At 38.4% G+C, this 68,557-nt stretch overlaps 1 protein-coding gene across 1 annotated transcript; it reads right to left on the bottom strand.

Moving 5' to 3' along the window:
- Window positions 1–15,845: 15,845 nt before the first annotated feature.
- LOC120525793 (dehydrogenase/reductase SDR family member 4-like) lies at window positions 15,846–50,395 on the bottom strand. Its single transcript, XM_039748391.1, has 9 exons — window positions 50,333–50,395; window positions 30,864–31,034; window positions 28,510–28,687; window positions 23,600–23,701; window positions 16,685–16,755; window positions 16,529–16,580; window positions 16,299–16,433; window positions 16,165–16,220; window positions 15,846–15,960 (listed from the first exon to the last, which is right to left on the bottom strand). The coding sequence occupies exons 2-9, from the start codon at window positions 31,031–31,033 to the stop codon at window positions 15,846–15,848; spliced, it is 879 nt and encodes a 292-aa protein (XP_039604325.1). The 5' UTR covers window position 31,034; window positions 50,333–50,395.
- Between the last annotated feature and the right edge of the window lie 18,162 nt (window positions 50,396–68,557).

Here is a 68,557-nt window from a genome sequence, read left to right as displayed (position 1 = left end):
TACCTGCAGTATACTGTGAAATATTTCAAATACATTTCAGATTTCTCAATTTGCTGCAAGGTGTCTCAGACTACCTTGTATGGACTGTAAGGTGTTATTTTTTTAACTTGTTAGTTTTGACACATCTCAGAATTACTTTCTGTAGAATTTCCTATTCATTCAATAAAATTTACTATTTTAGGATATCAATAATAAATTTGATATACCTTATATTTTATTATAAATATCTAAATATCTTAAAATTACTTTTGTCTTTTTAACAATATCTTAAAATGTTTTTCACATACCTTGAAATAAAATCAATGAAATCCTTTACTACATTATGTCAAAAAGAGCAGAATCCCATTTTAAAGTATCAGAAAATGTACTTTAGATATGGTATTGCAGAGTTAACGGGAAGATAGCTGAAACATTTCAATTCATTCATTCATTCATTTTCCACAAACATATCAGGGACCAGGTCAAAGGGGCTACAGTCTTTGTTAAGAGACCCGTATGTCCATTTCTCCAGCTACACATGCCAGCTCATACTGTGGGATCCCTAGAAATTCTTAGGCTATCTGGGAGATATAGTCCTCCCAGCTGGCTGTGGCCATAAAACAACAGGGAGGCACCTGGGAGGCATCAGTATCAGATGCCCAAACCACCTGATTTGGCTGCTCTCGATGCCAAACATCAGCGGCTGTACTCTGAGCCTCAGCTAGATGTCTGCGCTTCTCACCTCCCCTATCTGTCTGTCAGTCTCACCACCACCTTTTCTCCTCAATCCTTAACAAGACACAGAGGTACTTAAACTCCTCCATTTGGGGCAGTAACTCACCTCCCACTCAGAGTACAGTCCACCTTTTTCCTACTGAGGACCATGGCCTCAGATTTGAAGGTACTGATCCCTGCTGCTTCACACTCATAGTCATAAACCATTCAACTGTGTCCTGCCCAATAAAGCCAACAGGACCGCATCATCTGCAAAAAGCAGTGACACATTTCTGGTAGTCTTCCTAAATAAAAATGCAGGCTGGAAGATATTACACAAAAAACACAGTCCTTCCAATAATAAAATCCACAAAAAATATTTACATAACAATAAATCAGTGTATATACAAAAAATGCACCACAAACCCAAATCATACAAATACCTCCACCAAAAAAAAGAAAATATATACAAAGAAAGGCACAAGCCACTATGCTTGATGACAACCCCTAGCATAACCCCCATGTAGTTTTAATTTGTGAAGCCTCTTTCTGAGGAATTGTGGCAACTGAAAAAGAGCTCCACAGCGTGCAAGGAGCACAAGGTTGCCAGGGCTTTAAAAATTTATAGCCCTAGGACAGCTTAGAAATAGTGAATCTGACCAAAAAAATAGCCCAATGCTTGAGGTAGACAAAATTATACACCAGAAAGAGAGGGTGGTGTCAGAGTAAGAGGGTTAGGTACATACCATCAAAGCTTGAGGGGCTGGTTCCTCTCAGAGATATTTTAGAATAATAGGATGGGTATATACCCTAACCCTTCAATGATTATACAATGGTAAAGAACATATACAAGTCCAAACAATGGGTGCCAGACAGATGAAAAACATGTTGAAAATGCAATGCAGGGGGACTGAAAAAAAGCCTAATTGGGCATTAAAACCATGGACCTGGAAACACTGAAGTAGCTGAATGTAATCTTTCTGGAGCACTTAATACTGGTAGACTGGGAGGTGAGGGCATCCCTTTAGTCACAAATAAAGCAAGCCAGAGAAGCAAGTCAGTGTGTATATTTTAGATCTCTAAACAGCTACATTAACGGAATGAGATTTGTACTTCCTTAAAATGCCTTAATCATTGTTCAAAAAATGTTATAATGAAAATAATTTTGATATAATGATTTTGCTAAAATCCTCTATGTAAGAGTTACTTAGATAATGGTATAATCTTTTACCTCTACAAGCAAGCATGTGATAGAACTTTCTCAGCTATTCCTTTAAAAACTGAGCATGAATTAGTCATAGTCTCCCTGATACGAGCATGGATTGTTAAATTAGCGTACAGGTAGAACATTTGTAAAACAAAAAAATGTATGCCAATGTTTTATAAACATATGAATACAGGTAGTTGAAAGTATGACTGTATGACAATAATATAGGGAAATGAAGCAACATAAGTCTTAAACTGAATTTTTTTAAATAAGAACTTTTCTTCTTTTGCAATATCAGTTTCAGTTTTTTCTCTTATTATTGCATGAACAGTTTTGCTTTGGATTTTACTAAAACTTTACCAGAAGTCACCTGTTTTTGCTGCTAATTAACTTCTTTTGAATTAATTTCAATTGACTTGTTTTTTTAAGATTTGTTCCCCGGAATTTCTTCATCGCTCCTCTGAATTGCTTCATTTCTTTCCTTTATCAGAAATGAAATGTGAAGTGAGTGAGCCAACAGAAGACCAGCTAAGTCAGAGCCTCAAACTCCAACCAATTTCACTCCAACCAGTTGCTTAATTAGGCACCAATTCTTGTTATTTAAAACCTGTTCTTGAATGCCATGGCTTCTTGCTGCTTTCAGTGTGCAATAGCATAATTTTCAAAATTGCTGATTTTTTCTTTACTTTTCCAAGAGCACTGTTACAATGTTTTGGGAACCTGAGCAAATCAACATTCATGAGACCTCCACCCTTTTTATTTACAGATATTGTATGATGGTCAAGTTTTACTGGTCATGTTTTGGTTCATTTTGTATCTCATTATTGTATGGCTGCTATTAAGGAAAAAGAAAAAAGTTATTAGGTCTGACTCTTCAAGAGTAGGTCAATCAAAATGAATTCAAAAGAAGTTAATTAGCAGCAAAAACAGGTCACTAATTTAGAAAAGAGTTAGAATGAAAAGCAGCAGCCACTATGGCTCTCCAGGACTGGAGTTTGAGATCCCTGAACTAGACCAACTGCAGAGAGTTGCACTGTGCATGTTCAAACTACATGTAAGCCATTGCAAAAGTGTTGTATTGCATCAGCTTCTATCCACTGCAGTTACCTACTAATTTTAAAATTGCCTTTACTTTTTGATTTACCCCTGTACTTAGAAAATGTTTAGTAATTGCTATTTGATGCTAACTAGTTTTTCTGTTTAAACAAACTGTAAAAATTACAAACTTGATTTGGGATATATCTAGGCTGACCAGATTCATAGTCTCAAAAATGGGACACACAATTAAGTATGAGTTAATAAATAAGTGGCGGCCATCCTTAGAGTCTTGTCTTATAACAAATAATTTTTGTCAAATGCTTTGCATGTTCCAAAAATATTTGTGCACATTGATTAAAATGACCAACCTGTTTAAAATATTTAATTTGGTTATGCTCTAATTACTAAACAGGACACAATGCATAAAAAATGGGACATCGGTCACCCTAAATATATCTATATTACAGTATATATTCTAGGAAATTGAAAAGCATTTAATAAAAATGAACATTAACCAAAATCCCTACAGCTGCCACCACTTTAATCATATAGGTCACAGGCACACATCATATTTCAGGTTGCTCTCTGATTGTTTCATTGTTGTTAAATTCTCCCCATGAAAGATATTCTTTTAAGTTGTTATAAAAATGTTTTTTCGAATGGCAAAAAGTATGTTTAAGTATGAAGACAAATACAGTGGCAATTCAAAATTATACACATGAACAATGCAAATCCAGCAGTTAACATTTTTTTGTGTGTCACGAAGTCATTTTGTGAGAAGAGAGTGCACGTGTATTACAATTCAGATGGAGACTCGTCATAAAATAAGAAGCACAGATAGGGCAGTGTTTTGAAGATAATCAAGTGTACCCACGAGTGTGCATGGGCACACAAATTGGGTAGTGACAGGACTGAGTGATTCCTTTTTTTAATTAAGCACAACATCAATTACGACAAAAGAGGAGTACTTGAATTTAATACAGAGTGAGCAGAATATTGAAGTGTTTTGTTTCTTGCAAAATAAAAAAAAAGAAAAAAAACTTTTAAACTATTAGTTTAATCCACTCCATGGAAATTACAGCAGGCACTTCAAGAAACTTTTCTAATGCTCAGTTCTTCCCACCATCCCCACTGACTCTTAAGGCTCCGGATTTATATACTGAATATAAGATATAGAAGGAATCATACAGATTTTGTGAAATAGCCACAGAACTATAGTCACGCCGGATGCTATAAGATGAACTATATTACTGCACTGTATCGGGGCACCCATGGCAAAGGATTTTTGCCAAACCTCCTGGAGATAAATGTACATATGAACAGGCCATAGATGCCTTAGACACTCTGTGAAACAAGTTTTTTAGAAAGGCAAAAACTTATACAGAGTCTTGGGACAAATCTGTTCAAGAATCTTTGCCAGATTCAGATGAATTTGTTTATTCTGTCGATCCTGATGGTAAAGAAACTGTTCAAATAAATTACAAGAACATTAAAATTGTGATATATACAGAAGAAACTGCAATGGAGTAGAAATATTCAAGAAAGTTTCAACACAGAACTGAACTTAAACAGATTAATAAAAAAATTTGATGCCTATGCACAAACTGTTTCACTCCAGTACGTTGGCTAATTTGAGGCATAATTGAAAAGGCAGAGAAACACTATAAAGGGCAATATTTATGTAATTAAAATGCATTCTTCTTCTTATTCTTTAGGTTTTCCCACTTCTATGTGGGGTCAATGTGCTTGATCAACCTTCTCCATACAGCTTTGACTTGAAACGTCCTCCACAGTCAAACCCTATTCCTTCAGATCTTGTTTTACTTTATCCATCCAACTCTGCTTTTGCCTCACTCGCTTTCTCTTCCCCTGTACTTCCATTCCCCTCACTCAATTGCCTACATATTCATTGTCTCGGTTATCACATGTCCATAAAACTTCAACCAATACTTTCCTGTACTTTCTTAGATATTTCTCCCTATTTTGTTGTATCTCTGATTGTTTAATTTCTTATTCTTATCTTTTTTTGTAACTCCACACCCCCATCTGAACATTCTCACTTTTGTCAATTCTAACTTTTTCTCCTGCGATCTTTTACTGCCCATGTCTCAACTCCATACATTATTGGTGGTCTTACCACTATCGTAAAAACCTTACCTTTATTTTTCGCCTTAAGTCTTCTTCACACAATACTCCTGATATCCTCTTCCAATTGTTCCATTAACACTGCTCTCTATGGGTTATCTCTGCATCTGATTTTCCATTTTGGGCTACCACTGATCCTAGATATTTAAATGAATCCACCTTTCAATAGCTCTTCCTGCAGGCTAATGCCTGAATCCTGATCATCATTAAACCTCATGTATTCGGTTTACTTTCTGCTTATCTTCAAACCCATCTTCCAAAGACCTTCTCCATTCTTCCAAATTACTCTCTTTTGGTGCTACACAACACAATGTCAACAGCAAAAAACATGACTCAACACATCCATTCCCAGATCAAAGAGGTAAGGATTTAAAGAAGATCCCTAGTCAGACCTACTTTAAATTGGATCTTGTCTGCTTTTAGCCCAAGTCCTCATACCCTCATTCATATCTGGTACAACTCTCACATACTTGCTGTTCTGTCACACTCCACCATTAACAACCTTACAATTCTTTCTCTCTTTCAGATGAGATCTTCTACACATAAAGCCTATTTGGCACAAGCAAAATACCCGGACTTCGCAGTGGAGAAGTAGTGTGTTAAAGAAGTTATGAAAAAGAAAAGGAAACATTTTAAAAATAACGTAAGATGATTGTCAATGTAATTGTTTTGTGACTGTTATGAATGTTGCTGTCATCAACGATTTGATTATCATTATTTCTTTCAATCAGTTTTGTATCTGGAGGATGTGTTGTGTTCAAGTTACATTCCGTGTTTGTCAACCGTTGTAAAGATAATAGGTTTCATTCATTGAAGTGTTCACTATCCAAATCGGTACTCGTAAATCCATGATGTTTAACAGGCATTCACGATATTAAGTTGTGGATTTACCAGCGAATATTTAGTGGCAGCGTGTCTATGAAGTTAATTTAAACTTAAGCTTTACACCTTGCTTTCGTATTGATATGTCTACAAAGGCTTGTTCAGCTTCAGAGGGTTGTTCCTTTCTTACGGCATCAATAAACAACTCGTCTTCCTCTTTATCTGATACATCACACACTACATGCACGGGTTTACCTTTCCCAGTCCTGCAAACTTTAGCGAAGTGGTTCAATTTACCACATTTTTTACACTGTCTTCCTTTACCTGGACATTGACTTTTTCCACCGTGTGCTTTGTTTCCGCAGTATCAGCATTTATGAATATGCTTGTATGCGTCACTCGCTTCATATTCTTTTGCTGCCTTCTCAATTGTGTAATGCATTTTTTGTTCAGCGCTCTTTGGAGCTCTTGCTTTTTGTCTGCATACTGCGTTCACAGTCAGTTCACATGAGCCGCTCGGAGTACATGCATCGAAGGTTCTCAGCTGTGCTTGTGCTATCTTGTGCGTTCTTGCGATGTCCACGGCTTTATTTAACGTTAGCTCAGACCAGGAACTTAAAAGTTTCTCTCGCACTTTTGCTGTGTTTGTGCCAAACACTATTTTATCCCTGACCATCTCATCTTCGTTTGCATAAGCACAGTCCTTCACCAGCAATTTTAACTCCGTTACAAAGTGATCAAAAGTCTCCTTTATACCCTGCGTCATCTCATTAAACTTGTATCTCACGAATATCGTATTCGTCTTAGGCATGACAAACACCTCGTAGCGACAGCGTGTCTATTGGATTGCTGCTGACGGACGGCCTTATATGGGCAGGCACTCAATTACGTGGGAGGCGTGGGTATAGGAGACGCAACATAGGCAGGCAGCCAACTACATGGGAGGCGTGGTGATGGGGGACGCAACTCCGCCTCACACGGTGACCGAGCTGCAGGTTATGGCCATATATATGTACGTAAGTAGGATTCAGTTATGACTGTTACGCGTAGAATTTCGAAATGAAACCAGCTTAACTTTTGTAAGTAAGCTGTAAGAAATGAGCCTGCCAAATTTCAGCCTTCTACCTACACGGGAAGTTGGAGAATTAATGATGAGTGAGTCAGTGAGTCAGTCAGTCAGTGAAGGCTTTGCCTTTTATTAGTATAGATTCCCTTCCTACACTACTGTAAGTCACAAGCCAATTTACTTCCTTTTCAAAAAATGCGTTAACTATTACTTAATCAGATGCCATGGCAAAATCTACTATTCTTTCCCCTTCCCCATCTCCCCTACTCCCCACCCTCTATGTACTATATCATCTCTCAACTCTTTCCCACATGCCAATTTAGATCAACTCCAACAATCACCTTTTCTCCCTCTTGTACTCCCCTAAGTTCTTTATCCATTTGTGCCCAGAAAACCGCCTCCTCTTCCTCACATCCCACATAAGGAGCATATGCAAAATTACATTAGTTACAGTCTCATCAAGGTCCAGTTTGACACTCATCACCATATTACACTTCCTATTCACATTGACAAGACTATCTTTTAGTTCTTTGGATACTAATATACCTACACCATTTCCTCTTGTTCATTTGCTCCACTGCATAACAACTTACAGTCTCCTCTCAATTCTGTTACCCCTTCTATCTAGTTTCCTGCACACACACAACACTCCCACTTTTCTCCTTCCCATCAAATCTACTAAATCTCTTCCTTTTCCAGTCATTATCCAAACATTCAGTGCCCTCACTCTTAATGTTATCTTACCCTTTTCTATTCATTCCCTTGTCTTCTTCTGGACCAAGTTTTTTAAGCTGGGCCCACCTTTTGCTTGGTAGACCTCACTCACTTGCCACAAGGATCAGATGATGCCCCTGCGCTGATTGGATTCATTCCATCATTAAGGTTTTGTCTAAGTTTTATAGCTGGATGTCCTTCATGAAAATATCTGTCTTTATTTGTCCAGGCTTGGGACCAGCTTTAAGTTAGGCTGGTTTGCCCCCTGCTGGACAGACTGTAATTAAAAGCCACTAGGAAATATAATTGGGAAGGAAGGCATGTTTGATATGAAGATTCCTAATGTGGGAAATACCATGCATTCAGTTGATCCATCTTCAGAGAGGTTCAAGTGGCTAGTACAAAAATGTGTGTCACTCTTTAAAGGTTTAAGGCAGAACATGGGTTCCAGTCATAAGGCTACTATACATGAAAAGGTTTCACCAATAACTGAAATTCTGAGATGAGTACCCTAACCGCTGTTATATGTTCATCAGGACATATTCAACCGCTGTTATGTTCATCAGGAACTAGATAAAATGTATAATGATGACATTATTGAAGAAGTGAATGAAGGTGCAGAATGGATTATAAATATTCTAATAATCCCTGGTATCTTTTTTTAGGTCTATGAGACTCTGCATAGATCTATGAGTAGTGTTGTGGGCAGCAATTTGCAGACTGTACTACGAACTAAAGTTTGATGCTCAAAAAGGGTTTTGGCAGATAGAACTGGCACTTGAATAAAGACACCTGACTTTCTTCATTACACACAAAGGTTGCTGTCGTTTCAGAGAAGCTCTGTTTAGCTTATCTAATGCCACAGTGGCATATCAGAAAGCTATGGACACAATGCTATGTGGAATGCATGGTGTTGCATTGTACATACATGCAGAAAATGACGAATAACTTGAACACAGACAATTATTTCAAACATTACAAGACAGTGGCTTAACTTTAAATAAAGATAAATGCATATTTGGCTTAAAAGAGAACATCTCGCATTGGGCTGTGGCTGAGCTGTGGAACATTTTAGAACACATTTATGGGTTGGCGAGTTCCCCCTTCACATAGATCATAAATCCCTCATTTACATTTTCTTTCTCAAATAAACCATACTGTTATCACTCAGAATACAAAGACTTAAACTCAGATTACAGCCATATAATTACCAAATTGAACATACACTAGGAAAAACTACTCTTGCCACCTCAAAATGGAGAAAATGGGCAATGACCTAATCCATTCCCAGAAGAACTGCAGCCAAATCACATATGTAGTTATCTACTTATGATGGACTGCTGTTGAGAGGACAGTAAATTGTGCTACCTGGAATATTAATTAGAAAAGCACTGAAAATAGCTCATGAAAGGCATCAAGGAGTCGTTCGTACAAAACAGTACTTGCAAAGTAAATTGTATTGGCTTAACACAGACAGTGACATTGAAAGACAAATCAGAAATTGCTTCAATTTTGTATTACATCTGCCATTACATAAGAATTAACCTCTCCAACCTCTTGAATTATTATTAATAATAATAATGTTTAGAATTGCCTCCAAAGCCTTGGACAAAACTGGTAGGATCTATTCAGAATGACTGTCTTAGATTATTACACTTCATACCATGTTATTAATTGTATCAGACGTGTCATCAGCCACAGTTATTAGAGAAGTGATGAACATTTTTGTACAATTTGGATATCTAGTAAAGGTTGTAGAAGATAAAGGCCAACAATTTATATGGCAATTGTTTGAATAAATTCTGGCTAATTGTTGAATTAAGAACATCCATGCATCACCCACCTATCTGAGAAGTAACAGCAAAACTGAAACATTTTACACCTACTTGAAAAAAGGCCTTAAGATCATCTGCATGAGAAGGAAAAAAGAAAAGGAGAGAGGAGCTCCTTAACATTCTTCTCGTATAATGATCAACACCTCAAAAAGCATCCTATGTGTGAAAACCCAGCTACTAAATGTGTAAAAGAAAACACAAGAGATAATGGACATCCAGAAAGCACACATCATGTGAATATACACTGTCAGGGATGCCAGGGGCCATGACCCGGCCGGGACGACAGGAAGGACCGGATGTGGGTCTGCACCCACCCTGTATCACGTGGGGGTTGCCTTCCGGGTTGCTTTGGGGGCCACGGGTACAGGGCATGGAAGCCCTACCCTGTAGGGGACCGTGGTCACCGCCAGGAGGCGCCCCAATGCCTTGGGGACCTGTTACCCCAGCACTTCCGCCACACCAGGAAGGGCTGGGGGGAAGATTTATGACGGCGCCCGGAGAGCAGCCGGGAGGACAGCCGGCACTTCCGCCACGCTGGGGCGTGGCCAAGGAGGAATCCCGGGAACACCTGGTGCTCATCCGGGACTTGTATAAAAGGGGCCGTCTCCCTTCATTCGAGGCTAGAGTCGGGGGGAAGGAGGATGAGGCAAGAGGAGAGTGGAGGCGGCCCGAAGACAAGGCATTGTGGCCAGGACTGTGACTGTTTTGGGGTTTGTGCACGTGACTGATGTCTGAGTGACCATTGGCTGGGGTCTTAGTGACCTATTATTGTAAATATTGTGTTTAATAAACTTGTGGTGGTTTTAAACAACATGTCCGCCTGTCTGTGTCCGGGCCAAGTTCACAACACACAAAATGAAGTTGTATGGAGACAACACACATTGAGCAAAGGATCACAAATTCAATGTTAGGGATGCAGTATTTGTACCTGGCTTGAACAATGGTAAATTAGCAGCTACATTTAAAGACAATAAGTATGTGCTGTTGAGATACACCTCCTCTAACTCTTCAAATTATTGAATGTGGAAGATAGCTCAAAAATAAAAACATGAAACATCTTCAACACGTTCCTTCATTGCATCTTGATGTCCCAGAATCTACAGAAGTAGACAGTGCTGGTAATGGTGGAGCCTCTGACATGCAGAAGCTTTTATGTCCTCCAACAGTGGAACAAACCTCAACAGGACTGGTGGCAACTTCAACAAAAAGTGAATTAATGGTGCATTCGACTAAAACTCTGAACTTATCATTTCTGATCTCCATCTCAGCATCACCTGCTGCACAACAGCACTCACATTCCAATTTGAGACTGGCCGGATCTCGGTAGGTAGGTACACATTTTATTGGTCTGGTCACTCTGTTGGCTGTCATACTCAAGGAGCAGCTGTTGCTGTGTCAAATCGGCATTTTCCAATGGTATCTGATGTCACTCCTTTTAACAAGCATATTGTCTGTTGTCTCAGTGTATGCTCCAACCATGGTGAAAGATTCTCAGTGAGGGAGACATTTTTTTCTCAATTTCACTCGGTGGTTGATGGGTGCCCAAGAGGTGGCACTCCTCTGGTCATGGGTGATTTGAATGCAACCACTGGCACAGGCAGGGTTGGCCAAGAGGATTTTGTCAGTCTCAGTGGGTTTGGCAACCATGGTGAAAGTGGCTCCATGCTCCTTGACTTTGCAAAAGCTCAGGGGCTGCAGATCGCTGGATCCTGGTTCCAGCACTCTGAGCAGCATCATTGAACATGGTACTCCAATACTTGTATTGTGGTGAAGGAGATTGATCACATCCTTGTTGGCAGATGCTGGAGGCTCTAACAACACTGAAAGGTCAACAGAAGCATTCAGTTTGAGAATTCTGACCACAGACTCTGAAGATCCAGCTTAGGTCCAATAGGCTACCACCTACTAGGAGAATGAGGCTGGACCTGGCCAGGCTCCAAGATCAGGCTGTTTCTAATTGGTTTGTATGCAGTTTATGTGAAGAATTTACAGACTTGAGTGCAGCTGCTGATATTAATGTGATGTGTGAGACCTTCCATGACAAGGCCCTGAAGGTTGCCGAGAGTTGTGTAGGCATTACCAGTGTTCTCAAAAGGAGCCATTTCATCTCACAGTGCATGGCTTGATTGCAACTCCAGTTTGTATTGGGAACTGAAAAGGATGGCTGCAAGGGCTATGAAGGCAAATAAGGAGGCATTTGTTAAAGGAATCTGTGAGGAACTCACAAACTGTCCTTACAGATGATGCTGCAATTGTGAGCTGCTGGCCTGGCTACTTTGAGCAGCCGTTTACAGCTGATCCTCCAATTATATGTGAACAACCCAGTCTCACTGAGATTGCACAGGTGGTGAAACAGTTGAGGGTAGGGAAGGCTGCAGGGAACTGTGGTGCCCGGGATGAACTTCTCCAGACTGGTGGTAAGGCTGTCCTCCTTGCATTGCAAGCAATCGTTGCTTCCATTTGGGAGACGGGTGTCATCCCATCTGATTGGAAAACGTTGTGGGGTTCAGTGGCTATGGGGCATCTGTTGGTGAAGAAACATTCACTGATCTTGACTTTGCCGACAATGCTATGATCTTTGCGGGTCAATGTGGTCTCTGATCAGGGCTCTCAAGAGACTGAGGAGTCAGAGTTAGTGAGTTTTAACAACCTCTTGGACACAGCCAGCAGCAGTGTACCTGTCGGCAAAGAGAATGTTGACCTTGACAAGAGGTTTACTTACCTCGGCAGTGACATTCATGTCTCTGGTGGCTCTTCCATTGAGTCAGTAAATGGATTGGGAGGGCATGGGGGGTGGTCATGAGGTTGCTGGAAAGGGGTGTGTGGCACTCCCAATATCTTTGCAAAAGGACAAAGGTCCAAGTCAAGTCTTTAGAGTCATGGTGCTTCCTGTTTTGGTATATGGGTGCTAGACATGGACACTATCCAGTGACCTGAGATGAAGACTGGACTCCTTCAGTACTGTGTCTCTTCAGAGAATCCTTGGGTACTGTTGGATTGACTTTGTTTCAAATGTGCAGTTGCTCATGGAGTTCCGTTTGAGGCACATTAACTTGCATCAGCAGGGAGCATTAGTTATAGCACTACAGCCAGGTTGTGCAATACACCAAGGGTGATCTGACTTACAGGATCCTCATTGCAGAGGACCCGAGTAGCTGGACCAGGCCAAAGGGTTACCCTACATAACTCCTGGTTGTGGCAGATAGATGGTCACTTTTGGGGATCTGCCTTGGGGGTGGCCAACCAGGATCCCAAGCTGTTTCGTCATGTGGTGGGTTCGACAACGTGCTGTACCAGTGCATGCTCCTGAATCTGATCCAATCTCAGAAAACAGAAAGAAAGCGTACCCCAAGCTCTGAATTCCTGTTCATGGACTTGAGAAACTAGTCCCAAATTTAAGTTTGTCAGACTTCAGATTAGGACATCAATCTGTGGAAGAAAACCCCCCCAAGGAAGACAGGAAAAGTTCAAACAATTAGATTTTTATTCAGTAACAGATGAGTACCTGGATTCTACATTGCAAGGCAGAAGAGCAAAGTTACATTTTTTCTATTGGCTTTTTATAATTTCTTCTTCCTCCTCCTTCCCCTTCTTTATAACAAAAAAACATAATATTTACTTAAGCATTTTATTTTATTACACTAATGGGCCATCTGTTCTTATTTTTTTCACTTTTCAGATAGACCCTAAAGAAGGAAAGGTCATCTTTCCTGTGTCAAATAGACGTGTTTCTAAAGAAACTGGAAATTGTCCTAGGTGAGCTTACTGCACCCTCTCTTATGACAGACACCTGTATGAATTACCTGCCGGTATAGCAAAATGGCTTTGTCAGCTATTAACCCTAAGTAGCTTGCAAGCAGTTAAGTTTTCTTTCACAAATCCAAAATGGGGACTTGCACTATGATCTGCAAGTACAGTAACATTTTATAGGCTAATTTTATTAGAATTTACTGTAAATAAATCACTTCAATCCATAAAACACAATATTGAGAAGAATTTTACCAGAACGAAATAATTAACTAACCAATGTTAGCTTGGTACTCACTACTGTTCAAACATTGCATTTAATGGTTGCTTTGTATATTCTTTTTTTTTTGTTGTTTTCAATTAAAGCTTCCAAACAGAAATAGTACTATTCATTGTGGCTAAGTAAATTATATATAGTATATATATACAGTATATATATATATATATATATATTTTTTTTTAAAGACATTTATTCTTTCTTGCTAATCAGTTCCTCTTCGAGACTGATTATAGAACTATTAGTTAGCATTTGTTGCTGAAACACCAGCTATCATGGGGTTATCCATGGGGGTATCCATGTTTACCTTCGGTGAGGTCACAAATGACACAACTTCAACTTTTGACTTCCCAGCTCCATCATAACACAAATGAAGCATAACAAACAGAAGCTGCAGGGATGTCAGAAAATCAGCTGAATACAGGGACACTTAAAGACAGAGGACCTGTGTGGATCACCAAATGTTAAAATGTTTTATGTGTTTGTGTTATTTGTATAGAACTTGCTTACACTGTTAGAAGGGAGTTGATATTTAGAATTGAATTACTGAAATTTTTAATTTTTACTTATTTGGCACAGATATTGATGTAGAATAAAATGTTTAAGCTGAATAATATAAATAGAAACATTATAAATGAATTGGTTGCTGTAGAATTGTCAAATTTGTATTATAGAGTTAAAATAATAAGACAGCATGACTGGAAGCATAAGACAGTCAAGAGGGCAAAGGGGATTCTGGGCAGTGAATGGCAGACATAAAAACAACCAAGAGTCAAATTGATGGAAACGGTTTACAGAGTGGTCAGGTCACATTCCACAATTTATGGTTTCAACTATTTGTTTATCATGTTGGTTAACCTTTTCTGTCTGTAAGAGGAGATGGGAAGACTCTATATCTTAATAAATTAGCGAAACATCTAAAAATCTTTTTAAAACAATTCTGTAAACATCAGAAAATTGTAAGGATTCTGTGCTGTCCTTTAATAGTTTGTTACAGACAATCCAAACTCTGTAATTAATGGGATTTTTAAGGAATAGATCCACCATGGATGATCCCACAGAGTTGTTGAAACTAAACTGAATATTTAGCCATGCAGTGTTATCACAAACATTTGTATAAAAATCATGACAAGTACCGCACCAGACTTCACAAATTTTACAATGAGTGTTTTTATTTTACTGCCATATACTTCCAGAATATTTTACATTCTTAATATTTTGCTAGTGGAAAAAATACAATATGATCTAATATAAAGAGGTTGAATGCATTTAATTATTGACGTACATAATCAAATCAATTGACATGCATTACTGTTTATTATTTTACAATGTACCTATTCATACTGCAATGATCTGCATCATAAATGACGAGGAGCTCTCCTTCAAATCCGTTTTTGTGCTGGTGGTTTTAAAGCGCTACATAATACTGAAGGACAGGAGCATACAAGGATTGATCCTTAAACTGTGAGATTTTTTTTCTTGTACATTACACATCATTTTACTTGACTTCTTACTGCATCTTTGAACTATTTTAGTGTTAGAGGTTTATGGACTTAGAATTGATACTTTTTATAGCTGACTATTTTAACTTTATAGAACACACCATTAACTTTTTTTTATCATCACTCTTCTATGGAAGCTCTGAACTGCACAGTGAAAAAAATAATGGGGGAGCCCATATTTCATACGTATAGGATGTTTTCACGTACGTACATGATAAAGATAAATTTAAAAGTTGCCAGTTGAGCAAAGCTTACACACAGAGACAGAGAGACAGTGCGCACGCGAGCGCTGTCCACAGACAAATGCCTTCCGTAGCCATGACAACCTTATCTCATAAATAAGAATATGAAAAGGGTGAATACTTACGAGATAGAGTACTTTGTGCTTTATATCTTGGCAATTCATTTAGATCACCTTGACATTAAAGAGTCTTATTACTGTTGCCCAGTGTCATAAAAGCCGATTAAATTAAATCCACTGTGATTCAATATCGTATAACAATAAAATATGAAAAATTCTAAAGGGGGGAGGGTGAAAGCCATTTGTAGGCACTGTGCAGAAACCAATCAGTGAGATTGCCTTTGTTTCTGTCTTTACACTGCATAATCAGAAGATACTGTTAATTGTATCACAAAACAGTAAGTCATCCCTGTAAATATAGGACTTGTAGTTAGCACATGTCTCAGGGAGATTCCTATGTTCAAATGTTTTCATCAATTACTGACACCCATATGCATTGGCTTTTTTATGTTTTAGGGAAAAAAAAGATACAAATTCCAAAATGAAGTCATCTTTATTCTACAACCGTGAGTACATTCCACCAGCTGCAACTAGGGTTTCTCCAGTTATGTAGGTGGCATCATCAGAACACAAGAAAGAGATCACTCCAGAAATTTCCTTGAGTTCACCAGTCCTAATAACAATCAGGAGGCCATCATTAATATGAAAGAAAAACAAGGCTCCAAAATACAAAAAATAGCTAACTCTGGCAGTAAATACTAATGAAGCACAAACTGAAACAGAAAAGCAATCAGAAGACTACATTGTTCTCAGAATTAGTTTCTACAGAGCTTTCTAACTCCTCATCAAAGGTTTTACAGTAAATAGCCCATCTTACCTCTTCATGCTTACATTCTTCAAGAATTCACCTCCATATTTTTCATTTTTCCACAGCTGAAATGAAAAGAAAAATTGCAAATTCTTAAGAACTATTAACAGAAGCAAAGTGTTTTTAAAAAAAAGGAAACTTACAGCACTGCTGAAGTTTGTTTTGATCAATCCTGGTGCCACACAGTTCACACGGACATTCAAAGGAGCCAGCTCCAAGGCCAGTGCCTTTGTCAGGCCCAACAAGGCTGTTTTACTAACGCTGTAGGGACCCAAAAACTACAAAAAAAGATTATTATAATTTTTTAGTACTAAGTTACAGGTGTAAAAGGGGGGAAAAATAGCATGACACATGTCCTCTGCTTAATACACACCTGGATAGGCTGAAAACCAGCAATCGATGACATTAGGACAATTGAGCCTCCACTACATAATAAAAGAGAAAAAGACTATTCAGCACACAAGATATCCTTAGAAATAAAAATCACTGTTTCCTATGAACATCTGCACAAAGTAGATAAGAAACCAACCCTCGTTGTACCATATGTGGCACAACCAGTTTTGACAGCATGAACATGGCTTTGACATTGATATCCAAGACCTAAAGGATACAAAACAAAGCAAAATAATGTAAGTATTGGGCTAGATGTTACAGCTCACATTAATATAAATTTGCACTACACTTGACAATATTAAGTCTGCTTTGATTTGGAGTATTACAATTTTCCACTGCTGGGCTCATTCACACATACAGCCACACTCATGGAATTTTGTGGGAGGAAGATTGATATAGACATTACAAACCCAGGCAGGCACAGGGATAAAAAGAATGCTTCTTGCAGTTAAGTGCCTCACCCTGGATTTAAACATAAAGCTGTGGACCCAGAAAGTATAAACTATCTACAGTGACCCTATTCTGCCCTGCAAAAAAAAAAAAAAGAAAAGTATGCAAAACAAAAAAACTTTTGCACACAGTTTAGTTAAAAATATAAAAAAAGGTTATTACATTTGGATGAAAGACTACCCAAAAAAAATGACTTGTTCTACCACCTTAACACTTGGACAGCAAGATTTTGTTAGGCTGATATGTTTAATTAGCAACATTAAAGGGTGGCACCAATGGTAAGAATTTCTATATCACAGATTTGGTCGCTAGGCGTTGTGACATTGACTTGCATTACGTAGGTGTGAGAATGTTATGTTTTGTTAGAAACATTAAAAATTACATGAGAAATATGTATTGTTCCTTATCAACTGTGAGTAAATGGTCATGGTATTAGGAAAAGTTAAATTTCTCTACCCATATTACTGGGATTGTTGGTAGCATTTTGATAAAGAACACTGGCAAAAGAGATGGCATAGTCTGCATACATGTGAAGGGGTAAATAATCTAGAAATCACCACTTTCTAATTGTCTGTTTGTTGAACCAATCTGTCCATAATAGGGATAAGGGGATTGGAGACTGAAGCTGTACAGTATATGGTAATAACCAAACCCACACAGAGAATCTGCAAGTTTCACATAATGTGTGCTTATTATGTCAAAATAAAGTCACCAGATATATGTCTTCAGGATGTGGGAGAATCCTAAACTGCCTACAGAAAAGCCATGCAAGTTTGATGAGAATGAGATGGGAAATGAACCAAGCTCCCTATTCAAGAGATAATTTTTACTAGAAAGCTGAATTTTAAAATTTTAATATTCAAAGAAATTAGCAGTAGCAAAGGATGCTTAGTGCCACTTTTTTAACGCCATAAACTAAATGCAATGCAAACATACAGATAATAATGTTTTGCAAGGATTCCAATACACTTTTTGCTTAACCTTCTTGCTGTTAACCCAAGGGCTCAGGTTTCTATTTAATAACAGTTATCCCTGAGTGGGACCTTGGGATAAGCCAGTTTTATTTGCATGTATTGTTAAGTCCGCTTAGGACGGTATTCTGATGCTGTATAGTGGAAAAAAAAGAACAACATGCTGCAAAAAAATCATAAATATTTTTGTTTGTTTATGTGGTAACTCAATATTCATTCAACCAAAAAAACAACGGCGTGTAAACACAAAGCTGTAAAGCCCATTTACAACAAACTGAAACTGAACCATTAGTTGAAACAAGGAATAGTAATGACAATGTGAATTGGTCAGACATTGACATGGATAGTGAAACTAATGCATACAGCACTTTACAACTGAACTAACACAATATGCCTAGTGACTTTGGCAAAAATGGAAGATGATAGCAATCAAGTGGAAGAGCTAGAAAGATTTTAGCCTCCCAGGTACAGTTCAAAATGTAGCAACTGTAATGTTAGTGTCAGGTTAAATGTGGAAGTCAGTAAGCCTTGTGCTTTGGTAGCCTACAATAATTCAATAAGCAGCACTGATTGTACAAATTGGGCACTGATATTTTGTCCTTGCTTGCAACAGCAAGTGAAACGTCTGCAAAGAAACACTGTTCTAAAGTGCGGATTATAATACTGGGCTGTGCGTGTTGGTAACCGTTTCAAGACATATCACATGGAGAACATGTGCTAAATCGGCATCAATGCAGCAGTGGACACTAGATATACCTTTCCTATAGTATTTATGTTAATGTTTTGGTATTGATATGTTTCTGTCGCACACGATTTTTTCTTGTTGAAAAAAATTCAAAATTTTGGCTTGTTTTTCACAGGATAAACATAACCTACAAGCAATTCATTGTCTCAACAAATAAAACTATGTCAGCAAACAGTTTCTCAGTTAACACACTGGCGATTTTGGGTCCGTTAGTCCAATTGTATTTATAGGTTTTTAATCAATATTTTTAATCAATACATGATATAATTTTACAATTTAATACAAGGATATACTTAGAAGTTATAACAATGAATTATTAAGCATGAGGATAAGAACTGAATGTAAGTAACGGGTTAACTAAATGTTTGAAACCTAGGCATGTAAGGCTTTTGCTTCATCTCAGAGGAGCCACCAAGATAGTTGCTAAGGTGAAAATGAAGTAAATGTGCAATGAACACCCCCTTAAAAAGTGAAGACAAACTAAAACTAGTAAGAAAGTCCAAACACCCTTATTTTGAAGCGGTGATAAGATCAATGGTAAAACCTGTAGGACACCCCTATTAACAAAGCAATGTTTAGAATGACGGAAGAAGCGACATGTATACAAAGATACTGGTGGCAGTAGTTGATTAGCTAGATTCTGCATAATAAGAGTAAAATGATGCAATGTGTTAAATAATGTAAATGGTAATAGAAAAGTATAAAACGGAATAAATTGTATTAACGGTTGGTCACTCCATGAACTGAGTCATTTATGCATATTTGTATGCAAATAGAGAATCGTTCTACATTTTCACCTGGTCTCTGAATAATTTCTTTGAAAACAGAGGAAAGGTTTTTTCCACAACATATTGCTCTTCTGTGGAAAGCTACTTGGGTCAACACATTTTGTATTTAAAATAGTCATCTCAACTTGAACTTGACTAATTTGTTGGACTTTCCACCACCCCCAGCACCAGGTGGCAGCTCTTGTTTGGATTTAGGGCACTATGTGCCCGAATCCCTAAGCAGTATACCACTTCACTGACCTCTCCACCTAAACAGGTCACTAACTTCTCTTTTAATATTATTACATATTTATTTGTTTAGTCCTGAAACATACAGTAGTTGAGACCACACACAGTTATTCATTACCTAACACAGTCTGGATTTAATATTGTAAACTGATTAGTTATAGTAGATAAAATTATAGCTCCATCACTGACCCCAGTAGTTTAGGTTCATATTCTCTTTATGCCAGAATTGGTCTTCCAATTTTCCTCCCATATCCCAAAGACATGCTGGGTAGGTTAAGTCTGTAAACTGCCCCAGTAAGACTGTGTGAGAGTGCATGAGTGTGCCATGTGATAGACTGGGGCCCTGTCCTGACTCCTGTCTTGTGACCACATGATACTAGGAGAGACTCTGGGTCTAACACCCATGAAATGGACAATGCAACCGGTTAAAGGAGGATGGATTATGAATGAATGCTTACTTGAAAATGATTATATCAGTGGTGTCCAGCTCTGGTCCACAATAATCTCCTTAATTAGTGACCAGTTTTTGCTGCCAATTGACTTCTTTTGCCTTAATTTTAACTGACTTGCTATTAAGACTCAAACCCATTGTTTTTTCCTTAAACAGTAATGATACACAAAACAAGCCAATATGTGACTAGTTAACCTGTGTCAAACATACTATATCTGCAAATAAAGAAAGGTGAAAGTCCCAGTAATGTTGAACAGCTCAGGTCCACAAAACACTTGACAATGTTCTCAGAAAAAAGAAAATCAACAGTTTTGTAAATGTCTGCTAGGGCAGAATGATTGCAGCAACAAGCCACAGAATTACAGTAAATAATGGGTTTAATTATTGAATTATATTAAGAAAATGGGTGGCGTGAAGTCAATTGGTATTTGACGCTCCAACATAGCTGCTCATCTTTTGGCTCGCTTCACATCCCATTCCTGTTTGGGTGCCATTTAAGGAAAAATAAAGCAATTTGGAGGATTTCATATTAAAAAGCAAGGTAACTAAAAAAATCAAGAGAAAAGTTAATTAAGTTAAACCATAGATAGATAGATAGATAGATAGATAGATAGATAGATAGATAGATAGATAGATAGATAGATAGATAGATAGATAGATAGATAGATAGATACTTTATTAATCCCAAGGGGAAATTTATATACTCCAGCAGCAGCATACTGATATGCATGATCAATGAAACCCATTGTATTATTGTAGGCTACCACAGTGACTTCCACATTTCCCCAGGCACAAACATTAACTTTCTACATTGTCAACAGTACATAGGAGGCTAACATCTTTCTTGTTCTTCCACTTGATCACAATAATTTTTCAGCAGGAGACCCCCACCACCCCCGCTGAAAGCAGCACAATAGTTTCTTGAGTGTTGTTCAGACTTAACATTGTACATGCAATCAAAACAGGTTATCCCAAGTCCAACTAAGGAAATTGGGTGGAGGAATTGTGTATCTATGTCAATTGTTCATTCATGAAGTGGCATGGCGTTTCAGCAATTTGTCAGCTTTTTCTGCTTCTTAAATAAGGCAGCTGGGATCAGCACTTCTGACCAGACCTTTATGGACTTTAATTTTGACTAGATGCTCTGCTCCTCAATTTTTGCAAACTCAAAGCATTAATCCTAAACATTAAAATATGATATTTGTAGGTTAGTTTCAGAGCATTGGTTACCCCAGTAATTAAGTAGGATTTCATCATATCTTTCTCTGTGGAACAGGCAAATCCTGAGCCTGTTTAAAAAAAGCAGAATTAGAGAGAGTTATACACATCTTTGCCCTCAATGATCATTTCATTCTGGCTTAATCTGTTCCAGCAATACAGGTTTGGCTAAATCCATGTTTTCTGGAATAGAATCAGCCAAAAGTTCATGAACCCCAGCTTGCTTTAACTGGATTTCACACTAATCCAGCTTTCTGCAACAGATTCCACATAATTAAACAATGAGGTTATTAAAATGTAAAAATGATTAATTGATTTTGAACATGGTTGAAAGAAAATGCTGAAGCTTGGGAATGCAGGACTGAACCAGAGAACATGACTTTATTATAGATTAATGGGGAACAATATGTGCATTAAAGAGTGGTGTCTGGCCAACTGTGGCCTGCAAGTCTAGGTAAAATTCGAGGACCAATTTTTGATGCCAGTCTATTCGTGATAACTGTCACTAATCCTAACGAGGAGTGCTTTTTGGTATAAAACAAACTGAGGTCTTTAAGTCAACAGGAAAGACTCAGTCTAACACTAATGCCCCTTGAAAGCAATCACCTTCAACATCTGGATTTCATAGTAATCAAAAGATTTTGCTACGAAGAACAGCAGGTTAAATAAAATACACTTCTGAATGTAGGCACATGTATTTTGCTATTGTGCAGTTCTGTGTTGTGCATTCACTTGACATTTTATGGTAATTGTGGATTGGCTGGCCAGACAGCAGTTGGCCACTATGTACACTGGTGGAAGTGACCTTGTTGCTCACATTGTGTTGTTTGCCACCGATTCTCACTGCTTGGTACTTTAATCACTGTGCTGATATCATATGGTTGGCCTAAAGCCAGATTGGTGTTTCACAGTGCATATTTCTGTGGCCTATAATTTATTTTACATCAATATGTCAAAAGCAATGTTGTGTGCATCAGGTGTCACACACCGATTTGCATTTCATGCTTGTGGTTGTGCTGCTCTTTCTAATGTTAAGCATTACTAATAAGATTACCGACCGTGATGTACTCACAATTGTACTTCTATCTTTATTCTTTCATCCCCTAAAATGCATGCACACACGCGTACGTGCCCACCTACTTTAGTTCAAGTGTCTATTGTCACGTTTGTATGGTACAAAGAAATTAACTACATCTTCTCAAAAAAAAACAACAAAACCCCACTCCACATAAAGTACAAATAACACGCAACATGTACATATTCTATATGTATATTTGCAAGTCTTTATCAGCACAGATAGTATGATATGATCAATCACATTAGAATGATAGATGTATCTATGGAAGTGGCAGCCAAGTGAATTTACATACAAATCATTTTTCATTCATGGAATGAATGTGATCTTACAAATTTACATTTCTAACAATTTTGCATGCAAGTAACAGATACATTTTAATAGAGCAGCATAATGGTGCCGTGGTTTCATTCCCAGTCAATGTGTGGAATCCAGTTTTCACCTCACATGTGTACCTTTTTCTCCATGTATTTTAGATTCCCTCCCACATCCCAAAGATGTGCACGGAAGGTTAACATGTAGTTCAAAACTATCTCCTCATGAGTGTGGGTATATAAAACTCCTGTGATGGGTTGGATGCTGGTCCAGGTCTGGCTCTTTCCATAAGCCTGATGCTACCAGGATTAGCATTGGCTCTGTAAAACTGAATTAGGTTAACTGGGTAGGTAAACTTGTATAATTTGTTTTAATGCCACTTAAGGCACAATGACGTCAAACAACAGATACCATAGGCATCATGAAGTTAATTATGTCATGTACAAAATTAACTAAACAGTTGGAAACACTTTGAACCCAAGCATTCTACCCAATATAAACTAATTTATATAAATCTGAATTCGTATGATATAAAATTTATAATTTTTGTATACATTTTAAGCCAGTATAACAGAGGTACTGCTTTAATGAGTAAGCATCACAAGTTCAAGTGAATGTAAACTTAGCTACTGATTAAATATCTTGCTTTACTTTGAGTAAATTGTATCCTTTCAGTTTACCAAGAGCTGTCATGGTAGTCCTCTTAAAGTTCAAGCAGTTCTCATCATTTGCTCTCAACAAATTAAGCAAGTTACAATACTTCATTGAATATAGTTAACAGCATCATATCATTAAAATTAAACATCCCACCTTGTCCCACATGTCCTCTGTGGTGTCCAGAATATTGCCAAAAAATGGGTTGAAACCCGCATTTGAAACTAAAATATCAATGCCTCCATACTCCTTCACAGCCTGAAAAATAGAGCATACAAGTAATATGAGTTCATCTTGTAACAGCAGCCACCCTAGCACTATCCCCCGTAAGACACCACTCATCACCCAATTCTGATAAGGTTCCTTGTTCCATAACACTCTGCTTCCGAGCCAATTTTGCACCCATCTACAAAATATGCCCTGAACTCCCACTTTGATGCCTAACCCTCATGGGGCATCTTATGAAATGCTTTCTGAAAGTTTTATTGTATGTACCACTTTTATTATATCCTTTTAATTTTGTTGCTTGCTCATAGAATACTATCTAGTAAAAGACCTCCCTCACCTGAACCCATGCTGACTGTTCTGTAAAATTCCTGTTCTTGCCATGTGTTGCTCAATCATTTCCTTAATTAATTTCATTCCCACCCCCAACCCCAAACTCTTTAACCCTCTGCAGAGTTTTTTTTTTTTTTAACTCCCTAGTACAGGTATAATCCCATTGTACCAAAATTCATGGGGCCATAAAAATATTTTGCAATAATGGAAACTTCATTATAATGAATTGGGGGAAAATGCGTATACTATTGTGACCAGGGTTGCTGGTGATTCACCATCTCTAATGTTAGTGATGCAAGGAGAGATCCATACGTTGCTCTGCTGCATCTGCTAAACAGTAAACCAAGGGCAGAATAATTGGTTGTTCTCTGCAGGACCAGGTTTACCATGTAACATGCAAGTCACACAATGTTTAACACCGGGCTTTGACCTGCTCTTCCTCGCACTCTCCTGGTCTGCCACAGCAGTGATTCCAAGCTGTTGGTGATCTTCTAATCTGTAGATGGGAGCTAAAGCATGACAGTTGCCCATGTCGCTATTCCTATCTCATGTGCTTCAGTGCTGAAGTAACAGTCCCTTATTTGAATGTTCCTGTCTTCTCTATACAATAAACGTACTCCTTGGAAACCTTGATTCACCTTTCTGTCAGTCTCTTGTGCAACTAACTCTGTGACCCAGGCTTTTTGCTTCTTAAACTGCAAAAAATATTTTATTTCAAAATGAGATGATACAAAATTAATTACATTTTTTTATTCAGTTCCCAATCCCCATCTTTAACTTTGTGTTTTTTTTCGAAGCTTCAAAATGTTTGACAACGTTGAAGATGCAATTCCGAATTATTTCACCATGTCATTTTTCTTCATTCTTGAATTAACTTTTTCGAAGATTGTTAAATTTTCATTCAGCATAACCTCATTTCAGCCATTTCTCACTTTTCATGTCCATCACAAATAAAACATTGAGAAGCGCTGTGAAACTCGAAGAGTACAGTATCTGCACATGACACAACTACCCACTTGAACGATTGGTGGGGTGCCGACTCAAAATTCAGGTATGTTTATAATGTTGTGCCAACTCTCTCGCCGAGCCTCACCAAGATCACCTGAGAACGGAAATTTCACAACAGACTATCACTTTCTGTTGGGCTAACAAGAAAAAGAGACTGTTTCAGGGTTCCTGAGAACTGACGAAAGTATAGGCATGGCATTACGTATTTTTAGCATCTTCAGTGGCCATTTTTAGCCAAAAAAAAAAAACATGTTAAAAAGAAATCCTTTAAACATGATGTTCTACACATGTCCAGGCAAACAAAAAGTATTCATTATTCTGAAAATGTCAAAACTTCAGTATTCACTATAAAAGTAATTTGACCTGTAATCCCAAATTTTGTTATGTACCTTGTCCTGCATTGTATGCAATACTTTTTAAACCTCTTCCACTGCTCCTTGACTGTCGCCACACTTAAAAAATTATACCAGTTTATCGATTTTAGACTTTGTTGTATCTAAATTTACCCTTCAAAATTTAAACTTAAGTTTTAGTCTTTGGATCCATGCTCTTCCAAAACAAACAGAACAGTATTATACTATGACCACTTAACCCTTGAGGTTCAATGACCACCACACCCACAATTATCCTGATTATTTTCAAAAAAAATCTAGATAGGCTTACCCTCCCGCCAGTTGTTTAACATACTTTGTTAGAAAACAGTAACTGATTACATCTAGAACAGTGTTTCCCAACCTCAATCCTGGGGACCCCCTGTGACTGCACATTTTTGTTCCAACCAGATTCCTAATCAGTAACAAGATCTGAAAACACTGATCTCATTTATTTAAGTGGTATTTTTCCCCTCTTATTCTACATTTAGAAAAGCACAGCAACATGATTTTCACATTTATAAGACATTTAGAAATATTTCTGCTTTTGCTACAAATTTAAATGTTTAAATCTCTTTTGTTGATTTCATTATATTTTGCCCTTTCTCTGTGCAGTTTTTCCCCTTTGTTGTATCTTATTAATGACAATTAAAAATAAGCAGAGCAGACATGCTGGCAAACAATCTATATATATAATTCACTAAGGCAAGACAACCATGGAAAGCCCGCCGGAAGGGACGTGGATTCACTAAGCCGTCGACAAGTGAGACACCTATGGCGCACGCAGGAAGGAGCCACGCCCACCAACTCCAAGACCATTGGATCCGACGACAACTCACAGAGCCACGCCCACCAACTAGGACGCGGCGACACAGAAAAAACGGCGTAATTTATATTCGTCTGTCATAGAGGTCACATGCAGCTTCGACCCACGTTGACTGTTCATAGAGGCATGTTTCTCGCGGAGGTGAATGCGGCGTGTAAAACTGTTTGCGAGGGGTATCCCATGGGATCCTTGAAACGTTCCTTTACAACTGAGGTTAAAACACAATGAAGTGTCTTTAAAAAACGAGTTTTCAGTTACGACGCATGACCGTGTGCACTATAGCAAACTGTTTTACACGCTACATACAGCAATTCGCATCCGCGACAAACATGCGTCTTCATAGATACTCCTGCACTTTGTACACACACCCCTCCCACCGTGGTCGGGTGTCTTGGTGGATTATATATAGAAAGGCAGCCAAAACCGCACAGAGCAATGAAAAGTCTACGTGAGTCACAGGTGCATCTGGACTGTACAAAGACGACAACGACTCGAGTGACGAGTTGGAGGTGGGCACGAGCAGGCAGTGTATACTGAATGAGAAATCAGCAGACTAGCATGATGGAGGGAGCGGAGTGGATATCCTTCTCCTCTCCTCCCGTTCCACCCTGAGCGCCGCACGGACGATTGTGTGTTGGTTTGTTCCGTGCATTGGTTAAAACCCAATGAAGGAAGCGGTCTTTAAAAACCAATAAGCCCTGTGCCTCTGTTTCATTACCGTCTCACCTGCTTCACCAATGCAGGCCCCGCAACAGGCGATCCAGCGGCGTCATTCCCATGACCCGCCGGGCAGCCAACCGGGTAACCAAAGTCTTTGGGTTCAGGGGGGAGTATGGTTACAAAGCTGAAACTTAAAGGAATTGACGTAAGGGCACCACCAGGTGTGGAGCCTTTCGCTTCATTTGACTCAACACAGGAAACCTCACCCGGCCCAGACATGCACAGGATTGACAGATTGATAGCTCTTTCTCGATTCTGTGGGTGGTGGTGCATGGCAGTTCTTAGTTGGTGGAGCGATTTGGCTGGTTATTTCTGAAAACGAACGATACTCCCGCCAGCTAAATAGTTACACGACACAACAGCGGTCGGCATCCAAATTCTTAGAGGGACAAGTGGCTTTCAGCCACGTGAGATTGAGCATTAACAGGTCTGTGATGCACTTGTATGTCCGGTACTGCACGCGCGCTACACGGAATGGATCAGCGTGTCTACCCGGCGTGGGTAAGCCGTTGAACCCCATTCGTGATGGAGGCTGTGGCTTCCAAATGTTCCCCACAAACGAGAAATTCCCAGTGCGTGCGGGTCATACGCTCGCACTGATTACGTCCCTGCCCTTTGTAAAGCCCCCCCATGGTTGGGTGACTTGGTGGATTATATATATATAAAAATGCAGCCGGAACCGCAAAGAACAATGAAAAATCAATGTGGAAACCGACTGAGGTGGTGTTTGGAAAATTAACAGTCAACGTGACTCACAGGTGCGTGTGGACTGTACACAGACGAAAGCGACTCAGGTAGGGAGTTGGGGGCGGGCACATAAGCAGGCAGTGCGTACTGAACGAGCGCCGTTCAACCCCGTCCTTCGCTTTGGAAGGAGAAAGTGCAACGGTGCTCCTCCGGTTTTCAGTCACGGACTATTGTATGTTGGTTCGTAGCGTGCATTGTTGCAATGTTACTTTTCTTGGTGGTTTATTAAATTACGGATTTTTCCTCTGTGCTTAAAAATCATTTAAAAAGCGGCCTGATTATGTGGCGTATGCTACGCCGCGGGTTGGCTAGTACTGAATAATCAAAGGCTGCAAGTACTTTAGCATCAGACCCACTAATTAGTAAATAATGAATTAATTAAACAGTTAGAACACCTAGAAAAGTAGAATGAAAATCAAGATTAAAATATTGTTAAAAAGAAAAAAATACATTATTCCCATATAACTGTTTGGTAAATTTGAATGTATATTATTTCTGCCAAACTTAGTTTTCTAATTTCTATATTGTTTCCAAAACACAGAACTTGGGAAATCACTTAATTAGCCCAGGAGTCCAATTAAAAACAATAGCTGGTTGGAACCTGCAGCCACAGGTCCAAGGTTGGGAAAGACTGATCTAAAAGGTTCTGCCCTTGTATTCCACTATTTAGAAGGTTAGCCCAGTTAATATTTGGGTACTTACAAAGTCCACCATGACCATAATATTCCCCAGCAAACCTGCCTCTTAAATATTACTAAAAACTAAAAAGGTTATAATAGAAAAAGTACATACATTCCATATTGCATATCAAAGCTTAGCATCAGTTATCATATTACCTTGCTGATAAGTTTCTCCCTGTCCGCACTTTTGCCAGCATTGCAAGTAGTGCCAGTGACATTAAGATTCTCGTGGCGTAGTTCAGCTACAGCACGCTCCACATTCTCTTCATGGCGACTGCTGAGGACTACGGACGCTCCTTCCAGAGCCAGGCTACGAGCAGTGGCAAAACCAATTCTGCAAGAACAACAAAGAACTTAGGGCCAAGAAAATTACCAAAAATATAAAAGAAAGTAATGTCACCATGTATCCTATTTGAATATATTTATCTTTGTACATCCAGGATCATTAATTAGTGACTCATATACAAATTTCTCTGACCTCACATTGTCCTACAATACTTTTTTCCCCCCATTATATTAAAAGTACGTTGTCTCTATATATGTCAGGAATCTACAAAAACAGGGATATACAGATTGTTTGAAAGGGGTAGGTTCTGATTTCATGTTAACAAGTCATGTAATATATAGGAGATAATTTATTAGGAAATTAAATTTATTACACATTTGCCACTTCACTGTCAGAGTTTATGCCTTATAATTCACAAGATAATTAAATAATCACTTAATGTACAATACAATACAATTTATTTTTTCATAGCCCAAAATCACACAAGAAGTGCCGCAATGGGCTTTAATAGGCCCTGCCTCTTGACGGCCTCCCAGCCTTGACTCTCTAAGAAGACAAGAAAAAACTCCAAAAAAAAACCCTTGCAGGGAAAAAATGTAAGAAACCTTGGGAAAGGCAGTTCAAAGAGAGACCCCTTTCCAGGTGGGTTGGGCATGCAGTGGGTGCCAAAAGAAAGGGGGTCAATACAATACAATGCATAGAACAAATCCTCAATACAGTATAAAAATAAAAATTTTAGAAGTAGAGCAGAAGCAGAATTTACCAGTAGATGATATCACATAATATGATTTGGATTTGTTTAGCAGCAGTGTTTGATGCTGCTTTGATTATAAACTCAACCACTAGAAGTAGGGGCCCTTTAAAAACAAGGGACACTTGGAGGAAAAGGAATTCCAGCTCCCACAAACAACTGCCATGGTGCCTGCTGTTCCTTCTGAATTCTACTCTTTCAAAATAGCAGACACACACATAGTTGTGCCATTCCTGTCAATTTATCAATGGCTCTAGATTTACACTCAGTTTGACTCACTGTGTACCGCACAGCTTTGAATACGCTGTTAAGAGATGAACATGACATGCGACAGTTATAGCCAACAGAGGTACCGGTTTCACAGATTCACCAACTTTATTCATTAACTTATCACTAGTAATCACTGATAAAATGCCAATAACACACTATTAATATCTCCACAACAGTCGTTTTTTAGTGCTTACTCAGTATCTACGTAGCTTGGAGAGAACCAGCTGTTGCTCATTGTCGGGTTAGTGAAGGCATGAAAGCATTATAAACACATTCTATCAAGTCCATTCATCATTGAATGACAGTTCTCAGCATCAATTTTCCTCTTAAGATGTTTTGATACACATTTTTGCTTGATAACCCATTTTGAAAGATCAATTGCAACATTAATTTTGATTGTTATGTCCTGGATAATCAGTCAAAGTTATGCAATTTACTACAACCCTTTTGGAATTTTTGTGACAGAAATATTTGATTAAAATACAAGTGCAACAGGCACACATGGACTACAAAGTCCTTAACTGTAACCTAATTAAGAGCTTACACAGCCAAATAATCTGGTTACTAACGGACCAATAACCGGTTTCTCTAACTGGAATAAAAGGTATATATGGCATTACATTTTGTTACTTATAACTTTTTGCAGGTAGTGTGGTGTAGTGGGTAAGGCTTTGAATGTCAAAATACGACATTGTGGGTTCGAATCCCACTACTGATACTATGTGACCATAAGGAAGCCCCTTCATCTGCCCGTGCTCCAACTTGGGCAAAACAAATGAAACCAGATGTACCTTAAATGTTGTAAGACACTTAAATAAAAAAGGTATTAGCCAGATAAACAAATGTTAAATGTAAATGTGTTAGCTTCACACATTCTTTCAGCAGCTACAGGTAGAAGCCTCCACAGGATAAATTTCCTCAGGCAAATACTCGAGCAATCACATTATTTCTTCTCCTGATTAAAATAATCTGTTCAGATATTTCACAAATAGCTAAAATTACAGTTTATTGATGCTATCCACTGCCTGATCATAACCCTATGTCTCAAACTCCTGTCTGATGGGTGTGCAATATATTACACAATAGTTATTTTTTTAAGTTTTTTTTTTTTGTTTTTAAAGTATTAATATAACTTATTTTGCCCAAGTAATTTGCTGTCATTACTTTGTCTACTTGCCTACAGAACGACAAGTGTACACCTACCCTTCTGTGGATGCAGTGACCAGGGCCACCTTGCCTTGAAGCTTTCCACTCCTCTGTGATTTCGATTCCCCAATACTGCGCAGAGGCATTGCATGCACTCCAGGCTTCTTAAGGGAAAAAATATTCCGAGTCCAAACATTTAGCTGTCGAGCTTGTTTGCTACAGAGCATTCTGTAAAGAAAGAATATTTAAGGCGAATAGTTAAACACACAAAGAACAGTCGAATAACACTAATGCAGCAAGTAGCCTTTCACCTAAAGAAGTGGACATACTGTAAGAGACTTTCATTCTAAATTAATCTACAAGGTACTGGGCTAGAACACATGAATCAAACCATCCAGCTCGTATCTTTTTTTTTTTTTTTAAATATGCATCACTTATCTGTAGTGCTTAGGAATGACAAAACTCTCTTTCAACAATGTTATTTCATCCTTCACATTACACATTTAAAAGATTAACACTTCTGTGAACATGAAAATCTTATGACATCATAAAATACATTTAAATACACTACAAACATGAAAAGCTGTAACTAACAGTGGTAAACATATCTGTAATTCACAGTAAACAGACTAATTAAAAGGGCAAGCTCAGTTATAGAATGCACTCTGGACCCCTTGGTGATAATAGCAAAGCAGAGAATTAAAACAAAACCGAATGCCATTATGAACATAGCTGCAAATCCTTTTTGTGACACAGTATAACAGAGTACTTTCAGCCAACAAATTATTCAGCAGAAATGCATCAAGAAACGCTACTGGGGCTCCTTTATACTAACAGCAATATGTCTGTGTAATGCCTCTCTGTCACAGTGAAGTCACAAGTTTGCTTTCTTTGAAATTATTTCGCTTTATAGCTATTCCAGTGTGTTTGTGTGTTTATTTACTTGCTTATCTACGTATTTATTTAGCTTCCATAAAAAGTCAAATTCTGCGGTGGGTTGGCACCTTGCCCGAGATTGGTTCCTGCCTTGTGCCCTGTGTTGGCTGGGATTGGCTCCAGCAGACTCCCGTGACCCTGTGTTCGGATTCAGCGGGTTGGAAAATGGATGGATGAAAAAGACAAATTTCCTTACAGGGACAAATAAATTTCCATCATCATCCACAACCTGTGTGCCCAGTAATGGAGACTAACGAATGATTGATAAAAGCTAAAAATCTATGCTGCTATCCTATCCAGGGTTAGCCAGAATGAGCTCCAGTTTGGATTAAGTGGAATAGCAAATGAAACGTTGTTTAGACAAGTTATGATTCTCTATTCAACACACATTTCTAAAAAGGTACATAATGTCAGTCATAGATGGAATTACTCATACAAAGCATGGTCGTACGTGTTGACTGCTGCATTTTTTATTTAATCATTATAACTGCACGGAATGTTAACATACAAAAATCTTAACTTCCAAAATGTTTCATAAAATGGTACCATTATACATTATTCTGAGATTTTTTTTTAAGTTAGGAAGATTGAAGTTTCAAGGCAAGGATATAATACTCACTGATCAAGGCTGAGGACGATGTGCAAATGTCAACTGTGCAAACGAGAAAGGCAGCTGAGAATTGCTGAGAGTTTGTTTTCTATGGTGTGAGAGTTAATTAAAAATATATATATATATATATATTTTGCTCTTACTAACTTGGGTTTTGGTTTCAACGAAGAAACTTAATGGGAGCGGAATAAGATAGCAAGAAATTAACTAGCAGCAGATATTCACTAAGCAAGTTTTATTTATTCATTTTAGATTGAACAGTTCTTAGCGGTCCAGAGGTAGAACAGTTAAGTGGGCAACAGCATAAGAGTTCATTACTATGGGGAAATACAAACAGTGGTAGTGGAGAGCTTTAAGTAAGGAATGAGAGGAGCACAAAGTTAGAAAAACAGAAAAAAGTAAAGTTAACCACATAGATGGACAAACAGCAGGCAGTTGATGGAGAATATTATAGGAGCTTAAGGGCACAGAAGGTGTAAAACAGCTGTAGCAGTTCTATAATACATTTTCTCTGGCTTAATTTTTTAGTTTTACTATTTAAATTAAATCATATATATTTTTTATTTAAAGGTTAAGGCAGTTTTAGTAATCCTAAATCAAATTCTAATAATGAGGCCAGCACAATGCAAGTCCTGTTGGAAGTTGAACTTTTTAGGGAATGGCTTAGAGGACCCAGTTGTCAATGAGGGCTACATCTGCAGGAGATGCCAGCTGATTCAACACCAAGCTCAGTCGCTAAACTGGAGGAGGAGTTGGCTGGCCTGTGTTGTAGTACAGAATTGGCGAACCTGGCCCAGGAGTCCTTTAGAAAGTAGGGGTGCACCCTTATGGTGGCACGGGGAGGAGATTCCAGACCGGACAGATAGAGGTAGGTGGTTCATGGTCACAAGGCGGAGCTAGACAGTGTCGATGAGAAATCTGAGATCGTAGGCAGGAATGAGAAGCCCCAACAGGCCACCTCAAAACCAGTTCCCAGAAAGAGGGAGGTAGTAATGGTTGGGGACTCAGTTATCAGGGGGATTGAAACGCAGGATTGCTCCAGAGACAGAGAGTCTCGCATTCTGTGTTGCCTTCTGGGTGCACAGGTAGGAGATCTCCCTGGACGGGTGGATAGGCTCTTGGCCAGAGCAGGGGGTGGATCCAGTTGTCATTGTGTACCGCTGCCCCAGTAGAACAACTAAACCCTAGGTTGCCGCACTATTAGAAAACTGCTGGAGCAAAGCAGTTCAGTATCAAAAATCAATCAGGGCAAAAAAAAAGTCCATCTTCAGAGACGCGTCTCCATTGTGTCGCTGAGTGAACAAAAAAGAAAAACTTTTTCCAGCAGGTGTATTTCTTGGCGGTACCTCGTCGCTTCTCTTTGCTCCACCATAAGATGTCTCCCTCTCTCCCCTTCTTTTCTGGTTTTAAAGTCTTCAGCACCAACCGTCCTGTCCATATTACGACCCTAAACCTGATGAGTTTAAAGGTGTATTTACAGTATACACTTGTTCCTGAAATGCACCCTAAAGAGCAGCAAACTGCCAACGGGACAATACCACATGTGGTACCCGCTACAATTGTCCATGTTGGAACAAATGACATACATAAGGATAGTCTGTCAATTCTGCAATCCAAATTCAAAGAGTTAGGTGCCATGCTGTGGAGCAGGATTGACATTATAGTCCTCTCTGAAGTTCTGCCTGGGATACGCACCAGTCCAGGTAAAATTGGGGAGATTAGAAGGCTTTACACGTGGCTCAAATCTTTATGAGGCATTGTGACTCATTCTGAAACAAATGGAACCTGTTCCGCCGTAACAGGTTACAACTAAACTGGAGGGACACCGATGTATTGGGGAGACATACAAGCAGGCTAGTTGAGGATTGTTTAAACAAGGGAATGAGGGGCAGGGAGTTTAGGACAGGCCAGGTTTAGAACTATACATGGAGGAACAAACAGTGTGGAAATAAAAATGAGCAATAACGTTGGAGAGAAATATAGCAGATAAGGCAAAAGAAGACTGCAAGAGAGATTCTTTCCATATTTTAGTCGTAAAAGTACAGTCATGGAGGAGGTGAAGTGCATCTGGAATAGTAAAGAGGAACTAAAAGATACTGACAATGAAACAGCAGATGCTCTAAACTTGCATTTTTCTGAGGTCTTCACAAGTGAGGAAGTGCATAACCTTCCCGCAGAAAATGGGACTACTAAGGAGGTACTGAAAGATTTGGAAATTGTAGAGGGAGAAGTACTGCTTAGATTACACAGGCTGAAATCAAACAAATCATCAGAACCAAATAATATTTACCCTTGGGTTCTTAAGGAGGCTAGCGAGTACATATATAAACCCTTGACAATTTCAGGAAGTCTCTTAGGAGATTCCGAAGGACTGGAAAATGGCAAATATTATACAGTTATATAAAAAGGATGATCAGGCTGATTCAGGAAACTATAGGCCAGTAAGCTTAACGTACATCACAAGAAAATTAATGGAAGGAATTAAGGATAAGATTGAGCAGCACATGGCAAGTACAGGAATTTTTCCTGAACTAGTCAGCACGGGTTTAGAAGAGGGAGGTCATGTTTTATTAACATGCTAGAATTCTATAAGGAAGCAATAAAAGGATATGATCAAAGTGGAGCATATGATAATATTTCTCTCGACTTTCAGAAAGGTGCCACTCAAGAGTTTGGGCATCAAACTAAAAGAAGTGGGAGTTCAGGGTGATATTTGTGGATGGGTGCACAATTGGCTCAGACACAGGAAGTGAGGAACCTTATCAGAACTGACTGAGTAAGAGTGGTGTTGCACAGGGGTCAGTGCTAGGGCCGCTTCTATTTTTAATATATAAAAATGATTTAGATAGGAATAGAAATAACAAGCTGGTTAGATTTGCAGTCTGTTAAATCACTACAGAAGGAATTGGACAATATACAGGCTTTGGCAGATCCATGGCAGATAAAACTTAATGTCAGTAAATGTAAAGTATTACACACAGGAGTAAAAATGTTAGGTTTGAATACACAAAATGAGGACTGAAGAAAAAAAAAAGAGAGAGAGAGAGAGAGAGTACACCTTACGCAAAGGATTTAGGAGTTGTAGTGGACTCTACGCTACCAATTTCCCTAGGAGGTTACACTCAAGCTTGATAATGCACTGGTGGGGCCTCATCTGAAGTAGTGTGTGCAGTTTTGGTCTCCAGGCGTCAAAAAGGGCATAGCAGCACTAGAAAATACCAACTAGGCTGATTCAAGGGCTATAGGGGGTGAATTATGAAGAAAGATTAAAAGAGCTAAGCCTTTTCAATTTAAGCAAAAGAAGATTAAGAGCTGACATGATTGAAGTGTTTAAAATTATAAAGGGAATTATAACAGTCTCAATCCACTGTACTTTTAAAACGGGTTTATCAAGAACAAGGGGACAGATCTGGAAATTTGTTAAGGGTAAATTTTGCACAAACATTAAGAAGTTTCTCTTAAGACACAGAACCATAGACACTTGGAATAAGCTACCAAGTAGCATGGTAGATAAGACTTTAAGGACTTTCAAAACTAGACTTGTTTTTTTGAAGAAGAATTAAGTGAATAGAACTGGAGAGCTTTGCTGGGGTAAGTGGCCTATTCTCGTCTAGATTGTTGTAATGGTCTAATGTCAGAGACTGGGGATGTGTTGATTATCACATGCATGTAAGAAGGTACTTCTTACTTTTTAAGCTGTACTCGCGAAGCATGACAATAAAGGACCCTATGAACCTAAGCTGGGACCATGATGACATAAATAGCAATGAAAAATGGATAAGAGATGTTCTAAATACTGGACAACAAATTAAGGATCTTGCAAATCACAGAACATGCATCTGAGCTTATTTTGTTGTAGCTTACACTTACAAATGTAATTTGGGGGAACAAGTTATAAATTATCCTCTCATTAACTGAAAGAACTAATGTCAACCCTGTTGCCACAATCAATATTTTTTAAACCGCGTTTGAATTTTCAGGTTTGGATTTTACAGCTCAACTTGAGTACAGTACATTAAAAAAATGTAATATGTATACGCAATAAACATATACACTAATATAAACATTAAGAGTATGTAGCTTTTTCAGAATTTAGGCCTCTGTGTGCCCAACTCCAATGTACACCAGTTTAATTACAGTATATTATATTCATCTTTTCTGTCCTTTTTCTAACACTTAAAGGGTTGCTGAGGCGTGGAGGTGGAAGTGGTAGAACTTTCTATTACTTAGGCAAAAGTTTACTTTAGTATATAGCATTAAAACTACTCAATTAAAAAAGTATGCTCTGAAACAAATTCCAAGAAAAAGTACAATTAGAGGAAAAAAAAATAATCTAAAATAGTAAATATCCTCAGAAGCACATGCTGGGTTTTGGAAAGCATACTCAGAATATACAGAGAAAAACAATAGATTTATCAAAAGGCATATTAATGACATATATACACACACACAAACACAAACACAAACACAATCAGAAACAAGGCACACTATAAGACAATTCAACTTTAAATTGTAATTAGTTACACTCCTAGCAAACACACAGTAGACTACTAACAGGAATTGACCCTAAATATCAGTTAACATGGTTTATAGCAAATACATTATGGTAAGAGACACAACCATATATAAATATAAATAATATATAAATGCTGATGACATTAGACAAATCCTATCTGCTCAGCACAGAAAATCAAATTTTAAAATCTCAAACGAAAGTATTGTTCAAACGGGAGCTCAAAAATTTTGCAAGCTGCCCGATTCCTATACTGAACATTACAGCAAAATATGCTAAGTTTACAAATGCACTTTCATAAAATATATGCACATTTAGAAACTTGTGTTAAATGCACCTCATTTATGTATTATGCACTGAGGGACACCCTTTTTAAAATGATGCCACTGGTTATCACAGCTTATCTTCTTGGACACCTGGGGCCTCATGTATAAATGGTGCATACACACAAAAATGTTGCATATGCACGTTTCCATGCTCACAACACGATGTATAAAAACTAAAACTTGGCGTAAAGCCACACACATTTTCATGCTAGCTCAATCCCTGGAGTACGCAAGTTCTCTGCTCGGTTTTGCAAACTGGCAGCACCCAGTGTCAAAGCAGTGCTACTGTTCCTGTGTAGTTTCCCTTTCTTTTTTTAGATCCACATCCCTGATGCGGCTTTATCAGATACACTGAAATTAATCGCATATTGTTTATTAGTTTAAGGCATCTCATTGTAATCCACCCATAACCATATAATGGTGCACCAAATGGCCAAACTATTCTAAATACCACCACTACTTTAGTGTTGTTATTCCCAGTGCACCACTGAGTATTTAACCCACTGTATCTGAGTGTGGAATCACAGCTGTACAGCAGCTGATTGGATTATCAGTATACAGCATCTTGCACAAACTGTCTCAGCCATGCGTGCAATGTATTTGAACTGTTCCCTATCTGAACGCTTCAGAGTCTTTCCTGTAGGAACCTCACGGTTCAGAAACAGTTTCATCCCAAGTGCTCTAAATGCACTCAATCAATCCATCAATTGCTCCTGGTAGAACTGTTTGTACTTATAAGTACAATCACCTCACTGTAAACTTGCACTACAGTTATAATATTTCACAACCTGAGTCACTTTATAAAGCGCGTATTTACATATGATGATGACTGGATTCTTTTTTTTTTATTTTTTTGATTTTATTGTAATCATTTCATACAAATAGATCAATTTTTACAAAAAATTGGATTGAAATCAAATCAACCCCCACCTCTGAGAAAGAGAGCATGGCCAACAGTGTAAAACTTAAAGCTTGTGAAAATACATAAATTGATTAGTTTAATAGGCGGATAAAGATAAATGATGAAGAAAAAGAAATGGGAAGAGAATTACTTTCTCTGTGCTTTAAGAGCTTATTCTAAACTATTATTGATTAGATCCTGCCATGTTTTGAAAAAGTTCTGCACAGATCCTCTAACTGAGAACTTGATTTTTTCCATTTTCAAATAGTATAAAACATCAGTTACCCACTGACTTAAAAGAGGAGAGTTAGGATTCTTCCAGTTTAGCAAAATAAGTCAATAGTGTGGTGAAAGCAGTCACAGTTTGTTTGTCCTTCTCCAATTTAAACCCCACGTGAGGCTGGACCCCACTTCACAAAGTCCCAATCCTCTGACATACCTAGAGACAGGGCACTTCCAAAACAAAACAAGACTCTCAGCAGCGGCGTCTGAGGATTAAAAAGTAGAGATATCGATTGCCGATAAAGTCTAAATACTATAAGCATAAAATATAATCTTCAACAGTCTTGAAATATTAAGACAGTAAACCCAGGGAATGGTGTTAAAAAGTGGTCCTGGATAAACATAGTAAACCCTAATGCAATAACAATAACAACAACATTTATTTATATAGCACATTTTCATACAAACAGTAGCTCAAAGTGCTTTATATAATAAAGAATAGAAAAATAAAAGACACAATAAGAAAACAAAATAAATCAACATTAATTAACATCGAATAAGAGTAAGGTTCAATGGCCAGGGGGGACAGAAAAAACAAAAAAACTCCAGACGGCTGGAGAAAAAATAAAATCTGTAGGGATTCCAGACCATGAGACCGCCCAGTCCCCTCTGGGCAATAGTAACAACAACAATAAACCAAGGGTATGATGTTAAACAGTCTCCTTTCGAATAGTAAAAAAAAAAATCTGCTTTAATTTTTTTTCCACACATACACCTATAATTGTAATTAAAACATAAACAAAATGTCAGAGAAGAGAAAAGGATGTATAATTATGGTACCCGTATTGTTGATAAGCGGATCAGACAGAAGGTAATGTCTTCTTGCCATACTATGACAGGCTGCGGCTCGTATTTCAAAAAAGTTTCGGGATCAGCTTCCTTAATTCCTTTTCTGCTTCCTCCTTGCTGGAGATGTAATATTTGTCTTGAATATCCACGTTCAGTTTGGCAGGATACAAGAGGCTGTAGCCGATATCGGCTTTCTGTAACCGCTGTTTAATGTTGTATAAAGCTGCACATTTAGCAGCTGTTGAGGGTGAGAAATCTGGGAAAATACGAATGTGGTTATTTTCAAATATAATCTCTTGTTTCTGTCTGAGAAGTGCCATTACATTAAGCTTAAATTGTAATCTCTCGAAGCGGACAATTAGGGTCCTAGGTTTAGAGGTATTTGATCCATGTATATGATAAGCTGCCGCTATCTCGGTATCTGATTTAGAGTCCTTTCACAATTCTCAGGTAGAACTTCGATTCTAATATTATTCCTTCTGCATCCATCTTCCAGAGCCAAATCTGTCTCCGAGTTTTTTGCATTCGGAATTCACAGCTGTAGCTTTTCCATCGGCAGTAAATGCTGAATGTTCCGCTGTTTCAATTCAACTCATGAATGTCTGCTTAATGTCTTCCAGTTGATCGACAAGTTCTCTCAGTTTAGACGCATTTTCCTGAAAACCTTTAAAGGTTGCATCAAGACGATTATATATACGTTTTTCTAAGTCTTTATTATCCTGCAGCAGCTCCAGCCGCAGCTTCTCGTTTGTCTTGAACAAGCCATTTATTTTTTTCTTCATATTTTTCTGAATGTCATTCTTAAGCTCACTTTTGGCCGTGGCCAATTATGCGATCATTTCCTTCAGTTTGGACAAATCATTTCGAATTTCATGCTCCGCAGGTGAAGTGTCAATCCCGGTTTTAACCAATGTTTCCAAATTGCAAGGAGTAGATGAAAGCACGGACTGTAAGTTTCAAGTGATTTTCTAGAATCGGCGAGCTATTGTGACCTGCATCACTTGCATCTTCGCTCCCATTTTTGCTCTCGACTGGAGATGATGCAGTGGAGTGGGGTCCTGAGAAGTCTGTGCTTTCGCCTGCCTGCTCCAGGTCAGTCTTTGAAAGGCCATACCTTGCACTTGGGCTTGATGTCTGTCTAGACTTGGGTGTATCTTTAAGTTTCCTTTCCGTTTCTTTCTGACCCCCTTTCTTGTTACTCATATTTATATACTTAAGTAGAAACTCCTTGGGTTCGGTATATACAGGATACCTCGGGATAATAAGAAATAAGAGAGAAAATAATGCCGATGCTAACGGAGCTCCATTTCAGACGTCCATCCCCCATAACAGACGAGACCCAATGACTGGCTTCTAAGTTGATTTATATTTTCAAGTGCTATCTTCTTGGAGCTCTTGATATCATTTTAAAGATGAAATGCAGTAAAGCATGTTTATTACATTATACAGATAAGTTTTAAACTTCATTAAAATAATGTATATTGTTAATAATTAAACATGTGAGGACACGGTGGAGCAGTGCTAGCAACGAGCTGGCGCCACGTTCAGGGATTGTTCCTGCCTCGCGCTGTATCCTTTCTAGGATTGGCGCAACCTAGATGGATAGATGGATGGAATAACTAAACATGCACTACGAAGATATTTCAATGTTTAATAAAAGTTTTGAAGAATCAGCATTCTAAGCTTCCAGATGGCTTGGCATCTATTACACAACTGATCGTGTGGCGATTGGGTATTTGGAGAAAGAAAAGGAAGGACAGGAATAAAAGGTTAGTACTTTTGATAGAGACAGTACTGCTGCAATAAATTATTTCATCAAAGGTCGTGCACGGTGCAGCAAGCATCTTGTGGGAGGCAGGAACAATCTCTGGACAGGACGCAAACTCATCGCTAATACTACACCACTGTGTTCCAATGTTTAATACATGCTTTAATTGCATTTTCCTCATGAAAAATGACACCAAGTATACATCTTAATATTTAAATTGTTCAGAGAGCTGCAATAGCATGAATAAAATGTATTCTGTGTCCTGTCGGCGGAAGAGAAAGCCCATTTAAGAAGCACGTTGTGATTCGCACACAGAGCAAATAAAAGAATACATACTTTGGAAAGAAGCATTTAGTATGCTACTTTAGTTACGATGGGATCTGAGAAACTAGTAAATTAAACAATTTTAACATGAAGTTTATGACATTCTACTTTGATGACAAAATAAAGTACATGATTAAACTGGAAATTTCGAGATTAAAGTTGACATTTGGACATTTTTTTCAACTGTGTCCCTATTTTTTCTTTTCTATGTACCCTAATACGCTTCCATATGACACTCAGACGGTGACTTTGATATCTGACCACTTGTTATTTATTTCGGACACTTTGCAACTTTCTGAACTTGAACTTTGAGTTTCTCCAACACTCTATATTAAATCGATCAACTTCCTTTTGTTTTTTATATCACTGCTTAAACCAACAAGAAGTACGTTTTTCTTTGCCTCTACTTGGTATTAGCTGAAATTCTCTCTTTTTTCCCCTGGGCTTTTGCCATTATCTTTTCACAGAATGCTGAGCTTAATGGGCTGTTTATATTGATTTGCATATTCAAAGAGCGGTAATTCTGGGAGGAGTTGGGGAGGGGCGGCAGGCACGTGCACATGTGTTACTTTTCACACTGACCGGGATTTATGTAGCGGAAGAACTTGGATGTTGGCATACGCACAGATTTATGCATCTGGATTTTTTTTGTGTGTACACACATTTCCACTTTTGTCCATATACCATGTGTGAAAGGCGCTATATAGGCGGAGGCACGTATAAAAAGTACAAAGACTTTTATTGTTTCTTCAGCTGTGGGACACGTCTTCCCCGTGCCACACAGCCCAAACACAGTCCCAAAGCACAATAACACAACCAACAATCCTTCTCTTCCACCACTCCTCCTCAAGCTTAGTCCTCCTCCTCCTCCCGACCCTGGCTCCTCGAGTGGTGGTGGATGGCCCTTTTTATAACCCACCCGGAAGTGTTCCAGGTGCTTGACCAACTGGTCCTAATTGCACCTCCGGGTGGGGCTGAAGATTCGTCCAGCCAGGCTGCCGAGTCCATGCAGCTCCCCCTAGCGGCCATCCGAGCCCCCAACCAGGCTGTGGAGGACTCCATCTCCCATGGAGCCCTGTGGGTGGTTGGGGAATCACCGTCAGCCATGGAGGCTGCCATCAAGCGTCCCGGGGGAGGTACTGGAGTGCCCATGGTGGCTCCCCCGGAACATAAGCAGCAGGGGCGTCCCTGCCGGGCATGGGACCCGGCTGTCCTTCACACATGTTTTAGTGTGAATTCTACACACGCCGTTAAGCATGAGGCCCCTGGACTCTGTTTCAGTCTCAACAATACTAGACAACAGTGGGGGATTTACAAATCATGTGGGCCTACAAGCTGACATTGTTTCCTTTCCAATGAAATAAAACTGACTTTAGTAAACATAATTGCACTATAACCTAACAGTGTCATATTACATTTTAAACAATGTGCAATTCACATTATTATAATGAAAACCATAATTTGACTGCAAAATAACTAAAACATGGTCAGAAGTACATAGGGTCATATGAAAAAAGTTTGTGAACCCCACTTAATTCTTTGGATTTTTGTTTATCATTGGCTGAGCATTTAAAGTAGCACCTTTCTTTTAATATATGACATGCCTTATGGAAACAGTAGTATTTCAGCAGTGACATTAAGTTTATTGTATTAACAGAAAATATGCATCACAACAAAGTTAGACAGGTGCATAAATCTGGGCAGCCCAACAGAGATATTACATCAATGCTTAGTTGAACCTCCTTTTGCAAATATAAAACAGCCTCTAGACACCTCCTGTAGCCTTTGATGAGTGTCTGAATTCTGGATGGAGGTATTTTTGATCATTCTTCCATACAAAATCTCTCCAGTTCAGTTAAATTTGATGGGTGCCGAGCATGGATTTCCTGCTTCAAATCATCGCATAGATTTCCGATGATATTCAAGTCAGTGGACTGTGACAGCCATTCCAGAACATTGTACTTCTCCCTCTGCATGAATGACTTTGTAGAGTTTGAACTGTGTTTTGGGTCACTGTCTTATTGGAATATCCAACCTCTCTGTAACTTCAACTTTGTGACTAATGCTTGAACATTACCCTGAAGAATTTGTTGATATGGGGTTGAATTCATCCGACCCTCCACTTTAACAAGGGCCCCAGTCCCTGAACTAGCCACATAGTCCCACAGCATGATGGAACCTTCCCCAAATTTGACAGTAGGTAGCAGGTGTTTTTCTTGGAATGCGATATTCTTCTTCCGCCATGTAAAGAGCTTTTTTTATTATGACCAAATAACTCAATTTTTGTCTCATCAGTCTAAAGGACTTTGTTCCAAAATGAATCTGGCTTGTCTAAATGAGCATTTGCATACAACAAGTGACTCTGTTTGTGGTATGAGTGAAGAAAGGGCTTCTTTCTCATTACCCTAATGTCAACTTCAATCTCAACATTTCCACTTTAATCATGTAGTTTATTTTGTCATTAAAACAGAACATCATAAACTTTATCTTAAAATCATTTAATTAACCAGTTTTTCAAATCACATCGTAATTAACGTAGCACGTTAAATGCTTTGTTGTGTATTTGATCTTCTATGTGCTCTATGTGTGTGAATCACTACTTGCTTCTTAAACCGGCTCTCTTCCTCCGACTGGACACAGAATCCATTACATTCATGATATTACAGCTCTCTGAATAACTAAAATACTGAGATGTATAAGTGATATCATTTTCATGATGATAGTTAAAGCACGTTATTAAACATGAGTTTCACGGCGCAGTGATTGTGTGCGACCTTCGATGAAATAATTTATTGCAACAGTACTCAGGGGCAGCTCTAGGCTTGTGGTGGCACTGGGCAGAGGAAGAATCGGTGGCTCCTACACCCGCCAATGTCAATAAGGTAGCTTATGCACGGTGGATGGCCACGTCTGTTGCAGACACTGCATAGCCGCCTCGTGCTCATGACAAAAGCATTTAACTTTTGCCGAAATTTGTCGCTGCGTTTTTAGCTGTGTCTTTATTTTCTCTTTCTGTTTTATATTCAATATATATTGGCTTAGCCACCACTGCAGTCCTTGCTTTTCTTTACCCAAATACCCAATCACCACACAATCAGCTCTGTAATAGAAGTTAAGCCATCTGTAAGCTTAGAGTGTCGATTCTTCAAAACGTTTAAGGAACATTGAAATACCTTCGTAGATACATGTTTAATTATTCTATCCTTCACGACACTCGCAGTGAAGAATATAGATTATTTAAATGAAGTTAAAGTTTTATCTGTATAATATAATAAACATATTTTGCTGTATTTCACCTTAAAAATGATATCGTCATCATATTTAAATTCGAGCTTTATAAAGTGGCTCAGGTTGTGCAATATTATAACTGTAGTGCAAGTTTACAGTGGGGTGATTGTTCTTATAAGTATAAACAGTTCTACAAGGAGCAATTGATTGAGTGCGTTTATAGTTCTTGGGATGAAACTGTTTCTGAACCGCGAGGTCCATACAGGAAATGCATTGAAACATTTTGCCGTGGCTGAAACAGCGTGTACTTGAAGCTGTATACTGATAATTCTCTTTCCGATCAGCTGCTGCTGTGATTCATACTCAGATACAGTGATATAAAAACTCTGAGTGGTGCAGTGAGAGTAATATGGAAAAAGATGATCCACTGTGGCAACTCCTAACGGGAGGAGCTGAAAGAAGAAGAAGAAGAAGGTGCAGTGAGAGTAACAATGCTAAAGCAGTTATGGTATTTGGAATACTATGGCTATTCCCTGGACCATTATATTGTTACAAGTTAATTACAATCAGATGCTTTACACTAATAAACAATATGCAGTTAGTTTCAGTGTATTTATAAAGCTGCATCAGGAAAATAAAGTGTAACGACACAGGAACAGTAGCACTGCTTTGACGCTGGGTGCCGCCAGTCTGCAAAACCGAGCGGAGAACTTGCATACGACAAGGTATGAGGTACTGTGGAAAAGTGCGTGGCTTTACGCCAAGTGTAGGTTTTATAAATCGCGATTTGAACATGGAGAAGTTCTTATGCAACATATCTGTGCATACGCACCGTTTAAACATGAGGCCCCAGGTCTTTTGAGCGCTGCTTTGAGGATCCCATGCTGTCACTCTTCAGAGGAGAGTCAAAGGGAAGCACAGCTTGAAATTGACTACCTTAAATACCTTTTCTAATTATTGGACACACCTGCCTATGAAGGTCAAGGCTTAATGAGCTAATCCAACTAATTTGGTGTTGCAAGTAATCAGTATTGAGCAGTTACATGCATTCAAATCAGCACAATTACATGGTTCCAAAATTTTTGCACAGCCTGTTTTTCTCATTTGATTTAATTTCATACTACTAAATACTGCTTCGCTAAAAATCTTGTTCGGAGAACACTCCAATACCCAGATGTTCCTAGGAAATGAAAGACATACCACTTATCTTTTTTGTTGAAAGTAGAGTAAATTATTATGCAGGCTGAGAGGGGTTCCCAAACTTTTTCATATGATTGTATCAGTAAAATGAATGCAGCATACCATTAAAAGTTACTAAAACACACACCCCAACACCACAATACGGCCAATTTCGCATTGCCAATCCACGTAACTTATGTTGTTGGACTTTGGGAAGAATTCAGAGCATTTGGAAGAAACCCTTGCATACACCAGGGCGTGAACACTAGTCTTGCAAAAGTTTGAGTTTTGCTTTTTTTTTATTATTATTATTTTAAATATGATGGGGGGAAAAAGTGGAACACTACAAGAATTTACAAGCATACAGTGCTTTAATACAGAATCATTGTGTGTTTATGGCAATTCAATTATCCATAAAATGTTTTTGAACATTAGAACAGTTCATACTGGAAGCTAAAACACTTTAAAAATATATATATATAGATAGACAGAAGAGATCTTAAAATCTGTTATACCCTTAAATGTGCAACATATTTACTGTTGAAATATGCAGTTTAATTCTAGTATTTTACATGATTTTTACACATTATATTAAGTAGTCATTCTTAATATGAGATTATACATATTAAAAGTAATTACCATTATGCAGTGCTTGCTTCTTACCAATCTTTATAAACCACTTCCATTAAACAGTGGACTACTTTGTCAAAACTTGTGTTTTGCAATTCACTGCACTCAGAACTGCTGAAATTGATAAATGTTGCAGAGTTAGAGAAACGTATGTAATAGTGCGCTACTCCTGTTCACCAGTTGCCTTTAATTACTGTGGGATATCTCATCTTGACTAACAGATGCAGCTTATGTTTATGCGATTATAATATCACTTGTCAGATTTTCAGTTTTTAATTTTCACATGGATATTGTCAATTTAACCGCCTGTAACATAAAACTTAATTCCTTTTCTGAACAACATGGGGCACTGTAGAGATAACAGGCGGCAGGTCCACTCCACTCGCAGGGCATTCCTGAACCGCACCACCATGGGCAGACCTTGAATACCCAATATGAAATAACCTGCCCACCCGTCTTTAGGCATTGTGAACAAAGCTAATTTGAGTGCAAACATTTTTGCAAGTTCATAAAACTGAAACCTTGAACTATGTCTCAAAGTCTCATACAGTACAGATTTGTCACTTACTAAAAAATGTACAAAAAGCTTGTCATTTTCTAGTATTTTTAATTTGGAACTAGGTGCTCCGTTAGGTGGGTATCTTCGTCTTGCTTGGCTAATAGAAGTTTATTATATTATCGTTAATACCATCAAATACGACTTTATGCTGTATTATTTTAAATAAATAAAAAAAACCTTCAGCGTGTTTTTGTAAACTACCACAAGCATTGTACAGTTTTTGTGAAACAGAATTGACACCACATGGCTTTTTTTTGGGGGGTCATAAACAATCCTACTAAGTTTGGTCAGTGTTTGCATTATGGAAGATATGGTCATGGAGGTCGATAGAACAACGGCTGTGCTGCCTCTTCTACTGCAGTGGTAGCTCAGAAATGAAGCTACTATAGCACAGGAGACTTATGGTGGGAGCTTTTAGAACACTCGAGTCTTGTCCAATAAACTAGACTGTTGCACTCAAGAAGCTGGATACAAATACACACGCATCGCGTTGTTGACTAAAAACACTTGCAGTCTTATTTTAAGTGTAACAAAGTAGACTCATTACTAAAAAAAACTGCATATACTTTTTAAAAAGGTAAAAGGTATTTGCATTTAAAACTTTTTTTTGCAGTAAGGAAAGGAAATCGTTATTTTGCACATATGTTGAGGTATCCCTGCATGTCCTAGCAACACTGGACACAAAGCTGGAACAAACTCCGAGTAAGCCACCAGTCACACTCATAACTCTTGCATATTGTAATGGTGCAGGTCGGCTCCACCCTCCCAGGGAATCGCGGGAGCCTCTTAAAGCCGCGATCGCCGATAACGCACACAGGGATAAGCATAGCAGATGAGAACATAACACATATAAGAGCAAGTAGTGGGTGTAAACGGGATCCAGTGTTTTTATTAAAACAATCAAACAAAAAAACTGTCTAAATACGTAGTGCAGTGCAAATACGTTCAATAAATAAGTAATCCATAAAACAAAGAGAGAGTGGAGGTTAAAAGAAAGCAATAAATATCTATTAAAACTGAATGAACAACATGCAGGAGTCTTCTTAAAAAAATGTCCCTAGTGCTTCCATTTAAATCTGACGTCTCTCCGGCTTCCCCTAAAGCCCAGAGAGACGTCGACAAACAGGCACAGACACCCTTCAGACCAGCTCGTGTTCCGGACGTAAATCACCTGACGTTCCGCGGGGCGCCAACGAGCATTCTGCCCTTCAACTCCCACTGCTAGCAACCGCCTTCCTGGGGAGTCCTTTGGAGTATTGCTGCTGCTTCTACTCCCAAGATCAACAGGTGCAACCTTCAGCCCCCTCTTGACCGTCCCGTCCACCAACTTCCTTTCTGTCTCACTCTCACGTCGTTTAACCTTTTTAGTTCTCAATCGCCCATCGCAGGAAGCTTATGAAGCATTCGCGACAGACCTCACCTTCAAGTGCAGATGCGTCTCGCCCCGATTACTCCATACCAATAACCACAACCCCCTCCCCGCTGCATTCATACCCACGGAGTGCGAGCCGGCCAATTATTTATTTATTTATTAATCAAAACTGCTCTCCTTTTCTAAGCCACTGACCCGTTATACCACACATATACATCAACTTTTAAAAGAGCTTTCTTTGAATTTTTATTAATTATTTGTGAAGCTTTGATGCATTCTTTCTATTTGTGCTAAAAACAATTCAAAGCCCGGGTATAAACAGCGACATCTGGTGGTTAACTGAGATCAAGGCAAGCTTTCAAGAGCGCAAGTGAAGGATTGCAGTCTGCAGCTTCATTCTGTTGAAGTAAAGCGGCACTCTCTGTTTCTGTCTCATATCACCAGTAAAAGGTCAGAAAAGTATGTGTTCATTTTATTCTGCTAAGGTCCTTGTCAATTTATATTATTTAACTTCTGAACGCTGTTTTCCGCTGTTAGTCGCCATCTGTCACCAAAGCTCTCCAAATTTTTCGCCCCTCACCACTCAGCAATGTTGAATGAGAATGATGCATTTTATATAGGCTACCTGTTAATTTAGCGTCAAAGCTGTCAAACCAATAAAGCGCTCTGTGAAGCACTGATGACGTTCGACGCTTCAAGGGGTGTTTTGACAAAGTGATTCGACTCACTACGCTTTAGATTGACTGATACAAGCTTCAACGCTTCGGTGTCACCCCCTCCCCTCCCTCTAATTTTAATAAGAAATCCAATAGGTTAGCTCTGTTTACTCAGTTTCCGTTTTAGTTCAATACTTCATCTTAAAAATTAAACAAAGGTCTTTAGTCTAAGCTTTACGTCAGCAAGTGCCTTCTTATATTTGGAATTGTATTGAATATTTCCACTTACACAACGCAACTGCATCTTAACAATACACGCGCTAAACCGTTGCACACCACAAATGTAGTACAACTAATTCACCAAGATTAAATATTTTCAGTCCGTCTGCGCAAAGTTTAACAGATCTCTGCATTACGGTGTCAGCTCACAATTTATAAACAGATATTGCAATAAGTTTAATTAGTGCATTACATGTTCGATGCAATTACAGTCATTTCTACTGGGTTATGAATTATAAAAACACGTTTTTAATCCAAAATAAAACGGCAAATCCGACACGCGCCAATATCCCCCTGGTATGAAATGATGGACAGTAGTGGGCTAAAAACAAAGATTATAAAAGTAACTGATCCAACTGTAATGTATCCGTACCTTAACAGCTACTGCTTCGTTCTTCAGCCAATATCCACGTACTGTAGTCTTAGTAAAATGCAATATAAAAATCCTCCTTAAAAATCACATACACAGTTAAAAACGTCGAGAGAACCGAAAAAACGTATTATACGACAGCACCATGAAAGGGTAATGGTTAGTTAAAACTTTCGGGAAAAAATCCACAACGTGATTGATCGAACTAGTATTAGTAGAAGTTACTGACATTCCCAATAGTTATTTCTTGGCAGCAGCGCTACTGTATCCTTGCGTTACCTTTAAATTATATAATCTTGCGACGTTTACTGGACGTGCTAACGAAGGTTTGACCCCCACAAAAAAAAAGCTTACAAAAAACACTTGCAGATGATTAAAAATGCTGGACAATCTACTCCGAAATGTGATCGGACAATTAAAATCATTGACAAGAAATTCACGCAGATGATTGAATAATTAAGTTGACTGTCAAGCAGTTCCTGTGGGTTATTGCAGTAGCACCACGCAGGTTGTAAAATACACATTTCAGAGGTGGATAGTGTACTGTATATAAGTAAGTACATTTGGCAACTATCTGTACATAATTAGTTTTTCCCGTTAACACTTTTAACTTTGACTCACCACATTTCAAAAGAATGTGTAGCCTATGTGAATAAAAGAAAAAAAACACCTTTAACGTATTAGGGAGCTTTTTCCATTTCTATGTCACGGATATAATGTATTTCCCACCTGCCAACTAACATTAAACAATTTGAGTGGCAAAGGCACATATAAGAAAGTGAGAGCAGCGATTAAGATACTAACTTGTCGAGCTTTCAAAGCGCAGTTGCTCCGACGCAGCGTTTCTAGACGAGTTCGAGTTATTCGTGTTCTTCTTCTTCCTCGTCCTCCTCCAGATGCTCAAGTATATATTGCTGCAGCCCGGAGTAAAATGGGCGTATCCGGCAGAGACGCGCTAAAGCCATGACACCACTGACATCCTAACATATTTGGTCCGCTGTTTAGTGGTCGACTCTCTTTGTCTCAAAAGTTGCCGAATTTTTCCTGTCTACGCATAATATCAACAGGAGTTCCTCGTGGAGGGATTCGCACATGTAGCGCTGCTTAAGTAGTAATAAAGATATCCAAAAATAGTTACGCAATACGTATTTGTAAGTTAACATATACTTTAGTGCGACATTCACGAAGGACACCTCTTTCTTTGGAATCATGACCATGCAGAATTTAGATAAAATTGCTGAGCATGTCTCGCGTAATTCAGCATGCACATTGACAATCCGCCTTCTATTCTGATGTACCCCATCTCGTTCCTGTCAGAGCTTCTAAGACGCACCTTAACATTTACAAAGTCAGAAAAGTAAACGCGCAAGACGCTCCTCGTTAAGCGTTGTCAGTATTCAGCGATTTTCTAATCTGTAGCTGGCATGTAGGCCTAATGGCGATTTCCAAATATAATATAAATAAAAGTATAACTAATTACAATAGTCTTTGACACAGAAGCAATGCAATCGAGAGCGTTTCCTGCAATTTATGGAGGACTCGGAAGGCAAGAAGCAGCAACTGGATAAGCACACCTGGTCCCAAACTTTCATAAAAGCACCTGATTTTTGCCATTAATATCATTCTCTTGTGAATGCAGCTTGTCAAAAACTGGTGTGGAGATCAGTAAATGAGAAGTTGTCCTAACTGGAGCACAGCAGAATAAACCGCTTATATAAACAGAATTAATAAAAGAAGCAGTCACCTACTGTCAACCGTTAATGATCATCAAAACAAAAAATGATATTTTCTTTACATAGATGTTCAATAATAATAATAATAATAATAAAGTGGCAATCGTAAGAAAAATCACAAGATGTGAATATTTATTATAGGAGCCTGGGCACTAGGGTTTGGAGTTGACTTGTCTCTCATTCGAACATTAGAACAATCTAGACGAGAATAGGCCATTCACCCCAAAAAAGCTTATCCGTCCTACTGAAAAATGTAAATCTACAAAGTGTTTCAGACAGTGATTTTTTTGACTATTAACAAAATGCACCTTAACTAATTGTGTTGTGTGTGTTAGAAAGAATATAGGTCTGCAAATATGTGTCATCAGATCTGTAGAAGGAAAAAAAAAATATTAGCATAAAATAGCAAAATTAACATAAAGAGCCATAAATGTAATTAAAAGCTTCTAAAACATTAGATTAAGCATAAATTAGAATGTTAAGCAAATAAGATAGGTCAAGCAAATAGTTAACTAAAAAATTATTTGTATTTCATTATTTTTCAAGCTTGAGGCAGGATAGCTAGTACAGAAAAAGAACACAAAATGACGTGTAGAAACCAGCTTAGAACAGGATAAGAGATTGAAAACACCTGTGTCCAAAGCTAACAATACCACAGACAGAAGACGGTACTGTTAGGCACATAAAGAAACCAGCTAGATTGATGAATCAGCAGAAAGGCAACAAAAGAATTTTTGCTGCAAGCAAAAATGTAATGCATGAAAGGAACACAAGTATATTCAGGCATTAGCAATAAATATAGAAGAATATATTAGAAATTAACTTTAGCATAGAAATTAAGGCAAATTAGGACTACCATGCAGCGATTAAATAAAAGCACATATCATAATTCTTTTAGTTAAAAGCTTAGCTTTAGGCCATCATTATAGCATAGCATGGAAGGCTAGAGAAGGAAGTGACACCATGAAAGACCAAATATGGAATAAGGAACATCTGCCCAGTCGAAGAACCAATCAAGAATAAGCAAAACAGAAACTAGAGTGAACAATAGACAGTATAGACCGGTGCAGAATGAGCTAATTGAACGAGGTCAAGATGATAAGAAATTGTTATATAAACTTTGATTGCTGCAATTTGACCGTATTGGGTTGAGTCTGTGTTGTTATTTGTGTTGTTTTATTGCAATAAAGCTTCAAAACTCTGTCTGTCTATCCCGGGTCCTAATAGCCTTCATTTTCAGGTAAAAAGCCTTCTGGTGACAAATTTTTTGCCACGACAGATCCAGGACAGATTCAAGTAAGAGTTGGATCAGGTGCAGTCCAGTCAATCTCTGTGGTTAGGTGTACAGTATGTGGTTGTAAGTGTGATTTTATGCAGGTACAATATTTGCTTCAATACTGGATCAGTCCATACTCACACCTGAACCCTAAAATGGAATTTGACTGATGTGACGTTGGTGCTAGCTGTAACACTTCATCAAAATTTCATAAAATCTATTGAGGGTCTTTTTATTTTATATATAACCTGTGCACAGTCAAATAAATAAATAAGCAATGACAATGACTGCAAAACATTTTTACTTGAGCCTTGCTGAATAAAGTAGGCAATCTCTCCTTAAAATCACGGACAGAGGGGCTAGAATTAATCATTTCAACTCAAGAATTGAGAAGGTCTTGGACATTTTTCTTTCTTACATTATCTGCCAATCTTCATTTCAGTTCTTCATTTTAGAACTTTCTTGTTATACACCACAGCACCACACAATTCTGTGGACTCTGCCCCCTTTCTCTCCAACTAACAAATTTCACTCAGAATTTTATTAGTGTCATGCAGAAATATAAGCATTTGTTTTAAAAAAAATAGGCATGTGCTAGATTGTCTGTCAAAAAATAAATGAATGTTAAGAAATGGCCATGCACAATACAAGCAGGTACAATAATTACTTCACACAACACTGCAGGATCAGTTGAAAACTGTATGCATCTATTCTACAATTATGAAAATACTTTTGTGAATCCATGGGAATAAGCTGCATCTCTGCACTTATTACTGATAAAATGTCTGGTATAACAAAATAGTAGTACTAATAATAGTAACACCTTGGGCAGGGCTGTCTTAACACATGGGCATGCTTGCCATTTGCATGGGGACCCTATGCTAATCTATGTATGTTTCTGAAAACCTATGAAATAAAAAATGCTATAGACATACACATTTTAACAAATTATTCAGTTCTTTTTTAATCTAACTAGAAAATCAGGTTTTTATTTATGTTGTCCATACTGTTTGTACAAAATGTTGCAATGTTGGTGAGTGATCTGTTGAAGAAGAATTCATTTATGAAGTAATATCATGTAAACATTTTACTGGATTTGAAAATGCATTGAATCTGATAATTTTTCTTAAACACAGAAGCACACAATTATTTTTCTCTTATTATTCATTCACTTATTCCTGCAATGACTCAGTTTTAATGTATAATTATGGTCAAACAAAGTGAGAACATTTTTTTCCTTAAAATATAGATCTGTTAATAACCTGTGTATTGGGATCTTTTTGCGAAATTTACATTCAATAATTAAATTGGTAGGAGTTAAGTATAAATTTTTAAAAAATATATAATTAAACAAACAATCCATTCAGTAGAACTACTTTGAATACTGTGTGAGCAATGTACTGCTGTAAAAATAGTCAAATTTCATTAAACCTCACTTTCCTTGTGTTTTAACATTTTGCTTTGCTATTTTTGATATATTGTTTGTTTTGTCAACCTAAGCCTTCTAACACAGTTTACAGAATGTCACTTTAACATTACCGGGTTCACCTTTCTCCATTTTTCCTTACAGTATTGATGTTCCAAATCGACGGCCCTACTTATTAATAATTTGAGTACAATAGATATCATCTACCTTTACCCTGTCATGGTACACAAAAACACACAACTCCAAACCGTTGATATGTTTATTTAAAGGAACCACATTTGTTTTTCTGTGCAGGGAATGTACTGAATTTTGCAAAATAAATTTACGTAACTTTCTTCATTTTGTGACATAGTGGTATTTTACAGCACACATCACTGTTTTAAACAACACAGGACTAAGGGAACAAGCCAGGATTAACAAGAGCATTTGTTTCAATGCCGTAAACTCTTAAAGAAAATCTGTCGACATATTCATTTTCATATTCATTTGACAATAAATATCTAATATTACAACAGCTCCGGTCAAGTATTAATAATTTTGTGCTTACTGTGTAAATACTTTTATGTAGGGACCCAAAGATCATTTAAAACAAAGCCAAAGCTTCAACTCCACAGTTAAATTAACTGATATGTTGTTAACTTAACCCCAAATGATTTCATAACGGTGGGAGAAACTGGCTTCAAATTAATATAGTCAGCAATTACTCGGTTATTGGCAACTGTGAATGATTTGAAACCCATACTCTTTTATGCAAGCAGATAAATCTTACCTTTAATTCATGTAAAAAGTCCGCTGTAGTCTAGAAGATGCATTAACATGTCATTCTCCATCCTCCAAGTTCTATCGCAACTGAGTCACATGTACTTGTGAGTGTTCCGTATTTGAGTAAATGTAACTAGACCTTTGCATGAGGCAGTGTTTACTTAAATGATTCCACTACATTGTATGAACTATTTTAAATAGCATTTAATATAATCTGTCACACACAAGCACATAGGGAGCAGCTTAAGGACCACCTCAACATGTCGTGCCATGTCTTTCTTTATTTCCTTAGGAAGAACGAAGCACTGCTGCTGTGAGTTTACCCAGAATCCTAAAGAAACCAGCCACTTACAGGTTCCTTCCTTCCTTCTGGTTCCCTCCTGATAATGTCCCATCCATCACCACGATTTCTTACCAGCATCCCATCTGTTCACTTCCGTTCCCACCTCATAAATTGTCTGTCTGTCAACTCCTCATTTGTCTGTTATGTTGTACAAGAACCTGACTGACCATGATTCCCTTAATGTTTATGGGGACTGAACCACTAACCTTTACGATTGTTTTGTTGTCTTTTCTTACAAATCTTATGAACAGCATTTTGTACTGTTAAAAATGATTAACGGTATGAATTTTACCCAAAATTTCATATTTCACATTAAAAGTAAATTTTACTCATTTTATACATATTATATTTACCAACACAAAAATCAATTTTAGATGTGTATATGCTTTGTTTCTTTTTGTTTATTTTTACACAAGCAATGAACGTAATATATTTAAACATAATTCAGATTAAATTAAAATGATACAGTTTGAAAATATATTAATATACAAATTGAGAAGAAGTCACCTTTAGTAAACATCAAAAAAGATTATGAGAAGTAATTTAGGACAGAATGCATTGTTAATAATATTAACTTTTTGTACAGTCTGCACAATTCAGCGCAGTTCACACAAATTCACAACTTCCTTGATTTTTGATCTTATGTTTAACTGTTAAGAACATAAGTGATTTTAAGAAAATGAAAAGTCTGTTACAGTCATTTTAATGAAAGTTCCATATAAAATGTCTGTGTATTTAACATATGAGACAATCTCAATAAAGCAGGACTTGTGAGTAGTGATAAATAATACATGACACTTACTAGTTATAATGCATAATAATTGGCAAAAAATTAAAAATTACAACTTCCTTAAACAGATGCTGTAAATGTAGGTATTTCAGTATATAGTTTAAGAGGCATGTGTGTACATTTCAATGGTTAAGGACTAAGTAAGCTCTATGTTAAACTAAATGGTAAATCAAACAATACTCAATAGTAAAGTCCCACAACTCAATCGAAATAAATGAAAAGCTTCTAATATCACTAACAACAAAGGTTCAAACTTTCATGCTAGATGTTGGGAAGGCACTGATTGGCTAAAACTATTTACAGTGTAAAAAACAAGAATCTTCCACAACAAAAAAAGAGTAGGGGACCATCCCCATATAATGTCCAATGGACAATGAATGCAAAAAAGGCAAAAATATGATCAAAGTACTTTACAGTAGTTGACAATGGTACATGACAAAGATGGTGTTTTTATACATTGAAAAAATGGCTGGCGATAGTGAGTTAGCAGAAGATGACGTCATAACTCAAACGGAAGTGACATCATCAGAGGGAGCCGGAAATGAGGTGATGCCAGAAGTGACAACGTCAAGATAGAGCCGGGAGTGACGTCATGGCGAGGGTGCCTGAAGTGACATCATCATCAGGAGTCAGAGACGGAAGTGACGTTTGGAAGCCATCTTGGGAACCAGGAAGTGTGGAAGGTGAGTTATTTTTCTTCTTTTTGCCTAACGAAAGAGAGAGAGAGGCGTTAGTAACGCATATCAACCACTTGTCTCACGATATTTCACTCACCTCAGGGCTTGTTGACTGCCTCCTAAGTGCACGTGTGTGACAAGTGATTTCTCCTAAAAGAGAATGCCCTATAGCACTCATAAACAAATACGCACTTTTAAATATGTTGGACAAAATTATGTCATGTTATTCTAAAATATACATCCAGTATGATTTTCGATCAGCGATCTTTCTAAACCAGTGCCTCTAGCTCTCGATTATGAAGTTTAATATGTTTTGCAATGAAACTCTTAACATACAGTATTTTAGATACTTTTACGAAGGAAATCACATCACAGCCAAAAATACAAATCACTAAATGACTTTCTGAAATGTTTTTTCGGTGTGTCACTGAACTATATTGACTGAGGGTGTAATTGTGATGAATGGTCCATGGTGAAGGGTGAGCATTTAAATAAATAATCAGGCCTCAGAAAGAGTGGACTTGGAATGGGTGTGGGTGTGCAGAAGATGGTGCCACTCCTGGGTTGATTGCAGTAACTTGGCCAATCACGAACACACATGCAAAAGTGAGTGGATCAGTCAGGTGGAACATTCACACCTCAAAGTGTATGAAGACTTGCACTTGCACCCAATCAGGACAATTAGGCACGATAAAAGGTGCCTTCACAGGACAAATGGGGAAACAGAAAAAGACACAGAAAAGAGAGCAGAGATTAAAGAAGGGCCATGCCACAGACCTGGCCCACCAGTTGCACAACATTGCCTTCCTGTACAACTGGCGGCTTATGGAGGGAGGTGTGTAATGAATGGTCTATGGTTAAGGGAGAGTTTTTAAATAAGTGAAAAACAAATGGGGGGATGGAATAAGACACAGAAAAGAGAGTGGAGGTTAAAGAATGGACAGAAGGGCAGGAGCAAGTGAGCACCACTGTGATCGAAGAAGGCAGGCGGATGGGAATGGAACGTGTATCTAGTGCCTAAGAAGGGGCTGAGGGTTGCTCTTGCTGAGTAGCCAGGGAGCAGGAGCAATCACTAAGTACTTGTGGAAGATTCTTTTGCATGGGCTGGCATAGCAGTGGGAGTTGAAGGGAGTAGGGCTCAGGAGCACCCTGTAGATGGCAACAGACAGATAGCAGTGGGCTTGTTGATTTCCGCACTGTGAGACCTGAATAGGGTAGGCCAGGGAGACATCAGTTTTAGAAGGATGCACCTGGGCTCATGAGTTTTTAAAGAACAGTTTCCTGCTTGTTTTTAGCCTTGATTTTATGGATTATTTATTTGAGACCTTTTAAACTCCACATGAAAACATTTAATGGATTATTTATTCATTGGATTTATCATTTGAATACACTACACTTTTTGAACACTAATTTTAATTTATTTTAAAAAAGGCACTGAACAATGTTTCACCTACCCCTTGCTATGTGAGTGTCCTCATTTGCCTGGCTCATCTCAGTTGTGGTTCAAGAGGCTCCTTGGATGCAACAGAGAGCATGGAGCCAACCTGGACCCTCACAGTAATGTTAGTAAAAAAATTACAAAATATCACTAGAGGGATGGATGTTAAATGCTTGGTAACCTTGCAACAATTTACAGCACAATGGCTTCAAACATGTCGATGTTGTGTTCTGCCTATCAATCATCTTCAACCTTGAATACCAGCTTCCGTTTCATTCAATAGGCAAGTACCACCGTACAGAAGCCCAATAAATTAATACAAAAATAAAATATATATTATGATAAATAACAAATCCCTCTCAAATAAATATGGAATGACTAAAAAGGCATGTCACTCCCAAATCAAGTTTCAAACTGTTGTCACCTCAGGGTTTCAACGCTTCGTTTGAACTGTGCGTGTGAGTTTAATGATTTGATTTCAAAATGTCCCCAGGGTTTCACTTGAACTGCTCATATGAGCTCAATATTTCAAACTGTGTTTAGGACTTTATTTAAACTACACATGTCAGCTGCACTTTTAGAATCCTTATTCACTGAGCTTCGTTTAAACTGTGCATGTAAACTTAGTGATTCAAACCATGCTTGGACTTTAATTTGAACTGAGCAGGTCAGCTCAGCATTTCAAATTCTCTTTCATCAAGCTTCATTTCAACTGTGCTTGTCAAGTTAGTGATTCAAAGCGCGCTCAGAGTTTCAGTTTAACTGCGCATGTTAGCTTTGAGATTTGAGTCATGCTTGGAGTTTCACGGTGTTATGAATCCTAGTTCATCAAGCTTTGATTGAACTGCGCATGTCAGCCCAGTTATTCGAACCATGTTTAGGGTGTGATTTGAACTGCACATGCCTGTTCAGGATTTCAAATCCTTACTCATTGAGCTTTGTTTGAACTGTGCATGGCACTATCGGGTTTCAAAAACTCAACAGAATTGTCAAGCAAAATGAATCTTTGTGGATCATCAATACATTGTAAATAATAGTGCCAGAGATTACTTAGTGTCAAGAAATAAAACTATAAATTATACATCTTACAAATGCCGACTAGTAGATGGCATAATACTGCAAAAAAGAGATTTGTTCACTATAACACTCTCTTCTCATAAATATTGTTTTTTTGTTTTATTTTTTATCACTATTATTACTATAATTCATAAAATATATCAAAAGTAAATTAACATCTTGTTTCATGTGTATAACAAAACAAAATATTTGACTAACCATTTAAAATTTTGTTAAGGCTAACACTACTATAGCAATAGATAGATTGGGGGTTCAAGAGGTGGAAGTACTGAATAATAAATTAATCAGGTGGAATTTTGTGCTTACTTTGATTGTTAAGGGTAAGGGGGGCACAGTAAATGTGTTAATGACTGGGATTGTGCTTATGTACTGTACATTCAAGATTAGTTAGAGATGGTACAGCCAGGAGAACTATAATTTGTATTTAGGGAAATAGATTGTTATGGTGTGCTGTGACTTAGATGACTTTGTTACTGATCACCTATCTGGACCTTGAAAGAATGTGTTCACAAGGGAAGGATGTTGTTGGCAGAGTCAGAATCTTTTTTGTAAGCAGGTACAGATGTGTCTATCCCACTGCTCTTTGTTGCTGCAGCACAGGAGATGATCTTTAATGCCGGCCTCTATATAAATTGTTATTTTCTTTTTATCACAGATGTGTCTACAGTGGCTCCTGTTGATGCTAATGATGCTGTTTCCGTTAGAATGAAAATTGTAATGCAGCATGTGCTTTTTTCACATTACAATGTACGTGCATAGTGTAGATCACTGAATACTAACAATTCTTATCTTGGAGAGGCCTGTGTGTGATACTGTGCTGATGAGTGCATTTGCGCTGTTTCTCAGTGCGACATTTAGCAATTTAAGTGTGCCATTTAGTAATTAACTTGAATATTTAGAATTTAAGTACAACATTTAGTCATTTAAGTTGGATATTTAACATTTAACTTGGATACAAAGGTAAACATGCAAAAACAAAAAATAAAAATTCTGCAAAAAACAAAAGGGATCCACTGTTGTGCTGCTTGAGCATCAAAATATAAATGAATAAATACATACATAAAAACAATTACTGTTCTAGAAGCTTGGATACCTAATTGTATCTGCAGTAAAATCAACATTGAAACTATTTAATGTCTAAAATTGTACATAATCCACTTGTGAAGCCTATACATTTTCATCAAGCTCTTCAGAACGTCTAAAGGAGGCAGGAAAAAACTTCAGTTATAGTAAGAGTGCCCTTAAAAACCACAAACATACACTTATAATTTCCTTCTCTTTTCTTCATATTTAGTAATGCAGATAGCCAAAGAGCAAATTGCATGGCTGTAAATTAATACATAAAGTCTTGTTTAAGAGGTTTCACTGTTGTATAGACCAAGACTCATATTGCTTGTACATTGACAGCTATAATTTAGCAATGAAAAATCTAACTAACTATAAACAAACAATAGAGATAAAACAGGAAATTAATTCATTTCAGGTGTAAGCAACCCTCCTCCTGGAATGCAAATGTTATGCAGGATTTTGTTCTAATCTTCAAATATCACTTGTGGCTCCTTGTACAATAGGGGGTCTAAGTAGCATGCAGAGCCAAGATTGGGATTGGAGGGTTGAAATAAATTCTTGCATCTCTTTGGCACTCTACGATGAGGGTTGCCTAGGCCTGATGTTTTATGGAAACAATAAACTGCACAAATTATTATTTTATTAATACTGTATACTGGAGGGCAGCTCCTCGCAGTAAGGAGACCTGGGTTCGCTTCTTGGGTCTTCCCTGCATGGTGTTTGCATGTTCTCTCTGTGTCTGTGTGGGTTTGCTCCATGTGCTCCGGTTTCCTCCCATAGTCCAAAGGCATGCAGGTTAGGTGCATTGGCGATTCTAAATTGTCCCTAGTGTGTGATTGGTGTGTGGGTGTGTGAATGCCTTGCGGTGGGCTGGTGCCCTGCCCGGGTATTTGTTCTTGCCTTGCGCCCTGTGTTGGCTGGGATTGGCTCCAGCAGACCCCCGTGACCCTGTAATTAGGATATAGCGGGTGGGATAATGGCTGACTGGCTGACTAATATTCTAGAAATTATGCGTACAGAGGTGGCTTAACTGCAAAATTTTCCCTGGGGACAAATAAAGTTCCCTCTATCTTTCTAGGTCTGAGATGACCACACTTTTTCGGCTTGCAAGCTACTTTTAAAATGACCAGGTCGAAATGGTCTACCTACCTTAAAAATTATATCTATATACATCTTTATAAAGTTCATACGTTTATTAATCATAATAAACACAGTCCCAGAACACCAGACAATGCACACAGCTATTAAATCACCACAATAATCCTTCTCTTCCTCTGTCCTTGGCCGCCAATCTCCTCCTGGGAGCTTCGTCCTGCTCCCTCTCCCAATTCTAGCTCCTCGAGTGTAAGAGGGCGGCCCCTTTTATTCCCGCCCGGATGTGCTCCAGGTGGCTGATGACGTCCTTCCGGCAGCACTTCCTGGTGTGGTGGAAGTGCTGCCCTTTGCCTCGGAAGCACTCCAGGCGTCCCAGGTAGGTTCATCTACCATCTTGCCTGGTGGGGCGGAAGTGACAATTCTCCTTGTCTGTTGAGGCTTAAGGTGCCCCCTGGCAGTGGCCACGGGCCCCAACGGGTTAAAATCTTTTTGTCCCTTTCCCGTGGTCCTCTTATTATCCAGGGCGGTTGCCCCCTCATGATCCGAAAGCTTTTTATGCCACCTTCCGGACCTTTTAGGCATCCCGGCCGGGTAAGAACCCCAACCGTCTGTGACACTGCCCCATCGCCAGCGAAGAACAGTCTTTCGCTTGGGCCTTTTCGCTTGTGTACACTTTAGCCAAAGCGGGCATAACTTGTCGTCTCCCAAGTCCTGGTCCTGCAATAATAAAAATATATATATATATTGTAAGATATGGCCGGCCATGTACCCCGCCAATACCCCAAGCGCCAGGTGGAGCCCTCCTTGCAGCATGGAGGTCCCCAGAAGACCAGCAGGGTATCATGGACAATGGAGTTTTTATGCACCGCCCTGCTGGATGTCATGGGGGCCACGAGAGGGAGCTGCAGGGAGGACTGAAGAGTTCTTCGTGCCCCATGACCCGGAAGTTCGTCATTGGAAGAGCGACGGGCTTCCGGGGTGAGAAAAAGTATTGTTTACCCTGACTCGGAAGGAATAAGGACTTGTGGACTGTTGGATTGGGAACACTTCCGGGTCGGGGGATATAAAAGGACTGTGGGAGCTCCCAGACGGCGAGCTGAGTTGGGAGGCAGGGTGGCTAAGCGTCTGGGAGTGGAGGATTGGTTATTTGTGATTGTTTATTGAGAATTGTGGAGAGGAGCGTGCTTTGTGCACATTATTATTATAATAAATAATAATTGGATTTTTATCTGGTGTCTGACGTGTGGTCTGAGGGTACAAGGGTGCGAGAAAACCCTAAAGCTGTCACTATATATATATATATATATTTATATATATAAACTGCTCAAAAAAATTAAAGGAACACTTTGAAAACGAATCAGATCTCAATGGGAAAAAGAAATCCTCCTGGATATCTATACTGATATAGACTGGGTAATGTGTTAGGAACGAAAGGATGCCACATCGTTTGATGGAAATGAAAATGATCAACCTACAGAGCCCTGAATTCAAAGACGCCCCAAAAATCAGAGTGAAAAATTATGTGGCAGGCTAGTCCATTTTGCCAAAATTTAATTGCAGCAACTCAAAATTGTACGCAGCACTTTGTATGGCTCCTGTGTTCTTGTATACATGCCTGACAACATCGGTGCATGCTTCTAATGAGATGACAGATGGTGTTGTGGGGGATCTCCTCCCAGATCTGGACCAGGGCATCACTGAGCTCCTGGACAGTCTGAGGTGTAAACTGGTGGCATTGGATGGACTAAAACATAATGTCCCAGAGGTGTTCTATAGGATTTAGGTCAGGAAAGTATGGTGGCCAGTCAATGGTATCAATTCCTTCATCCTCCAGGAACTGCCTGCATACTCTCACCACATGAGGCCAGGAATTGTCGTGCACCAGGAGCCACTGTATCAGCATAGGGTCTGACAATGGGTCCAAGGATTTCATCCTGATACCTAATGGCAGCCAAGGTGCATTTGTCAAGCCTGTAGCGGTCTGCGTGACCCTTCATGGATATGCCTCCCCAGACAATCATTAACCCACCACCAAACTGCTCATGCTGAATGATGTTACAGGCAGCATAATGTTCTCCATGGCTTCTCCAGACCCTTTCACTTCTGTCAGTGCTCAGGGTGAACCTGCTCTCATCTGTAAAAAGCGCAAGGCACCAGTGGTGCATCTGCCAATTCTGGTATTCTATGGCGAATGCCAATCGAGCTGCATGCTGCAGGGCAGTGAGCTCAGGGCCCATTAGAGGACATGGGGCCCTTGGGTCACCCTCATGAAGTCTTTCTGGTTGTTTGGTCAGAGACATTCACACCAGTGGCCTGCTGGAGGTCATTTTGTAGGGCTCTGGCAGTGCTCATCCTGTTCCTCCCTGCCCAAAGGAGCAGATACTGGTCCTGCTGATGGGTTATGGACCTTCTATGGCCCTCTCCAGCTCTCCTAGAGTAACTGCTTGTCTCCTAGAATCTCCTCCATGCCCTTGAGACTGTGCAGGGAGACACAGCAAACCTTCTGGCAATGACACGTATTGATGTGCCATCCTGGAGAAGTTGGATTACCTGTGCAACCTCTGTAGGGTCCAGGTATCGCCTCATGCTACCAGTAGTGACACTGACTGTAGCCAAATGCAAAACTAGTGAAGAAACAGTCAGAAAAGATGAGGAGGGAAAAATGTCAGTGGCCTCCACCTGTTAAACCATTCCTGTTTTGGGGTCATCTCATTGTTGCCCCTCTAGTGCATCTGTTGTTAATTTCATTAACACCACAGCAGCTGAAACTGATTAACAACCCCCTCTGCTACTTAACTGACCAGATTAATATCCCATAAGTTTCATTGACTTTATGCTATACTCTGATTAAAAAGTGTTCCTTTAATTCTTTTGAGCAGTATATATACAGTATATGTATATATATATATATATATATATATATATATATATATATATATATATATTGAGTATATTTTATACATAAAATATATGTTGTCATACCTTGCATAACTGAATAACCTTTATGGCACAATAACAATTCAATACATTTATGGTCACTGCAGTATTTGGATTTAATAATCTTCATGTGGGAAAAGGCTGACTCGCATAAATAAGTACAGCCGAATAATGCAGTCAAGGAGGTAGCACATTTCCTGTTTGGGTACTGTTCCTCTGTGAGTAAGTTCCAAAACTATCCAATGGCTGCTGACTTGAGCTGAATGTCATCCTGTAGTGTCAGAATCTCATCCTCCACTGTAGAGGAGTTTTACGTGAAACACTGTTGCAATTTTTGATGCAGGTGAATCACCCTCAACATCTTCCCTAAATGGATAGCACTTAAATGTAGTGATTGGCTCAAGTAAAGCTGAGTCTTGAAACCGTCTGTCAAAGTCTGACAGACAATTTTCAATCTGCTTTGTAGCGTATGCTGTCAAGTTGAGCACACGCATTCCATTGCGTCTCCAGCTCTGACGCGAGGTTTTGGATGTTCCCCAAAGCAAGGCACTGCAGCTTTGAGAACAGATGTTGCATTTTTCGTTTGAAAGCATAAACTGAGCTAATCATATTGACCATGGAGTTCTCTTTTCCTTGCAGTTGTAAATTAAGCTCATTCAACATGTTGGTCAGATAGGAAAAAAAAGCCAAGTCTAGCGGCCATTGATCATTATTAAGTTGCTTGTTTTCTGCATGTTTAATGACAAGGAGAAACTCCTTTTTCTCCTTCCAGGGGTCTTGAAATCTCAGCAGGAATTTCTCCCTAGCCATCTGTCTCAACGAAGGCCTCTTTTATCATCTCTCCATCTTGGAAGGATTTCTTATGCTTAATGATCAAGTGACTCACCTGGAACGATGCTTCGGTGTGTCTGCCTTTGCTTTTGAATTCAGCCAAGTGAAAAATGACGGCTGTCCGATTAACTGTGATTTTCGTTCCCTCTCCTTTCTCTTTCTCAGATCGCTTTTCCGAAGGAAGTCAGTTTCATAGTTTTTTTTAACAGTTCGAAAGTGCCTTTCCATATTTTCCTTTTTTGGAATAGCAATGATAGATTGACAGATCAGACAAATGCACTTCCATTGTGACAAAAAAATCCTCTTCAAATTCCACAACCAGCCCATACCCTCCCTAAACAATTTCTTTTAAATCCTTTCTTTAGTCGATATAAATTGGAAGGCTAACTAGATCACAGCCGGAGTTTTGCAGTAGCTCACGCGTTTGATCGTGCGTGCAGGATGACTAGTGTGTTAGAAGAAAAGAGATCTCAGACTGGCCGCCCTGTATTTCAATCAAGTGGCAAATACCATAGGGAGGATATATGATAGACTAACGTTAAAAAAAAAATTTTTGAATGCAACACGATCTACCTGCACTACCTTTCTAATCTACCTGTCGATCGCAATCAACATCTTGGTCACCCCTGATCTAGGTAGATGGTAAGATTACATTTTGTAAAAAATGCAGTTATGCATACGGGAAAAAGATGTTTATATTTCTCAGCATCATGTAAAGGACTTAGAGTGAAACTCTGGTCAGTTCAATGTGACATTGTTGTTAAAACTCAGTACAGATTCACAGCTTAGCATGCAGAGGAGTTCCTTTTCAATAAAAAGAGCCTGCCACTTACATTTCCTAAAAAGTCAGTCCTTACACACAATAATGAATAATGACATTATTTTAAATCATTAACTGTTCTTCCTCATATTAGTTTATGGGGTTAATTTTACAGAATGTGATGTGGAATCCATGATTTATTAATGAAATATTTACTGTTTATTTTTCAAAATCAGTTATAGTACCATGCTGTTTTTGAAAATCAAGTACACTAATTTAAAAAGGTATTTTCATGACATTTTGGTCAAACTGAGAAATTTTAGTCTACCAAAGATTCCAGTACGATTATCATTGTCAGACAGTGTGGTTGGAAATTTGCTATTATAATTTATCACATAAATAACAGACATATAAGGGACAAGTAGCTATGTCTGTTCATAAAGACTATGTCTAAGTTCAATCTCACATTCTTGACTGAGAAGTCAATTGCTTGAGAATAAAGGGAAATGAAGATACAATTTTGCATTTTGTTTTGAAATATATGTTCATTTAGAATAAACATTTCAGTATTTACATTATAAATAATTGGCAAAATAATAATATGTCTCCCTGCAACAAAAGTTTATTATCTGGATTGAATTTAAACTCTTTCGTTATTTTTTTAAGGGTGGTTTTCTGTAAAAACTCTCTCTGCTGCTATGCTTGACTCCAATGATAAAGACCACCTTTCATGATAAATATCAAGAAATCTTAATTTTATGACTTTATAATTTGTTTGTAAAGTCTGGAAAGACATTATCATTGAAAGAATACCTCATATTTTGCCTTTGAGATCAATCAATGCTGTTTCACCATTCAAATTATCATCACATGGCTTTGTGGCTGGCACAGTGAATTTCTAAGAATTATAATAAAGATATTTGTTATTTTACAAAAATTCTCAAAGCAGAATAGTTTAATTAGGCCGCTGGTTTTAAATGTCAGACTTGGTATGTATTTTCCAAATTTCATTTATTTGTATTGGCCAATGCCATCAAGTAATGCTTAATCTACATAGTGTTAATTTGTTATTATGTATTTGATATTAAAGCATATATATTAGTACATATTAGTGCTGGCATTTTGCTTCAAAAGGCATTATTATTTATTATTTCGTTGATGCCTTTATTCAAGGTGACTAAGAACGTTTGAGATACAATGGTTCCATTTTTTTTTTTTCATTTGGAGCACAGGCAGGTGAAGTGACTTACTCATGGTCACACAGTGTCAGTAGCAGGATATGAACAACCTCAATGTCCAAAGCCTTAACCACCAAAACAAGCTGTCTGCATATTTACAGTCTTATCACACAGAACTTTATTGATGTGTGCTTACATCTACACTGCAATACAATAGACAGTATCAATTTGTTATATCAAACTGTAGAGAAAAGAAATACCATGTAAACCTTCAAAGAGGCGTAGAGTTTGAAATTTTCTTTTTCCATGGCATCCAAATAAGTCAAACAGCTGGGACAAGTCATTTGTCACCAGGAATGTCATCATTTGTCTTGTTGCTTCATCAGTAGTATTAGCACCAATGTCCCCAAGTACAATGACCAATGTTTGAAAGAAAGGTTTTGTAGCTGTATGCCTACTTTTTAGAAGCTATTTATAAAACAGGCATTTATACAATGTTTGTCTCTCCTTAATCAATACTTAAAAAATAGTTTTAAAATCGTAAACTTACTTCTAACCCTGGTGGCAGCCATCTGGCATCCATGCCCAGCCAGGACGCCCCTGCACACTATATTCAGGGGGAGCAGCTCTGGACAGTGCAATACCTCCCCCTGGATGCTAGATTGCTGCCCCCCTGGGCTGGAGTAGTGCCTTGGTTTCCCACAGGGCTCCCTAGGAATTGGAGTTGGGTGCAGCAGTGTTGGGTCCCGCCAGGGGGTGCTGTGTTTGGGACTCCTGAGCCTGTGTGGGTAACAGATTCATCACACCTGGAAGTGCCACTGGATCTCGGTGATCAAACACCTGGAGCACTTCCAGGTGACCTATAAAAGGGAGCCAGCAACCACCACTCATCAGCCAGAGTTGGGTGGAGGAGGAGTAATGGTGCCAAGGAGAAGAAAGTGCTTGTGCTTTACTGGGGAGTAATAGTGCTTGGGACTGTGTTGTGGCTGGAAGCATTACGGGGAAGACGTGCTCTCCAGCTGAAGATAAATAAAAGTCTGGTTATTTTACACGTGCCTCCAGTGTCCAATCTGTGTCGGGTCAGGCGCTATATAGCGTCTTCTTTCACCCTATGAAAATGAGTTTAATGGAATTCAATAAATTAGCAATGTTCTTGTTTTAATTAAAGGTGCTGCATACATTTGTGGTGTCCAGTTAAACAGCACCTATTATTCTAAAGCTTTCCCACCTTCCTAACTAAATAAACGAAAGATATTAATTCATTCAAAATTTAAGGCAACAAGGTACATATTGCTAGGTAAAAAGTGTAAGACAACCAGGTTCATATAACATACAAAACTATTTACCTGCAATTTTAGTTGACAAACAAATAAGAAAGCCATGTTGTGCTTGTCATTAATTATTTATTTTAACTAGAACAATGATAAGAAATGTTTGTAAGTCGATCTCATATACATGTCCTCCTGGTTTTAAAATTAAAAATATGAACAGCTCTTACCACATATTTGAGGAAGTTTGAGTCAGCTAGCTTCTGCTCTATTGCCTCAACATCTGAGAGGGACTTCAATGAGAACACTGCACCTAAAAGTAAAGAAGAAATAGAGCTTGTACTGTCATGCTACCTGAGGAGTGACTGGA

This window comes from Polypterus senegalus, chromosome 3, assembly GCF_016835505.1.
Source record: "Polypterus senegalus isolate Bchr_013 chromosome 3, ASM1683550v1, whole genome shotgun sequence".
NCBI lineage: Eukaryota > Metazoa > Chordata > Cladistia > Polypteriformes > Polypteridae > Polypterus > Polypterus senegalus.
The sequence above is the reverse complement of the archived record's forward strand: the minus strand, read 5'-3'. Positions and strand labels throughout refer to the sequence as shown.

Bases quoted from the DNA above. Each gene is read 5' to 3' on its own strand.
- LOC120525793 (XM_039748391.1), bottom strand. From the start codon at position 31,033: ATGCTCTGTAGCAAACAAGCTCGACAGCTAAATGTTTGGACTCGGAAT. The intron at 16,756-23,599 runs GTGGGATGTTTA...TGTATCCTTTAG, and splicing joins CAGAGGACATGTGGGACAAG to GTCTTGGATATCAATGTCAA. The intron at 16,221-16,298 runs GTAAGTTTCCTT...TTTTCATTTCAG, and splicing joins AAACAAACTTCAGCAGTGCT to CTGTGGAAAAATGAAAAATA.